This window comes from Mustela erminea, chromosome 7 (assembly GCF_009829155.1).
Source record: "Mustela erminea isolate mMusErm1 chromosome 7, mMusErm1.Pri, whole genome shotgun sequence".
NCBI classification, from domain to species: Eukaryota; Metazoa; Chordata; class Mammalia; order Carnivora; family Mustelidae; genus Mustela; species Mustela erminea.
The window spans coordinates 28421367-28491554 of NC_045620.1; the positions used below are offsets into that span (position 1 = coordinate 28421367).

The following is a 70188-nucleotide window of genomic DNA, read 5'->3' on the forward strand; positions in this document are numbered from 1 at the left end:
TGTTTTTACATTACAATGACAATGTAATATTATTTCCAGCTAAGTGTTGTAGTTTATGATGATTACAATGTTTTTCTTCTAAATCGTTTTTGTTTTCTTGGCTTTAATAATCACTGTGTGCCTTATTTGCTTAGTTTTCTCTGTAATAGCTCCAATCCATCTCCCAATTCTTTGCCAGAACACCAATCCTTCATAACGGCCTCAGCTTTGTGTTCAGTCTAGGGGCAGGATAGTGTTGTGGTTCTTAAAGCGTGGTCAGTCCCTGGACCAGCAACGGTAAAGCATCACCTGGGACCTAGCTAAAAGATGCAAACCATCGAGCCCTACCCAAGACTTACCAATTAGCTTCCACTCTGGGGCTGGGGTCCAGCCCTCTGGTTTTTTAACCAGCCCTCCAGGGGATGCCGGTGTGTACTTGAACTTGAGAACATCTGTTTAAGGGTTAAGAGCTTGGATACCCAAACCCAAGCCTGCCGAGGGCTCGGATCCCAGCTTTTGCACTCCTTTGGGATAGAAGAGCTTCCAGGGCCCAATCTCCCCATTCACTAAATGGGGACAAACCAGGTCTCCCACACAGTTGTTGGGAGCTCCTTGGCCTTGGGGAGCCATACCAACTCCAGTTTTCCTTGGGGACACCCCTCCTGGAGCCCAGTGAAACTCGTTCCAGCACGGGAGGGGAGTAAACCTGGCTGCAGAGAGCCTCCCTGGGCCTTCCTGGGTCCTCTGCTCAGAACCTGCCCTGCATGAGCCTCTTCTAGCACCCTCAGGGTCCCCCGAAGTGAAGTCCCCTCCTCGACCCCCTGTAGGAGCCTCACCCCCGCTGCCACAAGTACCATTTCGCAGCATTCTCTGTCAGAGGCCCCTGCCACCTAGCCCCACCCCCCCCCTCCTCCCACGCACTCTGTCCCAGCCCTCTAGAGCCATCTCCTGCCCCTCCCAGCTTCCAATCCTCCCGCAGTACTCCACTCAAGCCAACCTTCCCCTCCTGGGCCAGAGCTCCTCCTTTGGCCACAGAACCACCCCCATACTATCCCTGGGGCGCTCTCCTCCCCTGGAATACTGGGATGGGCAGGGAGCATCACCATTCTGCCTTCCTCCTCTCTGCAGTTCTCAGGGCGACTATCTCTGTAGGCCTCAGATTTCCTGCTCCTTTGCTTTCTGTGGTGCTCGGCCTATCACAAAGGCTTGGGAAATCCCTAGTCCTCATCCTGGCCCACAAGTTCCCGTCTCACCACCAGCCCACAACATCTCTGTTTCCCTGTCTCCTGCCTCTCTTACCCCATTCCCTGCATTCCAGCCACACCGGCCTCCCTTGCACCGCTCTTCCTTCGGACACAAATGCTCTTCCAGTAGATAGGCATTTGGCTGACTCTTTTACTTCTAGCAGGTCTCTGCCAAAGGCTACCTCCATGGAGAGGTTTTCTCAAGCCACCATTCTAAAATGGCACCTGCTCTGTCCCTTGCTGTCCCTTTACAAACTGCTTCAATGTCCTGTGTAGGAGTGTTATTTACGACCACATAATCCCATTACGTGTTTAAAAACCTTTTGTTTTTTTTTTAAGATTTTATTTATTTGACAGAAAGAGAGAGTATGCACACAAGCAAGGGGAGAAGCAGAGGAAGAGAGAGAAGCAGGCTCCCCACTGAGAAGGGAGCCTGATTCGGGGCTCCATCCCAGGGTCCTGGGACCTCACAGCTGCCCCTCCCTTTTCCTTCATTTTTCCGGTCACTGAATGCTGGGTTCCAGTCACGTGTCTGGCACCACGTGAGGCTCCGGGGATATGGAGGCGGGCATGCGTGCTGACAGAGAGAGGTGTGGAAGAAGGCTTGCCCTAATTTTCACAGAAATGCTTACCCTGGGGAGGGCTTCTCAGGAAAGATAGAGTGAAGAGTCTTGGGTCTCTGTTCCAATCCTAGCTGGGCAACCTCCTCCCTCCTCAGTCTCTTCTTCTATAAAATGGAGCTAATGATAGTAGCAACCTCACGGGATTGGCATGAAAATACTTTGTTAATTCCAGTGGCTGACAGACAACTTCAACAGCTATTGGCAGTTGGTTATAAGAAGAAGAGGGTTCCTTCTGTAACTTAAGAAAAGCCAGAATAAAGAAAAAAAAATCAGTCAAGCCATCAACAATGTATCAAGCAGCCTGGCCCTTCCCACACACACACAAAAAGATGTACCTTACTCCTGGTTCCCCCAGAACTTCAGATCCAATCTCACTTTTAAGACTCAAGTGGGATAGGGCACATGGGTGGCTCAGTTGGTTAAGTGCCTTTGGCTCAGGTCATGATCTCAGGATTCTGGGATGGAGCCCTGCATCCGGCTCCCTGCTTGTCATGAAGTCTCCTTCTCCCTCTCCCAACCTCCCCCTGCTCGTGTTCCCTCTCTTGCTGTCTCTCTCTCTCTCTCTGTCAAATACATAAATAAAAATCTTAAAAAAAAAAGTCTCAGGCAGGATAACTAGCTGGGAGAAAGACTCCGTTGGCCTTGCTCAACCTCTGAGGCCAGTAATGGCAAACACTGGGCCAGCCTTGCCTCAGCACCATGCAGCCTTCCAGAAACTCTGAGTAAAGATACAGGTGTTCATGGCATGACAGGATTTGGGTTTGCCTTTTCACCTTTTAAATCAACTTTATTGCAGTATAATCTCCATACAATAAAATTCCATCACCCAGAAAATGTGGGGGCACTCAACTCCCACCCCAAAGATAACCCACTGATGCGTTTTCTGCCACCATGGATCAATGTTGCTTGACTTTATATTCATGGAGTCACACAGCATGGACTCTTTTTAATCCTTTTTTTTTTTTTTTTTACAGCTTTAATGAGGTAAAGCTGGAAAACTGACCTCCGTAAACCACACCTATTTAAAGCGTCTGATTTGAATCGACTCACGTATTTCCCAACCCTGGAAATGATCATGAGATAATTTCAAGATAATAAACATATCCATCAGCCCCCAAAAGTTTTCCTCACGTGCCTGCCTCCCCACCCCAACTACTAATCTGCTTTCTGTCACTGTAAATTAGTTTGCATTTTCAAGCACTGTAAACAGAATCATGAGGTCTGTACTCTCCTGTGCCTGGTTCTTTCATTCAGCATCATTATTTTAATTGAACCATTCCGCCCTGGCAGCATCTCACTAGATAGGAAGACCACAGTTTGGGTATCCATGTACTTCCTGATGAACATTAGAGTGTTTTCCAGTTTGGGACTCTTATGGAAAAAGCCACTACAAGCATTCTTATGAAAGTGTATTTGTGAAGATAAATTTTCATGTACCCTGGGTAAACAGAGAGGCATGAGGTGCTGGGCTGTAGGGCAGATGTTTATTTAACTTCATAAGAAACTGCCATACTTTGTTTTCTTTTGTTTTTTTTCCCAAAGTGGTGGGACCACTCTACACACTCACCTGCTGTCTAAAGTTGAACATCAAGCTTGTTCCTGTCTCGTGGTTTCTAGGCTTCTTCCTGCTTCCTTAAAGCCTTACCACTAGTTTTAGCTTCAGGTGTCCTCCACCCCCACATTCATATGTTGAATTCATAAGCCCCAGTACCTTAGAATTTAACACATTTGGGGATAGGTCCTTAAAGAGTTCATTAAGGGGGGTGTGGGTGGTTCATGTGATTAAGCATCTGCCTTTGGCTGGGGTCACGGTCCCAGGGTCCTGGGATGGAGCCCCGCATCGGGCTCCCTGTTCGGCGAAGAGTCTGCTTCTCCCTCTCCTTCTGTGTGCTTGCTTGATCTCTCTCTTTCTCTCAAATAAATAAATAAAGCTTAAAAAAAAAAAAAAACAAGCTGATTAAGTTAATACAAGCCCATTAAGGCGGGGCCCTAATCCAATAGGACTTGTGTGTGTCCTTACAGTAAGAGAAAAAGGTACTCACACAGAGGGAAGACCTTGTGGGACAGTCAGAAGGCAAACACCTTCAGGCCAAGAAGAGAGGTCTCAGGGGAGAAACTAAACGTGCCAATACTTTGATCTTGGACTTTTAGCCTCCAGAACTGTGAAAAAATGAATTTGTTAAGCCACCCAGTCTGTAATATTTTGTTAAGGTGGCCCTGGCAAACCAACACAGAGGACTTCTCATCACCATTTTGCAACCATTATAATAATAATTGATCCAGGCAAGAACCCTCAATGAACGCTAAAACCAGCAGACAGAGAGTGAGATGAAAAACAGGATAGTCTCAAAATATCTTCCCCCAAGATACTTTTTTTTCCTAAGATTTTATTTATTTATTTGACAGAGAGAGAGATCTCTAGTAGGAAAAGCAGCAGGCAGAGAGATGGGGGAACTAGGCTCCCCGCTGAGCAGAGAGCCAGATGCTGGGCTCAATCCCAGGACCCTGAGATCATGACCTGAGCTGAAGGCAGAGGCTTAACCCACTGAGCCACCCAGGTGCCCCTCCCCCAAGATACTTATTAATTACAAAGGGGAAAACAGCAACTTTTCAGTGGAGTACGAAGGTGGACATCATCTTAACCAAATGGTCAAAGTAAATATCACTAATTTTGGGACAAACCAAGTTATGTGCCTTCTGATGGGATACACTCAGCACACGGTTTCTCTCAGTGGCATTCCTACCAAAAACGCATAACCTGAATCCAATCGTGAGAAAATAAAAGATTCAAATTAAGGACATCTACAAAATAACTCACCAGTACTCTTCAACAATGTCAAGGTCATGAAAGACAAAGGGTGAGGAACTAACTCCTTCTCCAGATTAAAGGAAACTAAGAAAACAGGACAGCTAAATGAAACCTGCCATCCTGAATTGGATCCTGGGGAATGGCTACATTATTGGGACAATTAGCAAAATTTAAATCTTAAAGGTGTATTAAAAGAATCATGTCAACACTAAAATTCCTGATTTTGATCATTACCCTGAGATACTGCAAGACAAGGAAGGTCCAGTTCTTAGGACATACACACAGAAGTATATCAGATAAAGGGGCAAAATGTCTGGAAATCCACTCTAAAATGATTTAGAGAAGAAAAGTATACGTACATATTATATACACAAACACATGCACAAAGGAGAATATGATAACACAAACATAGCTAAATACAACAATTTGTTATTTGGGTTAAAAATATCAGAATTCTTGTGTTCACTTTGGCAGCATATATACTAAAAACTGAACGATACAGAGATTAGCAAGGGTGCAAGGTTGTTACCCTGTCAAAGGGTAACACGCAAATTCATGAAGAGTTCCATAGTAAAAAAGAAATAAGTATATGAGAATTCCTTACTACTCTTGTAACTTATATGTGAATTTTAAATTTTAACTTCTCCCCACCCCCACCCCCCACACTCCCCTGGGGCAAATTACATCCTTTCAATGGCTACACTATCAGAAGTGGCCAGCTCTCAAACCCAAACCCAAAGTGTTCTTTTATTCTTTTTCTCCATTATACTTATCCATGTCAAAAATTATTGTTGGGCACGTGGGTGGCTCAGTGGGTTAAGCCTCTGCCTTCAACTCAGGTCATGATCTCAGGGTCCTAGGATCAAGTCCCACATCCGGCTCTCTGCTCTCTGTAGGGAGCCTGCTTTCTCCTCTCCTCTGCCTGCCTCTCTGCCTACTTCTGATCTCTCTCTGTCACATAAAGTAAAAATTTTAAAAAATTGTTTAGTTAATAGTACCTGACATTTACTTGTGTGCAAGGTCCTGTCCTGTTCCAAGTGTACAACCACAGTGACTCCTCCAACTACTGTTCTTCCCATCTTGCAGATGGGAACTAAGACAGGAGAAAAGTTAATTAACTTGCACAAGATCACTGGTATCATGTCTCCTCCAGGGGCGTAGACCCTCAACTAAGGTAGACATTGTCTTGTTCACTGCCCTTTCCCTCTCACTTAGAACAGTGCCTAGCGCATTATAGGAATTCAATAAATACTCACAGATTCAGTTTTAAAATAATGGGTACCTACTAGGCAGTGGAGTACAAAGCAGCCAATAAAACAGCACTTTCAGCCTTTCATCCAATTAGTCACTTAAATATATTCATGTATACTTAGCCACTCTTAATATATGTATTTATATATAAATTTTGCATACACACACACACATATTTTCTTTTTTTCAATCTGGCGCTATAGAAGCTGGGAGGTTAAGGTCAGCCTTGCACCCAATTAGCCGCTTACATATATTCATATATACTTAGCCACTCTTCATATATGTATTTATATTTTTGCATGTATTTATTTTTATATTATATTTTTATATATTTGTATTATGCATTTATATATTATACATATAGATTTCATTTGGAGCTATCAACGCCGGGAGAGTAAGGTCCAATCACCCATTCCGCAGAACAGAAAACTGAGGCACCGAACGGAACAATGATTTGCCCAGAATCAAGGGGCTATTGGCAGGCAGGGTGTGGATTCCAACGCCGTCCGGAAGGTTCCCAGGCGCAGCCTATGAATCAATCAAACCGCCCAATCCAACCAACCAATCGGTATTTATTAAGCGCCTACTGCGCGCAGCCCCTCTTCACGCCGGGGAGGCGGAGGCAGGAGGCTGTGGTGGGCAGGCAGCGGCGGAGACCGGAGGACGCCGCCGATCGGCGGAATTTGGCGCCTATTTTTTGTTGGCTGGGTGTTCTCGCCTGTGATTGGGCCGCGGCGCGGCGTGCCCGGCGCGCCCGGCTGCGGCTGCTCTGTCGACCTTGGCTAGACTCGGGCGGCGCGGCGCGCGACCGGCCTCCCGGGGGATGGGCCACCAGGAGCCCCCGCTGGCCCGAGTGCGGGCGGGAGGTGCGGCTTATATAAACAGGTTATGTAAAGGGCTCAGCTGGCGCGAACACGTGGAGAGCCGCGGGAGTCCGAACACCCGGGTCCCCCCCTCGAGCGCCGCCACCGCCACCCGTGCCGCAGCAAGCTCCAGCGCACACCCGGCCCGAGCCGCCGCCTCTCGCGCCGCTCCGTACCAGAGGCAGCCCTGGCCCGGAGCGGACCATCCCCAGCCCCGGGCGCCAGGGGGGAAACGGGCCGCCCGGAAGTGGCGGGACGCCAGCCAGGTAAGGACGCAGGCGGCGTAGTCAAAGCAGCCGCCGAGGCTGGAGCCACCTCCGCCTCCTCGGGCGCTCGGGGAGGGCAACTGGGTCCCCAGTTTGGCGGGCTCGGGGACGCGGTACTTTTAGGCCAACCTCCTCCACCCGCCGCCCTCGGGGACTTGGGTCGGTCCGCGGAGCTCCGCTCAGGCTTAATTCAATGGACTGTTTACACCCGGAAGAACCCAAGGCGGGATGCGAGGAGGGGAGTCGCAGAGGGGACCAGACAGGGGAAAAGATTTCCACAGTCAGAGTTACCTCTTAAGGCAATTTTCTTAAGTCATGAAGACTGCTGGTCCTCGTTTTTCCTACTCTTAGGCAACAGATTAACTGCGAAGGGGGGTGTGTTTTGCCTTTCTTTCCGGTTCCCCCTCTGAGCCACAGCCTAGTGGTTTCGTCCTTCCCGCTTTCTCCTCCCCTCCCCCGTTCAGTCAGCGGCGGCGGCTTCCGTCTTAAAGGGGCCGCGGCGGCCGGAGGAGGTGGAGGTGGGACGCTCTACGGCCTGCGCTCTTTTCCTTCCTGCTTCGGCCTACTTGGTTAACCGATTCTTTCGCCCGCAGGTTACAATCCAGGGTCCCGCTCCTCCGCGTCCCGGGGCCGGACGGAGGGATGAGGCAGGGGGGACCCAGGCAGCGCCGTTGCTGCTCCCCCCGCTGCCCGCAGCCATGGAAACGGGGGAGGAGGACGGCGCCCGCAGAGGTACACAAAGCCCCGAGCGGAAAAGGCGAAGCCCAGTGCCGCGGGCGCCCAGCGCGAAGCTGAGGCCGGCGGCGGCCCAGGCCATGGATCCGGTGGCGGCCGAGGCCCCGGGCGAGGCCTACCTTACGCGGCGGCGGCCAGAGGGCGGCGGTGGGTCGGCGCGGCCGCGGTACAGCCTGTTGGCGGAGATCGGGCGCGGCAGCTACGGCGTGGTTTACGAGGCAGTGGCCGGGCGCAGCGGGGCCCGGGTGGCGGTCAAGAAGATCCGCTGCGACGCCCCCGAGAACGTGGAGCTGGCGCTGGCCGAATTCTGGGCCCTGACCAGCCTCAAGCGGCGCCACCAGAACGTCGTGCAGTTTGAGGAGTGCGTCCTGCAGCGTAACGGGCTAGCCCAGCGCATGAGCCACGGCAACAAGAACTCGCAGCTGTACCTGCGCCTGGTGGAGACCTCGCTCAAAGGTAGGAGCGCCGCCGGCCGTCCCGCCCACAGGGGACCTGATCCCACGGCTCTGGACCGCTCTGGACCGCTCGGCCCTGGCGGACCCCCAGACTCTTAGGCCCTGGTCCCGGTCCTGTCAGCCTGGGCCCAGACACGCCCTCCTTCTCGGGGGCCTAGACGTTTAGGCCCTTCTCTCCCCTCAGGACCCCGGATCGGTCCCTGGCGCAAACGGGAGCTGGTACTTTAGTAAAAAGGGGCTTATTGAGTGCTCACCGTTATCTTAGTTAAGTGCTCAGTGAAGGTGGACTGTTAGTGTCAAACTTCTAGTATTCTGAGTTTGCCTGGGAGATGAGGGAGATTGGGCTGAGTTGGTGGAAGAACTTCAGAACCCCCTCTCTAGGGCCTCTTCTCTTTCCCTCCCCAAACTAAAAGAACTTTGCTGGACTCACCCATACCCCGTCCCTGCCTGGTTCCAAATGTCCTGACACCCTTCAGCTCCACCCCCAAACTCTTGCTTCTCAGTCTTCCGTTTTCCTCTGAGGACCCCCCCCCCACTCCCCCTACACATCCCAAGGCAGTCAAGCAAACCGGTGGGTTTCCTGGCTAAGTCCTCTGGGGCCTGCTGGATAATACCCCTGCCCCAGGTGGGCCTAGAGCTGACACATAACACAGAACATCTTTTTTCCTCCTTTTCTCCGTTTTACATACTTTTTGTAAACCCCCTGAGGCTGGCTGGCTTGGGTGTTTATAGGGAAGATGGGCTTTGGGGAAGCAAGGGGGCTGCAGTCGTGGGAGGGCTAATCCTAATTTCTGGGTTTTAGTTGCAGTTAGTTGCACTCAGTTAGGGAGTGAGTTCACCTTTGAGTGCCCAGTACTCACATGTCTTGTTCAGACTGAAAATTGGCCAAGGATCTCTAAAGACAGGAGAGGGCCAGGGGCCTGGAAAGGTCTTAGGAGACTTTCTTAGGGGAGAGGTTAAGCGTTCCACCTATGTCCTAGATGTCCTGTAGAGTGACTTTGGGTAATAACTTCTAAAAGTAAATTCTCTCCTCTTTCTATACATGGAGAAACTAAGGATTAGAGGTAAACAAATATAAGTTGAGGAGGTTAATCAGCTTGTAAGGAGAGTTGGGATTTCCTTACAGATTTTCAGAGCGTAAGTGACATAAACCCAGATCTGTCTTGATTCAAGGTCTGGATCTTTTCATATGGGTAATGATGCCCTCGCTTCCCCAAGAATAAACTGGAACTGACCTTTAAGAATGGGAAGGATTTGGGGTGGGGTTGGACAGGGCATTTTGTTTGTGGAATTTTTGCCCAATTTTAAACATCCTGCAACCCATCCCAGGAGAACTCCGTCCCATTTTAAGTCTGTTGTTTGACAGTGGACTGGGGGATTTGATCAGTATCACTGGGAGTCCTTTTTCAAAATAGGTTTTCACTTTTTACATCCAGCCCTGCCTCATCCATTCTGAAAAGCCCACCCTCTCTCCCCAGAGTGACTATATTGGTTTTGAAAAGACTTTCCAGGAGATTCCTTGAAGCTAATCTGTATCGTGCAAGCTATTCACTTCCATCCTCAGACTGTCTTCTCCACTATGATTGACCAATAGTTTGGACTTCATAATACATGACTGCCCTGGGATGTGGGAATTCACTTTGCCAATGATCCCCTTCTATCCTCAGTTCTTTGAGGCCAGTCTTGAAACTTCCACCCAGGTGGGGAAGTCTTGGTTTCCCCCTCCTCACACATAGATACTGCAGATTCTCTTACGTGTAGAATTTGTCAGAACTCCACAGTAAACACTGGCAGTATAACCTTCTGGTTAATAGCCTAGGCCTTGTGTTTGGGCTCACTTTAAGTCATGGCTTGTCTGCACTGACTGCAGCAGACATGGGACAAGTTGTTTAAAACCTCTGGGGAGCATTCCTTTATCAGTAAGATAAGGGTGCCTGTGTTCTCGAGTTGCTGTGCAGCCTGGGAATGTTCTAAGTGCTCTGATAAGGAGGAACTCAGCAAGTTGAGTCCACGTTTGGAGTCCTCTTTCATCATCCCCTTTGAGATTCATTCACTGTTCTTGAGTTCAAGTTTGACCGTGGAACACATCCCATTGTCTCGGTTGTTAGTAACACCAGGTTGAGAGACACACTGGTATTTTCTGCCTCCCTTTGTGAGTTAAAACAGATCTAGAGAAACAAAATAATTTTGTTTTAGGTCATACACTTCAGTCGCCCTTTCAGTTGGGCCTCTTCAAAATATTTGATCCTCTGCTATGGGTCAGGCAAGGTTGAGGGCTCAGAGAAAGAACAGTGGAGGGAAGGGTGCACAACTAGCTGTTTAAACTGACATCGGAATTTACATGTCAAATGTTAATTTAGCCAGCAGTAAATAGGCATTGTTTTCTGCTATTAGTATTAAAGTGAAGAACAAAAAGACCCACATTGCTCTTAGGTAAGTTTTCCTGCCTTCAGCTTCCATAATTGGGCAGTCTTAATCAGCCCTGGGGCGCTGGATTTACAGCTTGCTGATACCACTCCCGAATTGAAAAGTCCCCAGAGCTGGAAGGAATCTCAGATAATCTGGTTCTGCCCTGTCATTAAACAACTCCTGTGCAGTCACCTTTTGCCCAGCCTCTTGCAATTTAGAATAATTTTGAAATAGACCAGAAAAGTGTTAATCTTTCTTAACTTTTGAACTAAATCGGCATAGTTTTTACAGAGTCCTCAGAGTTGCATTTTGGGTGGTTGGGGCGTGGCAGTCTTTGCCCCAAAGGAACTCAATTTGGAAAGTTGGAAAGTTTGAGCACCTGGAGAAGACTTTTAAGTGCTAATCAGAGTCACAGGAGGGAAAGGCTAGTTGTCTGGTTAGCGAGGGCTTTCCAGAGTGTTGTACAGGATAAACAGAAATGATAATCTAGAGTTAGCTAGGAGTTGGCAGAGAAGATAGGCTTGAAAGAAGGTAGAGAAGGAGTGGGATTTATTTTACAAAGGGCTGAATAGGGAATAGTTGGGATTTTTTTCCCTCTTCAGTATCAGCACTCTTAGTGAATACGCAGAAGGCATCTTTGTAGTCTTAAAGAAATTATTTGACCTGTAAATCCAATATCTAAAAGAAAAGAGAAACTTCTTAGTGCAGTTCTTAGGCTTATCCAACTTTGATAGCCTGTAGGTCTCCTGTCCTTGCTTTCTCTCTGAATGTAGAACAAACACATAGAGTGTTATGTAGTGAAGAGGAGTTCCAGGGCCAGTGGTGTCTTGGAACCCTATCTGGCCTTCTGTTTCACAGGGAGGGAAACAAGAGACAGGACTTGCCTCATATGAATGAGTGAGTGGTAGCATTCAAACCAGCTCCCGGGACTTTCTTAAACCAGTTTAACAATCCTGTAAATTACTCTGTTGATGCGTTGATGTCTTTGTTTAGCTTTCAGTACTTGTCACAAGAAACAGGAGTTAAAGCATAAACAGTTTGCTTTATCCCCTTGTTTCCATTGCCAAAGGACCCTGTCCTGAATGTACCTAAAACTGAATTCTAGCTTGCTGCCACTTAGAAGATAGCAGGCAAGCCTCATTGTCAGACTAAATTCAAATTCCTGCATGCTCTCTAACGCACACACTGATCCTTCTGACAGCGATGAATACGTTAATATGTATAATATATCATCTTCAGGACAAACCCAGGGCTCATAAGGCCAAATAAGTCTGGAAAAGCTTGGCGGGGGTCTAGCTTATCCCATCTTAGTAGGACACTGATTCTGCTTTACCAATTATTTCATGTTTACTGCGCTTAAGAGATCTTAGGCAGCTTCGCATGGGTAGGAATCAACGCCCTTGGGAAGTCAGGTCTGTGCCTTTGTGCCCAGTGGTGACTGTGAGCCAGGCACTGCGGAGAGGCCATGCAGTTTCCTCCATGAGGCATGCAGAAGACACAGTCCCACATGACCGCGGCTCAAGGTCCGAAATGATGGGTAGCCGCTCAGACCCTAGAAAGTGGCTCTGAATTCTTTACTGTGGCTTGGGGCTCAGAAAGGCAGAGAGCCAGGCAGTGATGTTCGGCTAATCAGACATAGATCCAAGGTGTCATTCAGGGTCTGAGAAATGAACGGGACACAACAGGGCACGAGCACTGTTGGGGAGCCCCCAGGTTTGGCTTCTACTTTCACCCTGTTAGTAACTGCTACAGCTTACTGATGGCTGTGGGCTGGTGCTGCGCTAGGCTTTATACCCATTAACTGCTTCAACCCTCACTACCCCCTTTTGAAGTCGGTGCTATAATGATCCCTGTTTTACAGGTGAGGAGACCGAGGTTAGCAAAATTGCCCCGTGTAAAGCAGATAATCAAGCTGAGGTCTGAGCACAGGCTTTCAGGCTTGAGTCCGCGCTTTCCAACAGCTGTGCTGCACTCTTGGGACAGGTGGCTTAAATTCTGGGTTCTTCTGTTTTTCTTGGTTGTTAAACGGGCATAATCACATTTTACTCAGAAATTAATGGCTGCTGTTTATTTTTTAATTAGGTGCTAATCAGTACTGGGCACTGCTAGTCTCAACAAGGGGTGTCTCCCCTGTGTCTTGGCTTCCAGGGACCCTGTACCTCCTTTCTGGTCTGTCTTGAGATAGCCACGAAGACTTCTCATCCTGCTGCCTGCCTGCCTTCTGAGTACACTGGGAATTTTAGATACCAGCCTCAGGAGACAGGAAAACCCTTGCTTAATTGAGAGTTTTGGCTAATTGGGTTGCACAGGATAGGGTTTTCCTTGTGTAAATTTCCAAGAATTGCTTAGCTTCCTGTAAAATAATGAGTTCACTCTTCTCTCAGATTTGGCCATTTGGGGTCCATCGTGACTCAAAAATCTTGGATCCTCACCTGGTTGTCTTTAATGTGCACATTCTACGTGGCTACTACTAGAACTTTCCCTGGTTGTTGGCTGTTTGTTGTTGTTTTGTTTTAAGCCTCTAGCTCAGTTCTCCTCTTGCTTCATTTCACTCAATTACTGAGCCCCTAGTATGTGTGAGGCGGACCGTGAGGAGTGCAGAGACCTGGTTTCCCTCCCCCGTGAGCGCGCAGGCATGGAGGAGACTTGGATGGAGCACGATGGTCGTTACTTCACTGTGGCCTCTGAGAGATGCTGTAGGGGAACAGTTTCGAGGAATGTGGACTCAATTGAGGGAGGGGAAGGAAGAGTTGTAAAAGGGTAGATGGAAGCAATCCTGGCAAGAGGTGAGGTCTAGGTAAGTAGGAAGGCCCTCATGTGTGGAGAGAAAAATGGGCCAGAGCCTCTTCCCACTCTCTGCTTGGCTGGCAGAGTCTGCATTTTACCAAGATCCCTGGAATGTTCCAGGCCTAATAGCTAGGCTTAGTATTCTCATGCTTGTTCTCATTTAATCCCCCCACTTGAAGTTGGTGTTTTTGTAACCTGGTCTTATACGGGAGAAAATCCGGATCCATCAAGGGCTGCCCCTGGTGTCCAGACACATTAACATAATTCACATCGAGTCCTTCGTTGTGTGTTTTGGTGTCCAGGTTCCATGCAAGATGCTTCCTGGATCACAGTTAAGCCTTACAGTAACCCAGTGAGGTAGATTCTCCCTGGATTATGGATAGTGAAACAGATTCATAAAGTCTTAAGACCTTTGCCCAGGGTCACATAGGCATGGAAGTGAACCATGGGGGTGCCCACCCTGGGCCTGGGAGGTCCACAGCCCTTGTCCTGTCTCTCATGTTAGGCCTGAAGGTTCTTGGCCCTTGGCCTCTGTAGGACACTGTGTCTTGTCTTGGCATTCACTCTCTGGGGTTGATTGTCTAGTGCACAATGACATTTGACTAATCTTGTGAAGTGCTTTGAACACACTCTGTGTGTTGTTACTGGTCCCAGTCTCTTTATAGTGACAGGACACAGCCCAAGGGCATTGAGACAGTGACCAGGGCTTGATCTTTGTGCTCCTCTTTCTTTGGAAGAAGAGTTTGTCTTGGGAAGGGGGCCTTGTCTTCAGCTTCTCCGGACTGATTTTCAGCAGAGCCACTCTTTAAAAAATACATATTAATATATAGCTTTTAACTAAGCAAAAACAGGGCTGGCTATAGTCATAATGAATTCAGAGTTCATTTTTCAAGGTTTTTTTCCCCCCCAACCCTTTTTTTTGAAATTGTAATTTTATGTTCTGTTTTTTTCATTTCCCATTAAACTTGCTTCTTACCTGTTATGTGACCTCCTCTTTTGACTCTTCATTTAAGAAAATTAGAAGTAGAACATGGCCCTTTAAAGCATTCAGCCAAGTGGCAGTGCCATAATTAACCACTAAGTCTTCTCAGGCCATTCTTCTCAAACCTTCACTTTGACCCTGTTATTTAGAATACCCATTCTGGGTGCTTTGGGGCCTTGCCGTGGCCTTTTTGTTGCTGTCAGTGATGGGGTTTTGTTTGTTCTCGGCTTTTGTGTTTTTGGTACTCTTCTTAGAAGAAATTCCTCCAGTGAGATTTTCTTTTATGTCCAGTGGATTGAGCAGTTTTAGGACTTGGTGATCCATACTCCTGAACTTGGCATATTCAAGTCAAAGTCCTAATTAGTGCCCTACTGAGAAATGAATCTGCAGGTCTGTGGTTGGACCCTCACCATGAGGGACTTGGTGAACATGAAACTCCTTGGAGGCATAGGTCTGTGAACTTAACAGAGAAACTCTGTCAGCAGTGGACAGTAGAACATCTAGAATGTAGGATCATGGTTGGGAATCCGGGCCATAGAGCCTGGGCGCCATCTCCTACTGGCCGTGAGACCACAGGCAAGTAATTAATTTGGGGCCTTTGTTTCCTCACCTGTAAAAGGGGATGTAATTACGGTCTCAGTAGATAGAGGTTTGGAGTAAGAAGAGGGGATTGGGGGGCGCCTGGGTGGCTCAGTGGGTTAAGCCGCTGCCTTCGGCTCAGGTCATGATCTCAGGGTCCTGGGATCGAGTCCCACATCGGGCTCTCTGCTCAGCGGGGAGCCTGCTTCCCTCTCGCTCTCTGCCTGCCTCTCTACCTACTTGTGATCTCTCTCTGTCAAATAAATAAATAAAATCTTAAAAAAAAAAGAAGAGGGGATTGGCCAGAGTACTCTCTCAATGTTTCCTTCCTGTCACAGAGGACATGTGAGGTTACTAAATTCTACTGATTCTGAACCTCCCAGCACCTTCCCTGCCCCCCACCACTCCTTCCCTCTTCTCCCTTGCCAGCCCTCACTTCTTGGGGTTTCCGAAACTGACGAATCCCCTCAGCTGCTGGGCGGTCTTCCATCTCTAACTCCATGCCCGCAGAGGGAACTTGTGGCAGGGATTCTGAGACCTGCTATCACACGTGGCAGCATCTTGGCTGTGAGAACCCAGTGTGTGTGTACACACGGTAGTGCTGTGAGCAGCCCGTGTGTCTTACTTAAACGGTAGGTCTTAAAATTGGTCACTTTAGACTCAGTAAGCAGGATATCGTTCTAAAATGTGCCAAGAACTTTTAATTCCTGTTGCTTAGCGCCTAAGTTCAAATCCTTCAGTCTGCTGGACTCCCGTTTCTTCGGACCCTACTCCAGCGGCTTCTGCTCCAGCCTCCTTTCTGTGCATCTCCTGCTGTATCTCTCTGTGCTGACCCCAGATGACTTGGGTCCCTCGCTGCGAGCTCACGCCTGTGGTGTGCTCACTCTCCATCCCAGGAGACACTGCTCAAGGGCCATCCGTGACTGATCTTCAGGCTGTCTCTCTCCCAACCACTTTGTCCACTCCTCAGGTGGAATCACCCCCTATTCCTTGTTCTCATCACCGTCGGCCGGCATTCTGTCTCTAATGACTGGAAGCCTGAACTGAGGCAGAGACGACTGCTGATCTCTCTGGTGTCTCACCAGCAGTGTGTGCCCAGGAAGTATTTAAATGGAATTGACTAGAGTGAAGAAATTCCAGCTTCTGGAGGCAGCTTGGGAATAGGCTTGTAAGGCCCTGGGTATGGTGTATCCCTTTCTAGGAGGGGCCTGCTGTCCGGAAGCTCACACTGACTCCTTCTTATCCCAAGCCTGCGGGCCTTGAGTTTCTGAACAAGGCAGGCCATATTTTATTGGGTGCCACCTGCTTGACTTGTCTTTTTTCCCCCATTTTCTCTGTCTCCCTTTGAACTGTGGCATAGAATGTTTTGAAACCGTTTATTCTGTGGTCTCCAGGCCATTGGACTTGAGGGGAAGGTAATGAACCTGTCCTGAAGGTAGGCCCGTCTCTCTATAATCACAGTGTGTTTCTTAGCCCCCTGGACCCAGGTGACAGCATCGTGTTGTGGAAGGACTTGGCAGCAGAGGCTCATGTCTAACCCAGCGAGCCATGGCCATGATCTTGGGCAAGTTCTTCAACCTTCCTCTTGGTTTGCCCACCTGTAAAAGCGTGTCTGGAGAGCTGAGATGACTCACACACTTAGCCTTTACATGGGGCCTGGAAACCAGTTGCCTGTCAGGTGAATTGATCTCCCATCCTTAACACTTCCAGGGAACATTCCATCTTTTCTCTCCCGCTCTGGGAAGCTAAGTCTTTGACTCCCTCACCTTACAGAACTGTCCGGCTGTACCAAACCAGGGAATTACAAAATTTAAGTTTGTTTCTATCCGCTCAAAACATTGTAAGCTTCTCATGGGGATTCTGTCCCACTTGGTGTGTGTGTGTATTCCAGTTCTCCGTCCTGAAATTGGTGGGGAGGCACAGGCAGGCTTTGGCGACTGCCGAGACAGATGAGCGCTGAAGCTGCCTGGGACCATCTGACCTTCATGAGCCCCTGCTGACTGGTGGATCCCAGGGATATGTCTCCAGGAATCCGTGTCCTTGCAGGACCATGGACTGGTCATCCCTGAAAGTTTGAGCACTTTCTCTCTTGCAGATTGTAGTCACCGTGGTAAATTAGAAGGGAAAGGCTTTGATCAGAAGAGGGAGATTACCTGGGAGGTCAGGCAAGCATAGAGTAGGTTGGCATTCAGGCAGGGTATATAAAGGTACACCAGCAGAGATTTGGGGAGAGGGAAGGCTTTCTTGGAGGCGAGTGCCCCAAAACCACATGGTCTGGCTAGAGCATGGGCTTAACTATTTACAGCCTGAGCAGTAGGATATAGTGATCCACATTTTCATTTTCTGATTTCAGCATCCTCTGTTCCCTAGCATGTGAAGGCTTCATTCTGTGGCCTATATCCCCGGGGTTACTGGGACCGGTGGATTCCTCGGACTTGGCTGAGGCCCACTGGGGATGTTATGGATGGTCAGGATGTCCTCTCCCTAAAGTACCTGAGGCTCTGCAAAATCTGTTTCTTGTTTGTGACTTAACTCCCAGGAATACGTGGTGGCGGTGTCCCTCTCAGTGTGGTGGAGGTGACAAGAGGCTCACAGCTCCTGCCATCTTTCCCAACCTCTGCCCAAGGTTCTTCCCTTGGTATCCATCTCCTCCATGTTTTCCTTTGAGCTGGGAGATTACCCAGTTAACCAGGGGGCTGAACTGGCATCTTACCCCAGCCTCATCACCTAGCCTGGGCCCTTCCTGTGACTTTACCCTGGCTGGCTTCTCCACAGGAACACATCAGGGGCCACACGCCCCCCCCCCCAACCCCCAACCCCAGGGTGAGGCCGGCAGGGGCCCAGGTGGGCGGTCTGCCCGCATGCCTCTCCTGTTTGTGAGTGGACAGCTGGGGATTCCTGCGTGAAAACACAATGTGTGGTTTCTGATGAAATGAGCCCAGGGCCCTGGCCCATGCGGGGAAGTCTTCTCGCCTCCCGGACAAGTAGCCGCCCTCCCTGGTTTTCCATTCTGTCATGCTCCCTGATGCTGGGTCTGATTCTGAGCCTGCTTCTTCCTGTCCAGCGCTTTCCTCTGAACAAACAGCCCCTCCTGTAGCATCTCCCGAGCTCAGCTCATTCCCCCCAGAGCGAGCTCTAGGGTCCCCAACCCAAACCCCACACACACCCCCAGGACACTTGTTTACCCTTCTTTTCTTTCTCTGGATTCTCATAACCTGGACTTAACAATGTAGTCTGTTTTGCAGGCTTGTTTTCTTTTTACTTGAGTTGCCCTGGTTACCAACTTTGTGTGTCAAGTAATCACCATTCCCCACCCTTTACTTCCCCACTGTTGGAGTGAAAAAGTTGCACTGTTTTCTGATGGGAGCCTTCACAGGAGGAATGTGATGGCTTTTTAATCGCTTCCTTTCCAGCTGTACCACCAGCAGACCTTTCTGCCCTCCTTTTTATGGGTCTTTACTTTGGCGTCAGGCAGATTTGGGCTTCAGATCACCGCATCATTTCGCAGTGTTTTTAGATAAAGAGCCTCAGCCCACCAGAGCCAGTGACCTAGAAAGAGGATTATGAGATGGGAAAGAGCTAATTTTAAAATGAAAACACCCCATCTGCCCTAAACTGGTTCTACCTTTATTGTTTTGATTGTGAGTAATACAAACAAATTATATAATTACAGGGGAAGTGAGGTCTGTCAGATCGTGGTCAAAACCCCGAAGCTGTTGCCTTGTCCATCTGTCTGTCCTGCCTCAGCCTAGAACTCCCAGAGCAGTGGCTTCTGTAGACTCTGCTTTGGCAGAAGCTATGTAAAGAGATGTAGCTCTTGTTTTCTGGTGGAACGGAGACCCCCGTACTAGGGATCAGAGGACTGATCTTCACACTGAGTCATGAATGAGCCATTCATATGCCCATCTGTATACCTTCTCATCAGCAAGATGACCTCTGCCTGTTTAGACTTTGGGGACAGTTGTAGTCCTCCGATAACTTCCGCAGAGGACCAGTGTTCCGTTAATTGCTTTGTAAAGAACATTGGGATTTGTTTGGAGATGCCAGTCACCAGCTTTCCTGGAGTTTCTGTGGTTCAGCAAAAGGAAAGACTTTTGCAAAGGCAGAGCTGGAGTGTCAAGCCAGTACAACTTGATTCCAACTTCTGTGTCTGCTTTGGACTCCTGTTCCCACCAGACCTCCTTCCTGTTCACACCTCTCCTGTGTTCCATGCTCCATCCCATTCTCAGCCTAGAATACTTTCTTGCCTCTCTACACCGATCTGCTGCCTGTCCTTTAGGTGGAACTCAGGTCCTGACCCTTCTAGTCTCAGACTGGGCATCTCCTACCCACGCTTCCACTGTTTGTAGTAAAAGTTGACCTTGATGCAGATACTTAAGATGCTTGCTGTCTTAGATACTTACCTGTTATCTCGTTGAAGCTAAGCTTTATAGAGGGAGGGGCCTGTTACAAACCTAGCTTGTGCTGGGCAGATATGGTAGTCGAGCAGGAAATACTGGAACATGCTTCTAAGATAAACAAATCTGTAGGACACATTTTTAGGTGCATCAGCAAGAGTCATGCAAGTTAGGAGAGAGGGGAGGAGAGGTCCTTTGCCTGGTATGGATTAACAGACATTTTTTATGGCCTTCTTGCACCCTTGACCTTGTCTCAGCAGCAATCCTGCGAGCCGTTGCTGGGGGGGGTACGATGCTGCTGGTCTGGAGACGCTAGAAGGAGACAAAGTGGCTTCCCAGGCACATGGATTGAGTCCCTGGACCCTTTAAGTCTCTGGGAGCCTCAGGTTCTTCTATCTTTTAAGATGCGAGTATTTCATCCTTCCTCCCCCGATGGGGAGGGGGTTGGTAAATACTAGCTTGAAGGTCAGGGTCCAGTGTAGGTGTCCTGTGAGTGATGCCATGTGGCCATGTACAGGTGAGGCAGTGGAAGCAGAAACTTGGAAAGGTGAACTAAGTGCCGTTGCCTCCTGCTAAACTCATTGAACCAGTCAGCAGGCAACCAGCTACTTAGCCAGGCACCAGGTAATTCCAAAGCCGGATGCTTGACTCCAGTGCCCGCAGCCTGTGTCATTCCTTAGCTCGCTAGCCCTTGACTCATCCCGTGTGAGTAGAGATGGGCCTGCTTGGTGCAGTGTTGGCTCTGTGCGGGTTTTGCTGGTCCCCTTGGCTGGGAGCCTGGTCCCCGTTGTCTGGTGTAAGCTTGCTGTGCTGCACGCGTGTGGTCGGAGAGTGGTGTGGGTGTATCCGTGGCACTCAAGCTCTTTCCGGTCTTCCTTCGATTTAGGAGAAAGGATCCTGGGTTATGCTGAGGAGCCCTGCTATCTCTGGTTTGTCATGGAGTTCTGTGAAGGTGGAGACCTGAATCAGTACGTCCTGTCCCGGAGGCCGGACCCAGCCACCAACAAAAGCTTCATGCTACAGCTCACGAGCGCCATTGCCTTCCTGCACAAAAACCACATCGTGCACAGGGACCTAAAGCCAGACAACATCCTCATCACCGAGCGGTCTGGCACCCCCATCCTCAAGGTGGCAGACTTTGGACTAAGCAAGGTCTGTGCGGGGTTAGCCCCCCGAGGAAAAGAGGGCCATCAAGACAGCAAAAATGTGAATGTGAATAAATACTGGCTGTCTTCAGCCTGCGGCTCAGACTTCTACATGGCCCCCGAAGTCTGGGAGGGACACTACACAGCCAAGGCCGACATCTTTGCTCTGGGCATTATCATCTGGGCAATGATAGAAAGAATCACTTTCATTGACTCTGAGACCAAGAAGGAGCTCCTGGGGACCTATATCAAACAGGGGACTGAAATCGTCCCTGTTGGTGAGGCGCTGCTAGAAAACCCAAAGATGGAGTTGCATATCCCCCAGAAACGCAGGACTTCCATGTCTGAGGGGATCAAGCAGCTCTTGAAAGATATGTTAGCTGCTAACCCACAGGACCGGCCTGATGCCTTTGAACTTGAAACCAGAATGGACCAGGTCACATGTGCTGCTTAAAATTCAGGGCAAAGCATCTTGAGTGTTGTTAAACTAGGTGAGTGTACGCTTTTTGTTCTGCATGCCAACTTCCTGGACTGGATTCTTCATCTCGGGCCCTACAGTGGGCCCCGTGGAGCTGGGGGGAGGGTTGAAGACACCCGAGTGCTTATTGTGAGAGGACTCACCCAGGTCTTGAAGAGGAGAGCTGTGGGGCGGAGTAAGAGCTGGAAAGTCTAGAGAAGTCCTCTGAGTGCACATCTCTAGTGTTTTAGAAATAACTTTTTCTCGACAATTAATAAACGCTTACTGAAGAAAGTGTGCAAAAGAGGTACGGACAGTTTTTTTCAGGGAATATATGCTGTCCCTAATTGTGTCTCCGATTCACATGTCCAGTTCTGCACAGTTGAGATCGTGCTGTATTTAGGTCTAGTTTTGGTTCCTGCTCTTTGAGCACTGCTCTGAGCATCTCCTATGTGATACTCGGGAAGTATGGTTTTCAGTAATTGACATTCCACTATACGTACCGTAATGTGACCAGTCTCCCATTTCAGATACAGAAGAGAAGAAGGGTCTTCTCTTTTTTAGATAGTGTTGGTGATGTGATGTGATGAGTGAGTTCTTAGATGGAAGTTTCTGCTTACTTAAGAGAGTGATTGTGGGCTTTTATTTGTCAAGTGTTAACGCTAGGCTCTGAGGTAACAGCAGTGAGCAAATTTAAGAAAACAGCCCCATCCCCATGAATTCTCCACCTTCGTTGAATTAGTCAGGGAGAGAAACATTGATCGATAATAGCCGCAGGTGTTTTATGACAAAGGAGAAATGGTAGGATGGGAAATTGGCCTTTTAGGGGGTTGGCGCCCAGAGGCAGGTGTAGGGAATTGGGGTTGGGGCAGGGAGGATTCGAGGGAAAAGGGCGACTAACCTCTGCCAAGGACCTGAAGCCAGAGGGAGCCTCGCACACCTGAGCACCTCCATGGGCTTGGGGTAGGGTAGTGAAAAAGAAAGCAGACTCGGAGTAATCAGCGACCTGCCCAGGGGAGCAGGCAGAGCTGAGGTGGAAAGTCCGAAGTGTGTACCAGGAAGGGCCATGGTGGTTTAGTTGGACCAGAGGCTGAAGTGAGCAAGGGAAATAAGATAGAAATAAGGTGATACAGGGAATTTGACCTTGGTGGGCATTTGGGAGCCATGAGCGGACCAGGGCAGAAGGGTGCAGTGTTGAGGTTCTCAGGACAGGTGAGTTGGGTTGAACCAGAGCCTGGGAGACCAGTTGGACCCATGATTTTATTCCCACTGCTAGCACAAGGAGATGTTCTTGAACCTGAAATTGAGCAGCACTGAGGATGGAGGAGTGCCTGGATCATCATCAGGGCAGGCCGTTGGCAAGACAGCGGCTGGATGTGGAAGCAGAAGAAAGTAATACACTGGGGGAGATTGACAGCAGTAGACGCAATGGCTGGCCGGGGTATTGGTCAGATTTGACTTGTTTTCAAATAACGCAGTCTCGCTCTGTGGGGAGGGAGGAGAATGTTGACTGCGGTAGCAATCTGGTGGCCTTCGCCAGCCTGCAAGGGGTTAAGTCTTTTATCCTCCGTCCTTCTAAAGCAGGTGCAGGCATATCTTACTCATGACCCTCCTACCTTGTTTTCTTAATCTGGCGAGCTGGAAATAAGCGACTCTGAGATTTGCTGAAGCCCTGAGATGAGGGCTGGTGCTAATCCCAGGGGTCACCCTGCACACGAAGCCGTCTGTCACGTGGGTGGGTTCTTAGTCCCTTCCTTGCCCTCCACCACCCTCAGAGTGCCGTGGTGAGTGCGTGCTGAGGGGAGCCTGCTCAGAGCCTCAGTGTTCTCAGTCCCTAGGTTTACTTCTTCCTTCCCACAAACCTCGAGCTCTGCAGCGGGACAACAGGCCAGGTCATCCTGCTGCCCACTGGGTAAGCGCGTTCTCCAGAGCTCGGTTTGGGGCTGTGTTGCGTTAGAGCCCAGAGGGTTGGCTAGACCACATTTTAGTCGGATTTCATGCCACTGCTTCTCATTCCCAACTGATCCCTTCTGCTTTTAAAAAAACCTCTTACAGGGACACCTGGGTGGCACAATCGGTTAAGCGCCTAACTCTTGGTTTCAGGTCAGGTTGTGATCTCTGGGTCGTGAGGTTGGGGCCCTGCTCAGCGTGGAGTCTGCTTCAGATTCTCTCCCTCTGCACCTTCCTTCCCCCGACTCCCACCCCACAATGTGCACACACACGTTCTCTCTCTAAAATAAATCTTAAAAAAAAACCCAAACAAGCAAACACCTGTTGGAGTTCAAGTTTGTCCTGGGATAGGATCGAACTTGTCATTGGAAGAGAGATTTGAATTTGGGTAAGGATTGTGGGGCTGTCACAGCTTCTGGAGATCATGCCACTGCTGGGATTTGTGCGGCTTTGCAGGGCAAAGTTCTAGCTCCAAGAAGGGTGATTCCTTCACTTAGGAGAAATAGGTGACCTTGACATAAGAGAAGATGAGGCACATAATTCTACGGAGTGTCCCAGGCTCTGACCACTAGTGATGACAACAGTTCTTGGTCAGCTGGTGCCTATATGATCGTTGCCTAGCCTCGCCTGTCCCAGTGGGGCACTTAGACTTTGTGGGCCTGGGCCCAGGTCCCTATATCCAGGAGTTGCCCCTTTTTTGTGCCAAAAGCTTCAAATCGTTTGCAGTGTCAACGAGTTGTGTCTGGCTGTTCACAGAATCAGAGGCTTGAGTTGGAAAGAGCTCTTGTCCAGACTATCCCTGCTCCCCACTTCAGTTTTATAGATAGAGAAGTGAATTTCATGTGTGTTCGTTGTTCATTGACGAACTATTTGCCAGGGATAATTTTAGTCACAGAAGATATTTTAGTGGATAAAATAGACAGAAATTCTTGCAGGTGTGGCTCTTGCATTATGCTGGGGAGATAGACAATAAACATAAGTAATAAATGTTTGAAAATGCTGAGTGCTCTGGGCGGCCTTAGGGCAGAACAAGGGAGATCAGAATGCTGGGAGGTGGAGGGCCGAGGTGTACTTTTAAAGGGAAGAGATCAGGGTGGGTCTCTTGAGACCGTGACATTTGAGTAAAGGCTAGGAGTTGAGAGAGTGAGTCATGAGGATTTCTGGAAAAAGAGCATCCCAGACAGACAGGGATGACCAGTATAAAGGTTTGAAAGCTGCATAGAAAGTTGGGAGGGGAGTATATAGGAAAAGCAAGAAAGCTAACTAGGGTCAATTAGAGTGGGCCCGTAGGCCATTGTAAGTATCTGGGGTTTGGGCCTGAGTAAGATGGAAAGTCCTGAATGCATGTTCATTCAGCTGTGGGATAACTAAGCTTTTGAAAGGATTGTCGTGGCTACTGTGAGAAAAATAAACTTTGGGGGAACAAGCCAGGGGATATGATGGGAGGATTCTGTAGCAATCCAAGTGAGAGAATGGTGGCTTTGAGCAATGGAGCCCAGGAAGTGATACTAGATTGCGGGTGAACGTTGAAGTCAGCCAATCATTTCTTGCGGGATTGAATGTAAGGTATGACAGAAGGGAATCAAAGAATACTTGGAGGTTTTGGCCTTGGAAGCCTTTGGAAGGGTAGAGTTGCCACCAAGTGAGATGGAAAGGACATGGAGAGGAACAGGTTGGACCAGAGAACATCGGGCTTTGCTGCCATGTGTAAGTTTGCAGTGCCTGTTTAAAATCCAAGTACAGAGGTGGAGTGTTTAGTGGGATGAGTCTGGAGTTCAGGGGAGAGATGTGGTCTAGAGATAGAAATTTAGAAATGGCCAAGGTACCCAGAGTGGGTATAGAGATTTCAAAGAATGACTGGGCTCTGGGCCATCCCCCAGGGAGGTTGGGAAAAAGGAAAGGAGTCAGCAAGATAGGAGACCTGGGCTGTGGTTTCCTGGAAGCAGGTGAAGACAGTAGGAGGAGGAATTGGCGATGTGCTGGTGGATTGAGGGACATGGGGACTGAGGATTGACTTTTGGCTTAGCGATTGGGAAGTCATTGGCACTTACGAGCAATTTTGGTGTGGCAGGTAGTGAGGAGAGTCCCTCAAACCACAGCAGGTTTGAGAGGGAATGAAAGGAGGAGAATTGGAGGCAGAATCGACTGGAGACTCGCCACTTTTTTTGTTTAAAAGTCAGGTTGGTCCAGTTGTACTTGGAAAATTGAGGACTCTAAAAAAGCTTTTGTTTTGGGTTATATCTATGGATACTGGTAGTAGTAAAAATTAAAACTGAGAAATGTTTTAAGTGTTCTTTTCAAATGACTAAATAATCAGTTATATGTTAAGGTATAAGTATTATAATTTATGAAAAATATTTCAAACAAAAATTTAGCGAATAGAGAAGCATTGTTTTATATTAACAAATCTTTTCATTATCTGCCTTAATAACTGGGTTCTCACGTTTGCTTGTGATTTTAATCTGGTACCATGTCAGTCAGCATGTAACATCTAGAAAACAGAGGATGTGAAAAAGCCAAACCCAGCTTGGTGTTACTGTGAGCAGGGTTGGCTTCGTGGAGTTCCGCACTCTGGACCACCCTTTTGGGAACTGGTGGTATAAAGAAATCTTCTGGAGGAATTTTCTGTGAAGGGGAGCAGCTGAGAAGTAGGGGGCAGCTGGAGACCTAAAAGGAATTATTCGAAGTCCCAAATGAAGGGACAGAACGTGTGTGTCCTTATTCCTTGTAAGCTTTCCCATTAGGCCTCTTGTTGGGACTCAGGCTCCAGCTGCAAATCGGTGACACTCATCCCCAGCACGGTGTGGTGAAGAACAGCGTCACTAGTCTGGTCTTGTAGATTTCAGAGTAGTGTTCAAATCAGTGCTCATCACATGTTTTAGGTTTTTGCAACAGTGAATAGATGTGCTTTGGGCGGGAAACATGGGATTCCTTTGAAAGGAGTATTGCCTAGTGGACTGTTAAGGACTGAGAGGTTCCATTTTTTTGTGGCTTACTGGCCACGTGACCTCAGGCATGTTATATTAGCTCTTGATTTTATCATCCATTAAATGGGGGTAGATCATATTAATGAGGTTGTTGAAATCACAGGTTGGGCAAGTACCCCATATAACCTCCCTAATGAAATGCTAAATTTTAGATACACACTTTGGCTTGAGGTGAAAGTATTATCTTCATCTCTGAAGACAGTGGTCTTTAGTAGCCTTGCTTCAGAGGATTACCAAGTATCCCTTTAAAAAAAAAAAAAAAAAGCTTGACTCCAGGCAACTCGGGCCAATTGCTTGTTCTGGAAAACTTATCTATTTTTAAAGATTACTCAGTAGTGTATTCTATCTCTCCCTTATTTGTCATTTTTTAAAGATGTTTAATAATTCCTAATGTTTCCTTCCAGCGAGCCACAGACCTTACCCAAGTGGGTAAGCTAAACTGCTGTTCCTAGGTGCCACCACCCACCTCCGTTACCAGGGAGGGTGCTGTGAGATGAGTGAGGGAGGCTGCATTCATAGCCAAGTTTGTGGTCTCAGATGAGCCTCGGTTACTAGGGCCTTTGGTAGTCAGGGCCCTTGAATGACATTTATCTGGAGCTGGCAGCTTGGGCCTGCTGAAGGAAATCAGATGTTGGTGTGGCCTGAAGGATCATAGAAAATATTCTTTGTTCCATATGTGATCTTGGTAGCTACCTAACATCAGAGGGAAAAAAAAAATCCAGCCTAATTTATTGTTGAAGTAATAAAGGATGTATTTATTCTTGGTGTGCGGTCCAGAGATGTGGCTCTGGGCTCCATGTTGGCGGACCTGAGTTGACCCCTTGACCTGGGCTTCAGATTCTTCACTTTTTACAAGATTGGAGGTAGAGGTCCCCAGGCTGCTCGTTGGACCCCTGATGGTCTTCTGGGGGTTCACAGGCTTTGACTTACCTAACTGACAGCAGCATGTTGGCTCACAGTGAAGCTGTAGAAACCAATTCAGATGAATTCTTTACTTTTGGCAAAATTATACCCCAGTTGTGTCACATTATAGGTGTTGAGTTAAAAGTGATACTGGAAACCAAAAAATGGAAAAGAAATTCTCTAAAAAAAAATCTTATTTTTTTAAAAGATTTTTATTTAGCAAGAGAGGGAACACAAGCAGGAGGAGTGGGAGAGGGAGAAGCAGACTCCTCGCCAAGCAGGGAGCCCGATGCGGGGCTTGATTCCAAGACCCTGGGATCACGACTGAGCCGAAGGCAGATGCTTAACGACTGAGCTACCCAGGCCCCCCTGTGTGGTTCATTTTAATACCAAAGTTTCAGAATAGTTCTGGGAGGGTAAATTAGAACCGGCTTTTCGGTGAGTAGATGGGAACCTGGGATAAATAGGTAGGTATTCAGGACCCGTCTCAGTTGAGTGTGACTTCGTTGTCCAGCCGTGAGGACAGATGTGAGCAAATCCAGGAGCACCTAAGACATGCCCTTCACTCAGGACCCTGTGGGAGGTGGCAGCACGAAGCCGAGCTGCTAGGGCATGAGAGCCCCACATGGAGCCTCTCCTGGGGCGGTGTGCGGAGCCGAGGGGTTAGGTTTTCAAGGAGAGCAACAGTGCAGAAGATGTTGATAATCACTGGTCATCCCTGGGTCCAAGTACTTTTTGACCTTTATTTCAGCTTCCCGAAGGTCACAACTGATAAGGAGCCAAGTCTAGATTTAAACCCAGGTCTGAGTCCCTGGTGTGCCCTGACCTGGGGTAATGTCTCATTGAAACACCTGCAGAAATCACGCGTCTTTTTAACGGAATTCAACAAACAGTTGCACCGAGTGGAGTCTTGAGATGCATAACGTGGGCACGAGGTGCTTGGCCATTAGTAGCCTTCTGGTTGGGAGGGAGTCTCTCGTACTCCAATAAGGTGTGCTGTGCTGCTCAACAGGTAGGTAGCCGCTGGGAGGGATGAGCAAGGACATCTCCATGAAGCCATAGCCGCCAGAGGAACCGTTTGGTTCCTACACCCCAGAGTCTTATCCCACTTAGTCTCTGGTACAGCCTTGAACTTTCCAAAGAGGACAGAAGGCAGGAAATGCCATCCTCGCCCGGAAGTGGGCGATTAGATCCGTACAGAATAGGGCTTTCATTTAAAGTTGAGAGATCGTTGGGAGGGGGATGTATTTAGCCGGTAAGGGTAAGTCCTTGGATCCAAGCATATCTGCCGTCTCTGAGCCTGTTTGGAGCCCCCGTCTACACAGTGGACATCTCAGCCTGGGCTTCCTTGGCTCGAGCACTGCACAGGACTAAGAGCGGAGGATTGTGCTTGAGGATCTCTTCTCGCTGGGAAATTAAAGCTCTGCCTTCACTCTGAGGACCTGGTGGCCCGAGGTGCCAGCATCCAGGGAGACCGTGGGGACTGGTCTGTCTCCTTGTGTTTGCTCCGGGCTCCCCCAGGTCAAGAAGGCTGGTGTTTGTAAGGCCAGGCAGCTCCCTGGGGCCCGGCTTCTGCCCTTGCCCTTGCTGTCCCCTGACAGCTCCAACTGTACCCACGGGAGGAAGCGGAGCTGTCGATTATGTAATGGGGCTGGTGGCCCCCAGGGAGAGTCTGTCCCTTGAAGCTCTGCAGGACATCAGAGCATCTGCAAGGGGACAGGCCTGCCCCAGGGCTGTTGTTGCTCACATTCTCCTCCCTGGCATCCCTGGCTCCTCCTGGCCTAGACGGTGGCCCTTTGGGCAAAGCAAAATCCCTTTTGTAATTGTCCAGCTATAAGCAAGGCTGCCTGATGGTTGGGGTCCTTCCAAGTCCCATTTCCTCTTCCCCCAGGACACAGACACTCCTACCAACGATAACAACTCCTGGGTATCAAAACCTGCATGCAGATTCCCCTTGGGTCACCCTGATACAGCCTCACACGGGCAGGTGAGGCTAGGCTGGGATAGTGAGACACCCACATAACCAGGGGTCAGGCCCTGATAGGCAGAAGCCACAGGGCAGCAGAAGTCAAAATTATGCAAAGGTCGGAAGGTGGGAGGCCAGAAGCCCGCTGCACATGATGGCCGCTGAGAGAACACAGGCAGGAGGGAGTGCTGACAGCAGTCTGTGGCACCAGGCCAGGGAAAAGGCTCTGGTGTGACCCAAAGGCAGCCTACTGTCTCTGTTCCCCTTGCCAGGGATCCTGGCAGAAGCCCCTTCCCAGTGAACATAGCTGGGGCTTCTTGAGACTTGAGGACCCAAAGCAGAATAGCAGTCGCTGCCAGATTTCTCCCCAACAAGTCTCCCAGTTCATTTATGAAGTGTGGACTAAAGCAGGGGGTCTGTCCTTGGTGCTCCATCACTGATGTGGCTGCCCACAGCCCTGTGTTCAAAGATGCTGGGCCAAGTCGCATTTGTTTGGTGAGCAAGAGCCCTCCTGGTAAATGCAGGCACTGGCCCAGGGGTGGTATTGACAGTGGAGACCCCCAGTGCTGTCCTCTAGGAGTTCACTGTGTAGCAATGGGGAGATGACAGTAGCTGCGGCTCAGGAGAGATCCAGGAAGCCTGGAGGGAGTGGATGAAAAGCTTCCTGGAGGAGGTGGCACCTTGGGCTGGTTCTTGAAGGTCACTTTAGAGGCACCTTGTAAACCAGGTCATAAACAAACAGGTCACAGCTTAGGGCTCTCCAGAAACTGACCTTTCGCGACCTGAGGCTTTTTTGGGTACAAGACCCAGCTGGCCAGGGGAGAGGGTACTGTTCTAGTTATGAAATCCCAACCAGAGATGCCTCCTAGACCCCAGGCGTGGGGAGAAAGCCCACAGTTCCGTCTTGATAAACCAGGGCAGCGGCATACAAGCTCCTAGCCCCTCCTTGCCACTAGTGAGTCCTCTTTGGTATTACAGAACCCGAGGAAAGGGAGACCTCCTCCAGCATCTCTCGGATTCAGAAGCTTGGCAGGCCTTAAAACTGCCAGCCAAGTTTAAAATAAATCAATACCATAAAATACTGCAATGAATTTCCCAACTTTAAAGGAATTTCACTTTCAGTTAGAGGTGCCAAGGGAAAGCTGTAACTCAGTCTGCATCATACGCAGGTCAGATTTCTGTGTTTTGTTTCTTTGTAAAAGAAAATGCTATTTAGGGCCTCGGGGGGCAGGATTAGAGCCACCCAGACACACCACAGGGCATGGGGAGGAAGGTGAAAATGCTTCTGTTTTTCCAGGATGCAAAAAGGAGCTGGATATGGGGCCCCGGGCAATAGTCTCATGAAGGGGAACCTTGGCTCTTCATCATTCTGAGGCCTGGCTCCACGGCTGTGATGGAAGGCCGGTCAGCTTCCGTGTATGGTGGTGGATTTTAGTATTAGCCCGTTCCAATGGGAAAGTCACAGATATGGTGTGAGCCAGGTGACTCGCTCTTCGTTTACTTCCGTCCATTTGGAAAAAGGAAATCTTTCCATGTCATGGACAGCACCCTTTTGTTTTTTGCCTTTCTGCTCTTTTCAGACATGCCTAAGACATGTCCTTCCTTCCAGAAGGCTCTGGTCTGGGGCATGTCTGAGGCATGGGCTGTGAAAGTACAGTGCAGTCAGATCTTGGCAGAGGGCATGGGCCTTACTGGCCCAGCCCAGCCTTGTCCAGACATAAGGAGAACTGGAAGTCACAAGTAAAGACTCATTTGTTGTTAGTAACCAGATTGCATACTTGGATTTGATGAATGTTTGGAAGGAACCCTTGGTTTGCATGGGGCAGCAGAAATGAGTGTGAGTATACCACACCCCAGACAAACAACACAGTGACTCTTACCTTCTAGAAAAAACTATTTGGGAGTTTAAGTCCGTTGCCTAAACTGAAATCCAGATGTCACCGCCGATGTGATCCAGAGCTTCTCCCTCCCCTGCCCTGAGCGCACCAAGCAGGTGTAGCCCCAAGAGCCCTTGGAGAGCCTGTCCCTCCAGCCTGGTGTCTGGGAGCCCTCTTGCTGTGGGACAGCTGTTCTGGAACTCTGGTTTCCCACCTGCTCATAGAGTGTCACTGAGTTGGGCATGAGCTCACGGTTAGGCAGACTTAGATGTGAGCATTCGGGATCGACAGCCTGATGATGTGGCCTGGGCCAAGTTTAACCAGAATTCAAAAGATGGCTTCCTCTCTGTCAGTGGGAGGGACGGAGGATATCACGAGTAAGATGTTTCCTACTTGGCAGATCACGATTCTACCCTGCAACCTTGAAGATGTTGACAAGCTACCGCCACGCTCCTCCCTGCCCCTCACTAGCTCACCAGCACACACCGTGTCCATGACCAACCTTCTTCGAGTGTAGTCCCCAGACAGGCAGCGTCACTGGGGAACTTGTCAGAACGCATATTTCTGGTCCACTTTATGTAAGAGCTAGGAAAAGGAGGGGTCGCCTGGGTGGCTCAGTGGGTTAAGCCTCTGCCTTCGGCTCAGGTCATGATCCTAGGGTCCTGGGATCGAGCCCTGCATCGGGCTCTCTGCTTGGCAGGGAGCCTGCCTCCCTCTCTCTCTGCCTGCCTCTCTGCCTATTTGTGATCTCTGTCTAATCAAATAAATACAATTTAAAAAAAAAAAAAAAAAAAAGCTAGGAAGAAGGGCCTCAAGTCCTGATCCTATCACTGCCTTCCAAATTACCTAGCACTGAGCAAGTCACTTCTCTGTGGGCTGTGGTTTCCTTGTCTAGAAAGCCAGGGCACCTAAAGGACCACTCTCAGCCCTTCTCTGCCTGCTCCCCCATCCCAGTTGTGTTCGTAGGTTGCACCATGGATGAGTTTCTAGGAGTTGGGACTCCTGATTCTTGCTTGATTTCTCCCTCAGTGCCTGTGTCCTTAGCGTGAGGTGAGTCCTGCAGCAGCCCCCTGCTCCTGGGAAGAGAAAGAAAATAAATTTCTCCATGAGCTTCCCTGGCCCTGAGAGACTAGACTTCTGAGCCATAATAACAATGAGCATCTTGGGATGATCTCCAGCAGAGGACCCTCAGGGGAATACAGGCCCTGTGGGGTCTGTGTGGTAGGACGTGAGATCACCCTTCAAGAAAGGGGAACTTGAGAGGCAGCTGGGCATAGGGGATGGGGAAGCAACAAGATGCACAGGTCTGGCTTAGGTCTCTAAGTGGAGTCTCAGACATGGCTTTGAATCCTGTCTAGAAATCTTCACTTGTTCATTTTCCCGACATGCGGTAAGCACATGTTCTGTGCCCAGCTTGGGCCATGGAGACGGAGGTAATCCCTGACCTCGATACAGTTAAACCAGGCATCTTCTCTGAGCCTTCGAGTCCTCATTTATAAAGCAGGTTACTAATGACATTTACACCATAGGATTTTCCTGTGGATTCAGTGGAAAATGGATGTAAAGCCAGCATGGGGATGCTAGATGTGCATCCTAGGGTTCTACCGTCTTTTCATACTTTTCATACTAGTTCTTGGCCACCTGGTGACAGAGCTCGAAGTAGTCTCCGAATGCTTCCCACCCACCCCATCAAGATAGAAAACACACACCCCAGAGGGACCCATTCATGTTTTTGGTAGCTTATGTACGGTGCAGGCACTGGTACGTGCTTATAGTACGTCGGGGACAGCTCAGACCTTGTCCCCACCCTCTGGGCCCTTAAACCTCAGTTGGAGAGAGCGGTCCGAAGGGAAAAACTATAGGTAAATTTCATGCCTGTATGGGTAAAGGAAATAGCAGACCCTCCCCATGGCCGGAGGAGAAGTGCTTTTGAACCTGAGACCTGAAAAATGAGATGTCTACCAGGCAGTGGAACAGTGAACAGGTAGGGGCAAGGTGGGAGAGCCTGGGAGGAGACAAGCCTGATGTGCCCAGTGTTGGGGGTGGTGGTGAGTCAGGGATCCGCTGCCCCCATTGTTTTTTTGTTTTGTGTTTATGCGAGCACTCTGGCTCTGCTGCTGGAATTGGAGAGGGCAAGCATGGACCCCGGGGGCCCAGCTAGGAAGTCGAATTCCCTGGGTTAGAGCGAGGGGTGCACAGGGAGGGGCAGAGTGAATTTAAGGTGCCTTTGGAGATTGCTGGAGGACTGCAGGTGGCTGGAGTGAGGGGGATGAAGGCAGGGTGGCTCCACGAATCACTGCCCTGGGAGGCAGAGCTATTTACAAGACTGTGAACACTGCAGAAGAGGGGCTTTGGCAGGAGTGGAAAGTACACAGATGAATCCTGGATGTTTGGCCATCATCCTATCCTCTCTCTAGATGGGCACTTGGTAAGTAATTATCTGGGTCTTTTTGGGGTGCCGCTGGATCCCAAATTTGGAACTCAGTCTAGGATACCTTCATGAGCCCCAAGTACTCTCCTTAGACCCAGGGCTGCCTTCACAGCTTTCATCTGACGGCTGTGCCTTGCTGGGTTTTGTTCTTTCCTTCGTAATCAGCTTCTCATTAGGTGACTGATGTGTCTGGCTCTTCTCTGTGTTTGCATATGCACCCTGCTATAATTATGTCCCCAAAACATAACGTTTCATTGTTTTTTTGTTTGTTTTTTTTGTATTTACTTTTGCTTTTCTGAGCTGAAAACCTGTGCAGTGTCCCGTCACATGGGCAGGCTGGTGGCTCTGCCAGACAGCAGCTTTCTAGCGCCCGCATCGCTCTCCTGTCCCCCCCACCATGGTTATATAATAGCGGGACCATGATTGCTGGCTATAAAATTGACTTTGAGAGCCGCTTTAATTTGTGAATTGGCAGATAGTTTCTATTTTGGGGTAAGGAAAGGAGAAGAGGGAGAGGTGCGGGTAGCTCTGTGGTCATTTGCCTTTGGGCACTTAAAGTGCAAGAGCTAAGGGGCGACCCCACAGCCTGAACTTGACATGAGGCTAGGGGAAGGGGGCTTTAGGGTCAGTCCTGCAGCCATCCTTGGACACCTTGGTTTGAACTACATGTAGGGCGTGGGGTAGAAGTTGGCCCTACCTGTTTGCCACATCTCGTTCCCTGGAGAGGAGATGTGTGTTTTATACTCATTTACGAGTGCTCGCTTCGGCAGCACATATACTAAAATATACTCATTTACGAGTGCTTACTGGGAGCTTGTGCAGTTTGCTGGTGGGCTTACAGTTGCTGTATTTGTTTCAGTGTGGAACAGGCCTGGGGCAGCCTGAGTCTTTAGCATCCTAAGGCATGAGGGTCGGGGTCAGGGGACTTCTCTCAGTTTCTGACTTACTGAGCGCATACCCCGTGCCAGATTTCATAATCTCCTGTTCTGTTTCTTATCTCATCCCATCCTCACGTGGGTCCTGGGTAGGATGTCCTTCCCACTCTGAAGACAGTAAGTGATGTGCCCCCCTGGCCACATGGCCAACAAGGGCCAGCTCTACTGCTCTGCCATCACCTTCTGAGGACAGGTCCCACGCACACACGTGTAGTGAGCGGCACCATGCGCGGTGCTCCCAGGAGATTTGTGGAGGGAACGCTGGCTTTTGGTTGAAGAAATCGGTAATGGCAACAAGTAGGACCTGTGGCTTAAGATAGCCCTGGAAGAAAGGAGGGCAGGCCAGGGTGCTGTAAGCAAGGGACACCGTGAGAACATTGAGAATTTGTGTCAAGAGCAGATCTTCGGGTTGGCTGACACAGAGGTAAAGGGGGAGAGTGAAAGAGTGCTAAGTTGCCCAGAGCCTTGAATGTCAGCCTAAGGAGGGTGACCTTCACCCTGGGGGGGGGAAAGTGGATGCGGGTGATAGTGGTGCACAAGGCTGTTCTTTCTGGCAGATGAGTAGGTCATGGTGAGGCGAGAACCGTCAGCTCCCCGAGGGAGGGCGGAGAAGCGACACCTGACAGGGCTGGCCTTCAGAAGATGCAAGGCAGCACGGGCACCCTCCTGAGTGAGGAGAGACCGGGCAGAGGCTGATACGGCCATTGGGAGCCCTGTGCTTCCACGTTGGTGTCAGTAAGGGACTGGCATCGAAACCCGGGATGTTGGTAAATCTAGGTTTACATTGTAGCTCTCCCACTGCCCAGCTGGATGACTTTGAGCAAGTCTCCTCTAACTTCTCTGGGTCCCCATTTCCTGTCCTCCAAATGATGCTGTTTAACACTGGTGTTTGCTGTCCACAGCTGCAAAGACCAAAGGCACACGAAGTAGGAAGTACCCACTGCCACTCCACGCACACAGCAAGACCTCGGGGCAGCTCCATGCGTTGTCTCTGTGCGGCCTGTTTGTTTTTTCCGAATCCCTACAGGCTCATTCATTTTCACTAGCAATCTGCAGTGCTCTTCTTTTCCCTAAGAGAGCTCCAGGCCCCTTCGCCATGCGCCCCCTCCCATCCCTACGAGTTCCCCTGGCACATTGAGCTTCGGTCTGGTTGCTGTAACCAGAAATCCATATGGTCCCCTCTTGCTCAGACCACTCTGGGCATGACCTTGTTTGAGTCTTGCCTTTTCTAACCACAGACCGTCCTGTCACCATATTGAAGAGCGACCTCTCCCCTTCAGCTGTGACAACACCTTAGGCATGCTCCTGGCAAAGGGCGGGGGAGGAGGGTTCTCCCAGGAGCCCAGCCGCTCCCCAGAGCCCTTTGCTAATCACAGCAGCCGCAGCTGAACCTCAGTCTCTTTGGGGACCAGTCGAGGCAGTTGGCAGCTCTCGTTTCGTCCCCACACTTAATAAGTTGAGGAAGGGAATTAGTTAGGGTGTCTCTGTAGCCAACTGCCAATTACCAGGGCTCTTTCTACAGATAGAAAGTTCCCCCTTCGTTTGTCTGGAGTGCCAGCCAGTGCCTGTTTACCCGCTCAGGTGCGTCCCAGCTCCCTGGGGGCCCCCAGACATGACTTCCCAAGGCCTGAGACACCGGCTTTTAAATGGGTCTCCATCCTCCAACCCCGGTGGGATGACTTGGGGTGTAGCCCTGTGGCTTGCTGGTCACCAGAGAGCACTCCCGATCTCAGACTCTTAGGTCTTGCCAGCAGCTCTTCCTTTGTTTTGGCGTTTGTTTTTTAAAGATTTTAGTTTTAAGTAATCCCTCCACCCACCATGAGGCTCGCGTTCACAACCCACAGAACAGGAGTCACACGCTCCACTGACCAAGCCAGCCAGGCGCCCCAGCCATTCTCCTTTTGTGCATTTGGCCAGCTTTTGAATAGCAGCATTTGGGGCAGCTCGCTTTGAGAAATCAGGAGGTTTAAAACAGTATTGGGCCAGCCCACCACGGTGACAACATGAGCACCGCTATAATGTGACCAAGTCTCAGAGTCTGCAAGCTTCCATGGTAACGGGCTGCCACGTCTCCTGTGGGGGCGCTCCCTGCCCTGGCCCCGCTCCCTGATGAGCCGGAGAGGAGGCTGGCATCTGTTGGCAGCAGCACACGCCATCTTGCCTTTAAGCTCGGTGCGCTCCCCTTGTTCACAGGAGCCCAGGGCCCGCTGTCCAGCCGGCCTGCCAGCTGTGGCAGCAAGAGAGCGTGTGGCCGCATGGTGCTGAGTGGGCCACCGATCTAGCTCTGCTGACTCGGCGGGAGCCTGTAACCTCTCCAGGGCCTCTGTCTGCTTGCAGAGTCTCAGGTTTGCCTTGAAAATCTGTAAGGAGAGGGGACCCCCCCCCCCCAGCCCATTGCACTGGTAGGCAGGGCTCTGGTGCCATCAGCTGCCTCCTGCTTCCCCCCACCCAGCTTGTCCTGCTCCACTGTGCCAGGGAGAACCCCCCTCGTAGCCCTCCCGTGTTGCTTTCTGGTTAGTCTTTGCTTTGATAGGTAGGAACCTGCCGAGGTGCTCGTGATTCTTACTTAGGTTCCTCATGCCAGGGGTCAGGGCTGTCCCTCCAGAGAAAGGCATACAACTGACACGCCCCGTGATACTTCATCTATGCCTTCCGGGCGTTTGGAGACCCTGTGTCTCCTTGGGAGTTTGAAGGACCCCAGATGGAGAACCCCTGCCCTGGTCCCAAGCCCCCATCAGTGGCACAGGAAGAGATGGGGTCCCCAGCAGAGAGCAGGGAGAGCCCTAGGTGGGACTGGTAACTGGGGTCCCCAGCACTAGGCTGGGTCCTTCATTTTTCTGCACTTTTACTTCAGAGTCTCTTTAGTAGGTCGCTGCACAGGGGTGAATTCTTCTGGTGGCATCTGTACTCTTCCAGCCTGGGCGACAGTCTGCCTTTCAGAGTTCACGGGGCTGCCCCTTCTGGACATGCAGAAGTGGGCGAAGAGGATGTGGAGGATGGGAGGGGTGGCCTCTGAGACGAGGGTGGGCCCCCAGCTTTTCCACAGCTGTTGTTCAGTTTCTCTGCAGGGGGATTGCCCTGCCCCTTTCCCCCACCCCCACCACTGGTTTCCGTGACCCGTGGGCTTCAGGCATGGGGTGCAGAGCCCATCCCACCTGCTGTGTCACCGGTCGGCTACGGAGTGGTGGTGGGCATCATTGCGTTTTGCAGGGGGTGGGTCCTGGAAGGAGGCCATATGGGTCTTGACAATCTGGAGAAGACCACAGAGTTGAGGCCAGAGCCAAGGCTTCTGGTCTCGAGGGCACCGTTCTCATCTACCTCCTCCTGTGGCTGGCCTGCCCGGGGGGACACACTGAACCCAGGCTGGCTCCTGCTGGCCACTACCCCTGGATTTCAGGCTTCCGTCTCCAGATTGAACAGAAGGCCTTATTTTTGTCCCCTTTGAAAGGCAGTGAGAAGAGTGGCAGACAGAGCCCGCATTGGCCCTAGAGCCTCCTGCTCCTGTAGCAGGTTAGGGAAACCCTTCGTCCTGTGCCTCATTGGGAGGTGGGGGGTAGCCTGCAGGGTGTGGCCAGGTACGAAATGAGTACCAGCCGCCTCCTAGCCCTTCCCTACTCCTCCCTGCCACCTGCTGGAGCCTGGACGAGTGGCCCAGTTTTCTGAGGGGAGGGTGAGCATCTCTCTCTCCACCTGGCCTTGGTGGTGTTCAGTGGGAACTCGACTCTAGGCAGGGATTTTATAACCAGACTTTTGAGTTAAGATCCTGTCATGCTGAATGATTCCGTGAAGTTCGTAAATTAATTCTTCTATTGCCACCTGCTAGCTCCCGGTTCCTGTCAGTCCGCCAGCGTTTGACTCGTGCGCTTGGCAACCTGAGAGGCTCGAGAGAAGCACAGGCTGTCCAGTCCTTTTGGGGTTAGGGGTGGGGCGAGGGCATGGCTCATGGGGGTCTGCGGTCATTCTCTTCGCTGGGGTGCAGGGACTGGGGCCCTGGGGAGAAGGCACATGGAGGGCGCCGGGGAGGTTACAGCTGGACCAGCACTTGCTGAGGCCCAAAGCAGAAAGGAGGCTGGCCTGACGCCAAGTCGTCTCATCTGGAATTTTTGTGTGGGCCGGCCAGTGAGGTGGTGAGGTTTAGGGTTGGGGTATGATCGAAAGCTGCCATCACCACGTGTTAACTGCTTCCTGTATACCTCAATGTGCCCAGGACAGAAAATGTCACTGGACGTCACACCCTGCATGGCGGACCTGGCCACCTTGTCAGCTGAGAAAGCTGAGGATCGGGGACCTCGATTAGTAACGGGGAGAGCTGGGATATCTCTGTAACCCGACGCTCTGTGGGTGACATTCTCCCCACGTTCAGGACCTGCTCCCCAAATTTCTGCCTGCCTTTGGCCTCCTCAAGGCTCAGAGCCAGTCGCAAAGGATGTCCCTGGCCTTCCAGAGCATCGTGGCGGCTGTAGAACCCCTGTTGGGGGTGCTTTGCCCAGACTCCTATTCCCTTTTACCGTCTGTAGACCCAAGGACGGACAGCATGGCCACCCCATCCAGCACGTCCACCCCCAGGTCTTTTAACCCTGACCCCCATGAGCCATGCTGTGGGCCGCTTGTGGCACGGTGGTCCCTAGCTTTGGCTCACTGGCCTCTGTCCCTCTGACAGATGGGAATGAACAGTACTGCCGGGGCCGCTGAACCCCCAGGCCTGGCAGGTCATTGTTTCAGTGTGAAAAGCTGTTTTGGTGTATTAAGCGAGCGAGGAATGACTCTTTTTGAAGCAAACCCTACTTACGAGGGGCCTGCCCTCTTTGACCCTGACATTGCCTTGCCTCTCTGTGCCTGCATATCACAGTGTGATATGCAGACGATGTATACTTGAGCCTGGGTTTGCCCATCTGTGAAATGGAGATCATTCCTCCATGCTCCTTTGTTTGGGCCAAGTAAGCATTGCTCGTGAAGCCTCACATGGTGTCTGACATGTCAAGTAGCCTTAACTGCAGGAATAATACCTCCACCGGGGGTGCACAGACGACTTACTTTAAGAGTGAGTTCTTGGCTCCCCCACCCAGGAATACCACAGTTTGAGTTTATACTGTAATCTGTGAGCATGCCAGCCGGATGCCTTCCTTTTCTGTTGATGAGATGAGAGCGAAAGAGAAGACAGGACTTGAGGTTTGAATCCCAGTTAAGCATTGACGAGTCATTGAACCTTTTTGCACTTTGCCGCGTGTTGAGAGTGTATGCGTCACATGTGCTTACGGTTGCTGCCTGCCTCCCCAGCAGGTGGCATGAGCTCAGGTGCTCTTTGCCACCCTGGACCCTGGTGGGACCCTGGACCCTGGGAGCCCTCCTGATATGTGCCAGTGGCCACCTGCTGGTCTGGCACAGCCTTTCAGTGGGTAGCTGTGACGTTTTTGTACACTATCACGGAAAATAGATCCTCGCAGACATCTAGGTCATATTGTAGATCTCGAGGCTCATGGGCTTTAAAAATCCATCCTTAGGTCTGAGCAGGTTGAAAGGTGCTGAGGATACCTGTGCCACCAGCTGGCTGTCCTTGAGGCATGACAGCAATGGTGTGAGGAAGGCTCCCTTTCAGAGGGCATATTGGGAGAGCTCCCCTCCCCTCCACTACCACCTCCACTGCCTTCCTCCTGCATGTCCATACTGCAGATAAAGGACAGAAAGTTCCTGAATTAAGCCTCATCTCCAGATAAGTTGTACAGATCAGTCTGAGAACCGAAGTGACTATTAACACAGTGAACAACATGGTAGACTGTACGGATCGTAGTGCTGTGTACCAGGTGCTGGGGTAGGCAGCTTACTTAAATCCTCATAGCAGCCCCTAAAAGGGTAGGGCAGCATCCCCACTTTGCTAGCAAGGAAAGGGAGGTTCAGGTATAAGCGGCCAGTAAGTGGCAGAGGCAGGATTTGAACCCAGAACCGTCTATCACAGCATGTGCTGTTGCCCCGCTAGAGCACATGGATGAAGACGCTCAGTGGAAATGCAGTCGTGGCTCCCAGAGATTATCACGTCCTGCGGCTGCCGGCCCTACACAGTTGGAAGGATGGTACCATTTGACAGTAGGAGGCGGAGTAGGAGACGGGGGGCGCCAAACCATTCCCATTTAGTTTCATCTAAAAACGACATTTTAACAACAGTGAAGTAGGAGGGCCGCACTTCTAGAGAAGGATAGCCTTCTCTCCCCTGCAGATTTCCGTCTCTGTGGGCTGGGGGTTCAGGGAGGAGGTGGGGGGGGCATCCATCCCCCCACTTCGTCCTCACTCCCCACCCCCTCCCCCACTTCCCTTTTGCAAACTGCTGGTGGCATTCATGGGAGCACTTTGGTTCCCCCGTCTCCTCGATAGGACCAGACAACTGCTTAGTTGGCAGAAGAACTTGCTAGAAGGCTGCTCACTGCCTGGGGGCTCCACCAGCCTTGTGCGGGGAGGTACCTAAGCCAAGCCCTCCATGAACCCTTTTCTGTGTTTATAAATGAAGGGATTAAATGGGTTTTAAACTCCACTTAAGCTCTTGTCTCTCCAGGAAGGGATTTCCCAGGACAGTTAGATGCTAAAAGCAGGAGGTGTGAGGTGAGACTAACCCAGGCCCAGACCCTTTTCTGTCCCACCTATTAGCCGTGCAGCCCTTCTCTCCGAGCTGCTCTGGAACTGGGTGATGGCAGCGCCTACCTCATCGGGTTGTGGGGTGAGACAAGGCCGTAGCTGGAAAACGCGGGCTCTGTGCAGGGACATAGTGAGTGGGAAGCAGCTTGGAAGAGCTGAAGTTTGCCTTAATGGATTGTTCCCTACAAAGCCCTTGGAACGTTCGATGCTGGGTGAGCGATCGCTGGGACAGTAATTACAGAGAAATAAGGTCGGGCGTGCTGAGGGAGCTTTGTCTGGGAGTTGAAAGAAGGGGAAGGATTTGCCAACACTTCGGGATCCCTGGCCCCTCTCCGCTCAGGACCGTGGCAAATGCCTGCGGTGGGGGAACCCCTGGCCAGTGGCTTAGTGGCGTTGTGGTGTGGGCTGAGCCGCTCCGTCTCTCTGGGCCTGTCCCCTTGTTAAAATGGGGCAGTCAGCCTCACAAAATGAGATGATCAGGAAGGCGAAAGATGGGGCGTGCTGAGGACATCGCGTGGAGGTGAATCACACACCACTTTTCATTCTGCCCAGCAGCATGGCTCGGCCTCTGCACCGGGTTCTGCAGTCAGAGGTACAGGTCCCACTGGAAGGGACAAGTCAGGCCCTGGTCCATGCTGGTCACTGGGCAGGCGGGGAGTCGGGGTGTGACATCTCCTAGAATGAAGTCGGAGGGGTCCCCTCCCCCCACCCCAACCCTGGGCTGAGCCCTTACTCCATTTACTGCCCCAGCACGTGCCTGGGATGGTCTGCTGCTGCTCTAACCCTGAAGCAGGTGCTCTGAGCCCTTCCTGCTCATAACTGCGAAGCTTGTCTTCCCGTACACCTGCCGCCATTGGCTCCCTGGGCCGGGTGGACCTTCTGTAATGGGAGACAGGAGAGGAACCCGAAGCCAGGGTCCGCTCCCTGAAAGAGAGCACTCTTAACGTTCCTTGTCCCTGCCCCCAAGAAGGAAGCAGACCCAGACCTGTAGGCCATCCTGAGGCATCCTCCCAGGAGGGCAGGACCCGGTGCCCAAACAAGGGGAGGGTGGAGGAGCCTGTGGGAAATGTCAGCCTGGCTTCCTGGCAAGGGACCCAGTGAGTACAGCGGTCATTATACGCTGGTGTCGCGGGAGCTCTCATGGGGAGCTGTGCCGTTGCTTTGACCTTCTGCGGGCACACTCTGTTCTCCTAGTTAATTATGTGAAGAGGGACGTCCAGCTTCTGCATCTCTCGGCCGCCTTCGCTGCTGCTTTTCTGCACGGGCCACCTTCCTGCTGACGGGCGTCCCCTTGAACGGGGTGTCCTCAGCTTGGGTCCTGCCAAGGGAGGGAGGAAAGCAGTGTTGGAAAGGTCATAACTCGTCCCAGAGATAATCTTAGCAGATCACACATTAGCCTCCAGTTTCCTGGGCTTTTCTTGTCCTGTTTCACAAGGACGTGGAGTATCTTGGATGGTGAAGTTCCCCGCAAGCCCTCCCTCCCCCTGGCTGCTGGGTGTTCTGCTTTGTCTTGACAGCACGGGGAGAAGGTCATGGGCGTGCGGAGCAAAGCCAGTTGGCTTCTAGGTCATCCCAGGATGTGCTTCTGGTGACTTCATTTTACCAAATCAGAAACCAGGATACAAGAACCACCAATGACTTTTTTGTTGTTGAAGGAGGGGACTTCACAGGCAGGGAAACAGAAGCAACAGAGGGAAAGACTGAGGCTGAGAAAGCCAGTATTTTCTTGCAGATCAGGTACTTTTCCAGCACCTTTATGATTCACCCCCACTCCACTCCCGCTACGCAGACTGGGTGCCCCCTCCCTCACCTTGCGCTGGAGGAGGGAACTGCACAGTCTGATGTCACCTGACAGCTGTGGAAAATTCTCTGCTATCTATCCAGTGTGTGTGGAGGAGCCCAGAAAAGAGCCTGAGTCTGGTCTCTTGGACTGCTTCTCCAGGGACCTTTCTTTGGGGCTACGAGCTTTTCTTGTCCCTTCAAGTACGCCCATTTTCCCGCTCTAAAGCATGAAAACGTGATGTGTTCTCAGTATTAAGCAGGCGAAGGAGAAAATACACCCACAACAAGTACAACGTTTTGATGTATTTCTTGACAGATTTTCCTGAATGTGGAGGTTTTTGTTCACTAAGGGTTCTGCTTCTACTGTATGCTGCAGGACATTGTAGCCTGCTTATTTCTCTTTGATCCCACGAAGCGCTTCTGCTGTAACCTGCCGTCTCATTGCCTCTCTAATACTCCACAGAGTAGATGGATCATCTGCTTAAATCTTTTCTTTTTGGGTTTGTGGGTTGTTGCCTCATAATGTAGATCATAGCTTCAGCGAGCATCTTTCTTTGTAAAGTCCTCTCCATTTGTCAGTCTAGGTTTCTGGAAGAAGTTTAGGGTGTAGAGGTCTGCACACACCTGAGACTCTGATTGCTCTCTGGAAGGCACTGGTCCACATCCCTGGCAGGGTGTGCATCCCTTCCATGCCCCTCCCCCAGCTAGCAGCAATTAGGGTGGTCCCGTGGGTGGGGACAAGGACAGGGTGGGTTCATGGAGTCAGTCAGTTCCTGCTGGGGGCCAGGTACTTCACAGTCTTTACTCCAGTCAGACCTCGTAGGAGAGCCGACCATTTCCCACAGAAGGAGACAGGCTATCTCCAGTTGCTAGACCGCACTGCCTTCCGTGAGGACCAGACGGGCATCTCCTGGGGACCTGAGCGCGGTGGGTCCAGGTGATCACACTGCACAGGGGACAAGTGACAGTGGGGTGGGGAGGGCCCGGCTCCTCAGGCTGCACGGAGCTTATACAGGAATGAAGCCAGTGTGGGAGGCGAGGGCCAATATGGAGGGATTTCAAGCGCGCTATGAAAGACTCAAGTGATGCTTGATGTCTCACCCTGATGTCAGGGTGAGAGCAGGCACACTGGAACCCCAGGGTGAGTCCCTGTGCCGTGCAGAGGGAGCCCTGCTGCCTGGGCTGGGGCCCTGCTCAGCCCTGATCAGGCGACTCTGACTGGGACAGCGGGCTGGCAACAGGTGCCGGCCCAAGGCTGTTCGCTGTAGGCTCTTGTGTTCTAGGCGTCCACTAAAAAGGGTCCCTGAAAGGCTGGTGGCAGGGCCTATTCCTGAAGCCTGGTTCCATGGCAGTTCTAAACAGTAGCTAATCATGATAGGGGCAGGCGCTGTCTCAGGCTACATGTCTTAGTTCATATGGTCCTCATAATAACGTGATTTGGTGCAGGTGACAAGACTAAAGAGGGCTTAAATTTGCCTGTGGTCAAGTTAAGAACCTCATTCTTAACCCTAGCTCTGAGTCACCCCAGTTCAGCTATGGGATTCTGGTCCCTCCTAAGACCTGAGAGCTTTGGCTAGCTGGGACAGGTTCTTGGGGGGCTGAGCCTTAGTTCTCTGTGAAATAGGATAAACCCGAGAGCATGCGCATGAAGCTTCGGTACAGCACAGTTAGTCCGAGAGGACAAGGAGGGACTTGGGCCAGGGTCTGGAGGGACCCGATGGCTAGGGTCCTTGGGCATCTTGTCCTGATAGCACAGGGATGGAGGTCACGGTGGGATTGGCAACTGTAGCCGGCAAGCCTGGGTTCCCAGCCAGGGTCTTCTGCTTCGTCAGTGCAATATTAGTCATGTGCCTTATTAACCCATGCCTCAGTTTCCCTTTGTGACAAAGGAGGATAATGTGTATCGACGACAGGGTTCTTGTAGCAAAGCTAGATCCAGTCCCTGTAATATTTAGAAACCTCTTGGGGTTGGGTGCTGGCACCAAAGTCAGATGTCCGGAGGCGGAAGGTGCCCCGAGCCCGCCGGCCCAGTGTCCGCTCATCCCCGGCCTTCTGTCTTCTGTCTTCCAGGTTGATCCTCGGGACAGTGTCATCGTGTCTCCCACAGAGGACGGCCGAGGGTGCAGGTGGTGGCTTGGTCAGTTGGTGATCTCCCGACAGCTGGATCTCCGGCAATGTGAAGCTTTTATTTGGGTTTTCCCTTCTCCTTTTAGTTCTGCTTAATTTTTAAAAATCTTATTTTTGTCTTTTTTTCCCCCCTTTTTTAATTTAAACGATTAAGACTTCAGAAGAGCAGGAAACTATGCTGTGGAGAAACAACATGGACAAAAGCATATGTATAAATGTCATTTTTAATTTTTGTAAGGGGTTAGGGAGCTATTCTGTTCTGTTCCTTTATTTTCCCCCTGTCGTCATTGTTTTTACCCATCCTTTCGTTCTGCTTAGAACACCTCACTTCCCCAGAGAAGGCCTGCCTCTCCGTGGAGAGCCGGGGTGGGTCCCGGCCCCGGGGGGTAGGGACACAAAGACAGAAGGCAGCCTGTGGGCCACCTCCCCCCACCACAGACATGGGCACTGCCGGACTCTGGTGGGCTGCTCCTGGCCCACCCTCGGGCCTTAGAAATGGTCAAAGGCGAAGAACCACCTGGAAGAGGAAGACAGGGTTTGGCCAGGAGGACTCAAGAAAGTCTAAACTGCGGGTTTGTTCTCTTTCAGCTGCTGGAAGCCCTGGGCCACTCCAGGACTCCAGTGGTGGGAGTCCATTCCCTCTTCTGCCCTTTATAACTGGGAGTGCTGGGGGGGACAAAGGTGACTATCCCCCCACTTCCCAGCAGCCGAGCGCCAGCCCAGCCCAGCTCTACAAGTCTACCTTTCTGTTAGTGGTTCCCCTCCCAAAGGAAGACCCCCAGGAAAAAAAAAAAAAAAAACTGTTGTGCCAAACCTCTGCCTGGGACACGGCTGGGTCTTCGGAGAGCATATGTCACTCCTGTGAGGTCAGTTTCCATCACCTCCTGCCTCCTGGATCGTCTCCTTCCCGCGTGTGCCTGCCACACATCCCGGTTGTCACAGAGACTGCCCAAGTTTCTGAGAGCCGATTGTGACCTGGCCATAAGAACAGGGTGTGCTGAACTGGCTGCCACTGTCCTCTCCCTGCAGTGAAGCGTGTGCCCTGTATGTGGGCCCATAGTGTCCCAGCCGGCAACAACATCAAGCGCCACCTCCGTCACCCCCAGGGACTCGCTGTGAGGTGCCCTCCCTCAGTGCACACGTCTGGTGGGACAAGATTGGACCCACCAAGAGCAGGGAGGGGAGGACGGGGTGGACACCACCACCACTGCTGCCATCGCCACTCCCCCCACCCCCGCAGCTGTCAGGTGCCCATGCGTGGCCTGCCACCCTCAAGCTTCCCCAGTATGACCCTGTTGACTTCAGCACCGATGTCTGTGCAGTCATCCCACGCTCTCCAGCAGGCACATGCCGCTCCCTCGTCTCGGGCTTCTGAACCTGAGGGTTTGCCCCACTCCACCCCACCCCCAACATCGCAGAGGCAGGTGGCTGGCCCCGTGTTGTCCCTCTCACCCGCAAGCTCCTGGGGCTCCTCCAGAGGCTTTATTACCCCCATGATGACCAACCAGAACAGGGTCTTGGGGAAGGGGAAAGGAAATTCTTTTAGGTTTGTTTTTCATTTTCTCTAAACCAGCATAGGATCGATAGGGGAATTGGTCAGAGGGCATTCAGGTTAGTGTGTGATCAAGGGGAGGGCTCCCCCGCCCCCGCCCCGCCCCGAGCAGCAGTCCTTTGGCCCTGGGCATTTGGGAGAGACCAGTGCGACACCGGCCTAACCTTGCGAACTCACCACATGTTTGCTCGCATTCTCTCGCCTCTTCATAGACCCCTCACATCCCGAGGCTGCTGCTTCCTCCTGGGCAGACCGTTGGCTGCGGTGAGCAGGGGTGCAGGTGGGAGGCGTGCCCTTCCTTGTGGAATCCTTCTCGCCTCTCCATCCCTGTCTCTACAGCTTCTCAGGCCACTAGAGTGCGCCCTGAGCCGCCCCCCTCCCCTTGGGGGCAGCACATGGGAAAAACAGTCCCCCAGTCCCCTCACCCCCCCCCCCCACCATGTTCCTAGCTGCAGCCCCTGTCCTCAAGTTACTTGTGAAGGCTCCGGCCTCGCAAGGTCTTCCCTTGGCTTTAACTTTGCCTCTGCCCTCCCTGGGTCTCTAACCTCCATCTGATCAGGTTTTGGAGCTTTGGAGCTGCAACCATCCCCCTTCATTTTTCTCTTGGCATCAGTGTAGCCCCCAAGGGTCACAGGATGTCTCTGCCTTTTGGACAAGGCAGGCAGCCTGGGAAGGCTAGCCCATATCGTGCAGGATCCGGCCGACCCTTGCTTGGTGGCAGGGCCTCCTTCCCTGGCTCACGATGGCCAGCTCATTAGCCCCAAGTGCCTGTCTCTCCCTCTGGCCCCCTCCACCCCCCACTTTGTCAACCTCGGGTGCCCAACCAGCCAGGAGGACGTCAGCCCAAGGTGAACGCCTGCTCGGCCCCCAGCCAGTGGACTAGTCTTGGTTGGACCTGGGTAGCTCCCATGTGCTTCTCAGCCACCTTCCCCCTATTCCTGCTGTGGGTCAGCCTCCTGCCTCTTCATCCTCTGCACCCAGGGCCCAGCGGCAGCTCCATACTGCCTCATCTTGGTGCCACCACGTTCGTAAGGCCTGTGCAAGTTCTAGGAGTCTCCAAACCTTGAAATAGCAGTCATTCTCTTGTCCTTGGATCTGTGAAACGGTTAGCCCATAGCGGGGAGGTTCTGGGCCTGAGACTGGTGGGTCTGGAGCTCAGCCTCCCTGCAAGAGGACTCAGCAAGACAGATCCTAGTGCCTTATTCCACTGCCCTCCTTTGAGCAGACCTGCTAGCTCAGCTAGAAGTCCATGGCATCCTCCTCCCCGTCTATGTCCGTCTGTCGCCTAACCTCTCACTCCCCCCCACAGAGAGCCTCGAGGGAAGTGTCCCCCCTGCCCCATCCTTCCCCGAGGGCTGCAGCCAGGCCCAGGGCTCCTGCCACCACCGAGACACTAAGCGCAGCTTTCAGCGGAGGACAGAACAACCACTTTCCACCAGCTTGCCGCTCTCTGCCTCTCACTACCCAGCAGGCCCCCTGCCTCTTACCTCTATAGCCAGGAGGATGCCGCCGTCTTTCCATTCAAGGCTGGCTCCATCTGACTCCTTTCTGGGCACCAGGGATGAAGGGCGCAGGCCTTTGCCCCCGATGGCTGCCTTTCTGAGGGCGTGTATTTAATGTTTACTTGAGAAATACCCTGTTTACAGCTGGAGGAGAAACGTGCCCAACACTGGTGGAGGTCAGGCTCCTGGTGGGGCCTGGCCTCCTCTCTGGCACTGCCAGTGGAGGTCCCAGAGCGAATGAAGGTAGAGCCTGCAGGGGCACTTGCCCCGCACCCCCTCTGCCCCCTGACCCTGCGGTGCTAAGACCACTCCCCACCACCATCCTCGCAGCCTTCCGGCCCCTGGACATTCCCCGCCTCTACCATTCCCTCCCTCCAAGGTTCTCTGCTCCTTGACATATCAGCTGTCTCCTAGAAAACCAGTGTTTGGAGCAATAAGATAATTTTTGCTTGAGTCTTTTTTTCTGAGCAAAGGTAAAGAGCTGGCATTGTAGGAATGTTCTTTCTTTGCCTTTGCAGTTTACCTTTTAGAAGACAGATCTTAGCAGGATGGATGTCTGGGTTTCAGCCTCAGAGTATCTTGGAAACTTGGAACAGAGGAGTTGGGCCTCCATCCCCTAAGAAGGGCCCCCCCCAACTCTCTGCCCTCCCCTTGCTCCATGCTGCCTGGGCTCTTGGCCCTGCCCACCATGGGCACCTGCCACCTCCGATCCTCCTTGTGCCCCCCCACCCCATACTCACCCATTTGGGAGCACCGGTGGCTCGGGGTATTGCTTCCCCCGACTCCCTTCCTCTCCCTCAGCCCGCATGGTGGCCCCCAGATCACAGTGCTCCTGGAGTCACCTGGGAACTGTCAGCCTGATCTCCTGAGGCTGAGGCCTGGAGAAGGCACCTTGGCTGTCCTCCCACACTGGGCGGATGTACAGCCTCCTGGACACCAGATCCGTCTCCGATCCTGCCTGCCGGGCTTGGAGCACAGGGACTCCCGTCTGGAGAGATGCCCTCAGAGGGGAAGCGAGGAGGTGGGACAGGACCGTTGGCAAATAATGTAAGCTCCCCCAGCCACCATGGAGAGGAGAATCCACTCCCGTTGGTTGCCTGGAGGCCCCACATCTCCCAGGAGGGAGTTTGTCCAGGAACATTTTGAAGAACTCTTTGCCCCTGAGCGCGTCTTTCATTAGAGCAGGGGAGTTCGGGGCCCCAACTGAACAGGCATGGGGGGCCAACTTGGGTTTGAGGGAGGCACAGGGTAACCCAGGCACAAAGTTAGCTTCAAATACTAGTTAATAAGTCTATTTTTCTTTATTTTCTTTTTTTGCACAGAAGCTGGTAATCTAGGACCTACGTGTGAACAACTTTATATGAATATTTTTTGTACTTGGTTTACTTGGGTTGGTATGATACATTATATTTAAGTTCCTTGAACACTGTGGATCCCCCTAATGTGTATGAATGACTGAGGCTTTGTAAATTATGGGACGTTTGTGTGAATAAAGTTATTTGATGGGGTCAGAGAAGCCATACGTGATTTGAAAACGAGTGCTTCGTGGTTTTGTTGGCCCCTGTTTGGGGCAGGGTGAAGCCGCAGCTCCCAGGGCCTGGGGGGTGAGCAGCCCGGAAAGAAGGACCTTCCCGCCCCACCCCGGGGGCAGGCCCTCTGGAGGAACTTGCCCATGGGGCGCGGGAGTCAACACCGAGCCTGGGTGGCCTGTAACGGGTTCCAGGACTGCAGGAGACCACTCAGAGGTGCTTCCTTTCTGCAAGTTCTGCCCTGAGAAGTTCTAACAGATAAGAGGGGTCTCTGAACCACACTGGCAAGGGAAGGGGACAGGGATATTCTTGGCAAAGGTCAGGGTGGGTGGGGGGAGCTCTGAGAGGAGCAGGACAGAACGGCTCTGTGAGCTGAAAGGGTAACAGCCCTGTCCGGAGAGCACCAGGAAGAACGGGAACTGCCACTTGCCGCCGGGGACTGGGGACTTTGTCTCACCTCGTGTCCCTTTCCTCCAGCAAAATGGTAGCGGCAGCAGCTCACTCCAGAGCAGTTGAGGCTAAATAGGAAGCTTGTGTTGAGGCCAGCACTTAGTAGGCTTTCAACAAGTGCTCCTATAATTCCATTTCCCCGGAGGGCCATGGGATGTTCCCGGAGTCTGCTGGCGCGGACTCCCGGCCCTGTGCAGCCTCAGGAAAGCTGCTTGCTCTGGTAGAGCAGCAGACCTCTGGAATGTGTGCCGGAGGAACAGATAAGTCCGCCTTCCGGCCTGATGTGACCACGCGCCGCATTCCAGTCCCGGGCTTTGGTGTCTGGGGTCGGAGCTCCTTGCAGAAAAGGATCCTGATGTGCTTAGCCTGGGGCTTGGGGAAGGACGACCCACAAGTCACTTTAATAACTTGGCAGAGATCGTTGACCCTTTTGGAGTGTGCGAGTCAGTAGTTTTTCATACGTTCAGAGCTGTGCAGCCGCTGCACCATCCAGTTCCAGAACATTCTGACCACCTCTGAAAAGAAATCACACCCGTTAGCAATCACTTATCCCCTCCCCAACGCGCACTGGCGCACTCGCTGCCCAAGGCCGTGGCTAATCTACCTTTTGTCATGGATCTGCCTATTCTGGACATTCCATGTGAATGGAATCACTCTGTGCCCTTTGGCGTCCTGTCAGCGCGGTGTTTTCAGGCCCCGTCCACATACTCGCATGTGTCCGCTCTCTGTCCCTGCAGGTTGTTGAATCGGAATCCATTGTGTGGAAACACCGCGTTCCCTGTGTCCATTCACGGTCCGTGGACACGGTTTCTGTGTGGGGCCCTTAGAAGGAACATGGCTGTGGTTTTTGCACAGACCTCGGTTTCTGACCCCCTGGGCACAGATCTCGCGGAATTGTGGGGTCCTGCGGTAACTGTACAGTAGTTGAGGAACCCCCAGATTGTTTTCCAAAGACGCAGCACCATTTTACTTTCCCACCCACGAGGTGCGAAGGTTCTCCTTCCTCTGCATCCTTGAGGACACTTGCTACTACTGTCTTTTTTTATTGTCATCCGGCGGCGGGGGGGCTTTGGGGGGGCTTATAGACGTGGACACCATTGCACTACTTAACTAATGGCCGATGAGGGGAGAATAGCAAATAGGTACTTGAGACCCAGACGCAGTCACGGGCTCAGCCTGGAGCCGGTACCTCGCAGAGTCCTAAGAATGCAGACTGACTCTGCTACCTACTCGTTCCCTTGACCTTGAGGCAGATCACCTCTCTGACTTCATTTCCTCATCTGTAAAGTAGGAAATGCCCCACTTCATAGGGTGGTTGGCAGGACTGAAGGTGCGTCATGCAGAGGACATGGTGGGCACTCCTCAGGACATTTCCTTGTCCCTGTGTCCTAGGCACCCAGGCTAACTAGGGCGTGGCTCAGAAATGAGGCTCTGTGAGCTCCCAGTGTGTTGGGTTCAGTGTGGGTGAGGAGGAACAGGTTACTGCAATCTGGGGTCTACGGAGGGCCACACGATGCTGAGCAGGAAGTGCGTCACCCGGGCCCTGGGAGGGAGGGATCTAGGCGTCCGGAGCTGCCAGCGCCCGCTTAGGTGGAAGAAGGTAGACATCCGGGCCCTTGCTGACCTTCCCCTCCTGACCAGCTCCCGCAGGACCCCGGCTCTGCAGGGATGGAGAACTATGAGAGGGCAGGTAGGGCAGAGTGGAGGGCTGGGCGGTGCAGGAGGGAAGCTCCAGGGACCACGGAGTGAGGAAGTGGAGACCTGAGGGGCAGGCCTGAGACCTGAGGCCACGCTCGTCCATCCGGTCTGCCTGACCTGGGCCCTGGGCCCTCTCCCGCCCTGCTGGGGCCCCTGAGCCTGCAGCGCCTGGACAAACATCCCGCAGCAGACACAGCACCCCGTCGTCTTCACTGGCCACTGGGAGCGTCGCAGTGCCTCCCTGGTTTCTAGGAAGTGTTTGCCTCACCATGTCCCACCCTGAGGAGCCCAAGGAGGGTGGGTAGCATTTGTGACCTAGCCCTCAATCCAGTCTCCTCACCGCAGAGCAGGCCAAGGTGCGAGACCCTCTGGAGATCTCCATTGCACGTAGACCATTTCCCAGACCCTCCCCTTGGCCTGTAGAAAGTGCTTCTCGACCTTACCCCTCTCCAGGTGCGTACTCCCCAGACCCGGTTGCTTGCCAGCGCCCACAGGTCTACCCGCTGGTTCACTGGCCTAATTGTGGTCCTTTATTCATTCATCCATCCATCCATTCATTCATTCATTCATTCATTCGTTTGTTTGTTTTATGAGAGAGGGAGGAAGGGAGGGGCAGAGGAAGAGGGAGAGAATCTCAAAGAGAATCCCCACGGGCGGGAGCCCGACACAGCTCGATCCCACGACCCCAAAATCATGCATGACCTGAGCCAAAATCCAGAGTCAGACGCTCCCAACTGAGCCCAGGCACGCCTATTGCTGTCCCTGAAGCACACACGGGACTTTCCCATCTCGGGGCCTTTGCTCTCGCTGTTCCGTCTGCCCCAAGCACATGACTACTTGCTTCATCTAGGTCTCCATTCACACACCTGAGAGATCTCCCCTTAAAGAAACCTCAGCACCATCGCTATCTCTGTAACATGCTTTATTTTCCTCTTTAGCACAATCACCAGCAGGAAGTTTTCTGTGTAACACACGTATGTATGTATAATGCATATACACACGTGTGTATATACGTAAAGAACCTCTCCTATCCTTAAACAGTACCTGACATGGCCCAAAGTAGACATTCAAGATATGTTTAGTAAGTAGATGGATGAGAGCAGGTGACATCAGTAGGAACACAGCCCCAGTGAAAGGAACTTGTTCAGGAGCCCACGGCGGCGTGGGGGGTGGGGTGGGATGGGAAGCATCCGTGAGTGGGGCCTGTGGTGGACAGCATGGGTCATACCAGATCAGTCTGGTTCAGGGACGTGTCCCTGTGTCATGGGTCAGATCCACAGAGACAACGTGGGTGATAAGGCAAGAAGCTGGTCCAGAATCTCTGCTTCATCTCCATCTGGTCTCTTGGCCACAGCTCTAGGTGTGTGGGAGGGAAGGGCAGGGGAGGGAGACGGAGATCACTCCCCATCTGACATATGTTCGTGAACCTACAAAAATCTGATTGGAACAAGAGTGAAGAAACCTAGGTGCAGATCCAGCACGGCCTGCGGCCAGCTATGCAGGGTGTGGCAAAATCTCTCCTCTCTGGGCTTCCCGGTATCGTGGATTCTGGAATGGGGCAGGAGGGTTTGGATGACTGCTTTACCACATACTTCAGCATGGTAGCCTCCAGGCCCGTCTTCGGACAATACCGGTGCCCACTTCATAGATTTTTCTGAAAATTCATGAGGTGATGCATGTACCAATCATAGCACAGTGTCTGATGTGAAGTTAATTGTCCATAAATGGGAGGTAGTGATAGTATTCTTTTTAAAGATTTTATTTATTTATTTATTTATTTATTTGTCAGAGAGAGAGAGAGCGCGCGCACATAAGCAGGGGAACAGCAGGGAGAGGGAGAAGCAGGCTCCCGCTAAGCAAGGAGCCCGATGTGAGACTCGATCCCAGGACCCTGGAATCAGGACCTGAACCGAAGGCAGTCGCCTAATGCCCGAGCCACCCAGGCATCCCCTAGTGATAGAATTTTTTAAAGGGGAAAAAATCCTCCTTTAAGATGTTTCTCCAGAAAAAGTGCTTGGACAGTTGCAGAATGTCATGTGTCTCATTCCTGCCCACCACGTTCCAGTGCACACTAAAAGCCCTGAGAAGGCCTGTAGGAGCCCAGTTTCTCCAGCTTCCGGGATCACTGACGCTTCCACAGGGGACACCTAACAACTGAAAGTGGGGTTCTGGGGAATCGCTTTGGGGCCCACTTCAGCAGAAGCTAACCAAGACCATCTTTGCTGCTCTCAGATCCTAGCCACCCGGTCCTGTCTCACATGGGGCCGGAATGACTTCCCTCTTGCAAAAGCCTGCAGCAATTGCCTCTGCTTGGTCTACTGGTTCCTTGAGGGCAGATCAGAATATGAGGAATTTAATAACCGCAGTCTGGATCCCCTGCCAGAATGTTGGAGGGCCCTGGGCCAGCCTCGAATGTGGTGAGAACACAGAGCAGCTCCCCCAGCCCGCAGGCCAGGCCACTGCCAAAACCCTCAGGCTCCCGGTGCCCGTGTAGCTGAGCCCAGCCACTCCGCAGCGAGCCCTGATCCAGCACACCAAGCACTTAGCCTTCTGCTGGGGGGCACTCGCCCTTCCATGGGTACACATGCGGGCCCTGCTGGGAGACCACCAGAGCTCAAGTTGCTCTATCTCATTAGGACTCAGTTTCCTCAGATGAAAAATGGGCCTCAGAACCACACCTGTGCCTGTGAGGGTTAGGATTATGGCTGCCAGATCAGGAGACCCCAGACAGCAGCAGCCAAAGCAAGAGAGAAGCTGGAGCTCTTGCCCATAAAAGAGATACGAGGGGACACCTGGGGTGCTCAGTCCATTAAGCGGCTGCCTTCTGCTTGGGTCACGGTCCCAGGGTCCTGGGATCATGCCCCACGTCAAGCAGGGGAATTTGGCTTCTCCCTTTCCTTCTGCCTCTCACCTCCGCTCATGCTCTCTCTCAAATAAATAAAATCTTAAAAAAAAAAAAAAAAAAAAAAAGAGGAAGCGTGAGGCTATCAATCCAGGGCCATCCAGGGGTTCATACATGGGGAGATCCCTAGAGATCCCATCTCCTGTCTTCCTGTTGTGAGCTTTTCAGCAAGTGGCTCAAGTTCAAGGTCCCTTCCCAGTCCAGGACAGCTGCTGGAGCTTGAGGCATGTTCCACCCATCCCTGACAACATCAAAGAGGGAGGGAGGGAGGCAGAGAGCAGGCCCCCTCCTTCCGTGGAAGCTTCCCTGAAGTCCCCCCCATCCACCCCGCCACTTATATCGCGTGGGCTAGAGCTTAGTATGGCCATGTGTGGTGCCAAGGAGGCTGAGAAGCAGCAGGGAAAGGTGGGCAGCGGCCCTGTTATTAAGGTTGACAGAGTCTGGGTGTCAGGTGGGCTAGTAGCCATCTGTGCCGGGAGCGTGCCTCTAGCTCCCTCCAGTAAAAGCTAGGTATTATCATCATTAATCATAGTCCTGCAGGCCTGGGTTCAAAAGAAACAAAATAACTAAATTAGCCAGAGGACCTCCTAGGGGGCTTGTTCAGAGCTGAGATAACAGTCACAGTGCACCCAGCAGAAGATTGTCGACGTGGGTTCCTTGTCTGCTGGTATGTCATCTCTTCAGTTACGGTGCACAGAGCACCCCTTTCTTGGGCTGGGGGTACAGAAGAAATGGCCGAAGAGGCAGTGTCTCGTGGTGATTAAGAGTGGAGTCTGAGGGACGCCTGGGTGGCTCAGTTGGTTAAGCAGCTGCCTTCGGCTCAGGTCATGATCCCAGCGTCCTGGGATCGAGTCCCACATCGGGCTCCTTGCTCAGCAGGGAGCCTGCTTCTCCCTCTGCCTCTGCCTGCCATTCTGTCTGCCTGTGCTCGCTCTCTCCACCCCTGCCTCTGATAAATAAATAAAATCTTTAAAAAAAAAAAAAAAGTGGAGTCTGAAATACAGCCCCTGGTTAAAGCCCCAGTGCTGCCACTTCCTGTGTGATCCTGGGCAGCTTACTTAACCTCTCTGGGCTTTGTTGTCTTGGTCTCTAAGATGGAGAAGGTGATAAACACTATCACAGGATTATTCTGCAGGTCAAAGGAATTAATACAAACAGAGTGCTTTGAGTACTGAAGAAAAAATCCCTCTGATCTCTCCAGTAGACCCACGAGCTTCTCAATACCTTACCCTCCCTACCCCACTTTCTTCCTGCCCACTCTCGTTGTTCACTGAGCATGTTCTCCACTGCTCACTGGAGGTTCCAAGATGAAATACACCCTTGCCCTGAGTGAATTCCTTCATCATAGGGCTGTTTCTTGTGCCCCTACTGTGTGCCATCTCCGTGTCGCAAGCTGACAGTCCTGAAGGAAACTAGGCAGAGGTGTGGAGTCTGGGGCGGGACACACAGAGGACCCTGGATCAGACATGGATTGGCAGGGCTAGGAGACTTGGGGTCTGGGCCCAGCTCTGTTGGTGGCATGCGGCCTGGAGACATCTGTGTCCCGTGATTCTGGACGGGCAGCCCAGCCAGGCCTGTGGACAGGGCCCAGGAGAGGAGGCCACCAATTCCAGCACAGGAAAGTGGTCCTTTATTTTTCTGGGTCATCGGATGGGCAGTAAACTGAGAACAAAAGGTGATTAGCGGGAACTGGCCGCAGACCTGAGCCAGTTGCCCTCACCCCGGAGCACAGCCAGTTCTCTGCTGTCAGGGCCCCAAGCTCGCTTCCCCAGAGAGTTCCCTTGACCTCTTCCCCATCCCTGCCTATTCTTGAAACCTCCTACCCCTCTCCTGCCAGCTTCAGAGAGCAGTGGAAATCCGCGCTTCTGCCCACCTGTGTCAATTACTAATTCATTGCCCCTCAGTTCCAAATAAATGCTCCTTCAATAGGTATTCTACGGTGAGTAACAGAATTCCTTTAGGCCTTCCTCCTGTAAAGTGAGCACAATTTTAAGACCTCAGTAGAGGACTCTGGAGGGACATTGCAAAAGGAAAAGCCTTCCTGCAATTTCCAGCTTGGGAAGTGGGGTCGGTGGGGGTGAGGGGGGATGTCCTCCAGTGGATTCTTATCCTTGCCAAGGGTCCAGAATGGGATCCACCTGTGACCTTGCAGCTTCGGCCCTTTCTACAGCCCTCCCGAAACCAAAGCCCATCCATGGCCTGTGTACAGTTGTCTGTGGCCTGGGGGTCTCGCAGATGCACCACTGCTCTCTCCCCAAGTCCTTGTGCAGCCCAGGTAGTCTGAAGCCACCTGCCCGCTGGCACCCAATCTCCTGATGCCCATGATGATTGGCTGAAAGCCTGCTGCCCCCCAATTGTACCCTCTGGAGGGTGGCCTGTTGCTTCCCCTAGAAACTCCGGGCCAGGTCCAGCCTGGCTAAGCCTCAAAATTCTCAGCTGCCAGTGACTGAACTACACCTTTCCCAACAAGGTCTAAACCCCTTGCATGGTGTCCTTCCTTGGGCATTTGTGAAAAACTACAGCTAACATCATACCTAAAGGCAAAAGACAGAATACTCTTTCTCTCACGTCAGGAATAAGAAAGGGTATCCAATCTTACCATTCAACATCGATTGGAGTTTCTAGCCAGCGCAAACAGCCAAGAAATACAATTAAAGATAAGGCATGAGATTAGAAAGAGGTAACTGTCTTGATTAGCACATAACATCACCATCTATGTAGAATATCCAATGCAATCAACGAAAAACCTCCCAGGATTAATTGAGTTTTGGCAAAGTTCCGGGATACAAGATCAATATACAACAATCAGTTGTAGTTTTATGTGCTAGCAATGAATAATCGAGAATTGAAACAGGAAAAAAAAAAAACCATTTACAATATCATTAAAAATGTCAGACTACTTAGGGATAAATCTGGCAGAAGCTAGAAAAGACTACTTGTGCAGTAAACACTACAAAGCATTGCTAAGAGAAATTAAGGAAAGCCTAAATAAGTGGAGAGTTAGAAGTCCTCATCATTTGCAGATTCCACACTTGGAAATTCACATACTCGCTGAAATGTATCCATAGTCCCCAAATCAATAAGGGCAGTGCTTTCGCAGTTATTCACAGACGTGCACAGAGCAGCAGAAAATTTGAGGAGCCCAGTGCACATTCCCAGCCGAGGTCAAACCAGGCAATGCTCTGCCTTCTTGTTTCACCTCCCATACCATAAGCAAGTGAGCACATGTCCTTTTTGCAATCTATTTAGTTAGTGCTATGTTTTTCACATTTGTACTCTTTGTTGGTGATTTTTAAATGGCTAGCAAGCATCAGCCGAAGTGCTATCTGGAGTTCCTCCATGCAAGAAGGCTGCGATATGCCTTACTTAGTAGATCTGTGCATTGAACTTTATTCAGGCATGAGTTATAGCCCTGTTGGCTGTGAGTTCAATGGTAATAAATCAACCAAAGATATTACATAAGTTCCTTTTAAACAGAAACACACATAAAATAAGGTTGTTTATTGATCCATTGACAAAAATGTGACCAGAGGCTCTAGGAAGCTAACCTTGTATCTCCCCTAGAAGCAACAGTTCGGTATTCGCTAATTCAGCACTCATGGAGACTTTAGAGACCATTAACTACTGTGAATAATGAGAGGCAACCGTACTTTGTTCAGGATGAGGAAACTCCACATTAAGATGGCAGTTTTCCCCAAACTGATCTATAGGTTCAGTGCAATCCCAACCAAAATCCCAGGAGGATTTCTGTAAAAATTGACAACCTGGTTTTTAAATTCATATGGAAATAAAAATATCAAAACAGATCTGAAAAAAAAAACACCAATAAACTTAGAAGGCTAACAATGTCTGCTTTTATGAATTATTATGGAGTTACAGTAATCAGAACAGTATGATAGTGACATAAAGATAGACATATAGATCATAAGACAAAACAGAGTCCAAAAATAGACGCACACATGTTCAGACAACTAATGTTTGACAGTTATGAAGGCAACTCAGTGGAGAAGGGATCACTTCTTAAATATGGTGCTAGGAGGCGCCCGGCTGACTCAGTCAGTGGAGCTTGTGACTCTTGATCTCCAGGTCATGAGTTCGAACCCTCATTGGGGGTAGAGACTACTTAAAAATAAAATCTTTTTAAAAAGGGGTGCTGGAATAACTGGATAAAAGTTATTTAAAAAGTTATTTTAAAAAGTTATAAAAGTTTAAAAAAAAGAATTTCCATTTACGCCTCACACTGTATATACAAATTAACTCAAAACCATTCATGGAACTAAAGGTAAATCCTAACACAATACAACTTCTAGAGAAAACGCAGGAGAAAATCTCTGATCTACAGTTATGCCGATACCTCTTAGATATGCCACCAAAAGCACAATCCATGAAAGAACAAGAGAATGAACTGAATATACAACAAGATGTAGAAATTCCACACTTTGAGGGACACTTGAGAGAACGTGAAGACAAAGCACAGACAGGGAGAAAATCTTTACAAAGCACATATTTAATAAAGAACTTGTATCCAGAATATTTAAAGAACTCTCAAAACTGAAGAGTAAGAGAAACAACCCAGGACAAAATGGCTAAAGATTTCAATAGACATGTAACAAGTGGAAATAAACATAGGACAAAAGCATATGAAAAGATGTTCAATGTCGCTTGTCACTAAGGGAAGTTAAATTTTTTAAGTTTTTAAAGTTTAAATTTAAAAAGGAAAAACCCAGTGAGCTATCACTACACGCCTGATAGAATGGTTACAATTCTTTAGACTGACCATGACAGTCGGGCTGGGGGTTGGATGTGCAGGAACTGGAACTCGGACACTGCCGGCGGGAGTAGAAAGTGGTACAACCACCTTGGGAGCACGCTGACAATTTCTTAAAAATTAAATGTACGCCTCCCACATGATCAAGCCATCCCCGTCCTCGGGGTTTACCCGAGAGAAAAAGAAGTATACATTTTTGCAAAGACTTACACGAATGTTCAGAGAGGCTTTATTTGTAATAGCCCCAAACTGCAAATAGCCAGAATGTCCGTCCCCGTGTCGACACGTGGACAAATTGTGATGTGTCCATCTAATGGAATGCCATTCAGCCACAAAAGTGATGAAGTCTAGGTACCCGCTGGAACAGGGAAGGGTCTCATTGATGATGCTGAGTGGAAGGAACTAACATGAAGGAGTGCAGAAGGGTCCTTCGGTTTCTAAAATGGAAGCTCATCCACATGACTCCAAGCAGATCGGTGGTGGCCTCGGGATGGTGGAGGTCTGGACGGGGAGGGAGACCAGAAGAAGACGGAAATGCACCAGGAAATATTTGAAAGGACGGATGTGTCCGCTCTCTTGAACATGGTCATGATTTCATGGGTGTGGACATATGTCAAAACATATTAATTGTACACTTTAAGCATATGCAATCTATTCAATGTCAGGTATGCCTCAATGAAATTATTATTGAAGACAATGTTGGGGCACATAAGGAGTCAGCTGGAAGGAACTTTCACAGGCCAAACTTGGAACAATCTGAACATCAAAAAGAGAAACGATCATCATAGATTTTTTTTAAAGATTTTTATTTATTTATTCGACAGACAGAGATCACATGTAGGCAGAGAGGCAGGCAGAGAGAGAGGAAGGGAAGCAGGCTCCCCGCTGAGCAGAGAGCCCGATGTGGGGCTCAATCCCAGGACCCTGGGATCAAGACCTGAGCCGAAGGCAGAGGCTTTAACCCACTGAGCAACCCAGGTGCCCCAGTCATCATAGATTTTTAACACATTGAGTAGTAATCATGATAAAACAATCCATAAGTGCATGGTAATAATACAAAAAGTTGGGGGCCACTTTTCTTTGCTAAGGAACATAGAAAGGTTTATAGAGTTAGGAACATCTCCACATTGCAGCCCCCAGTGCAGTCACTGATTCAGGAAAGGTCTCGGGCAAGGTGGTTGAAGTCAGTGTGTGAAAATTTGTGGGGGACAGGACATTCACACAGCCTCAAACATCATAATTCATTACACAGATGGATTATTACTTACAAAGGGAAAGATCAACTTTACAATGGAGAGATCTGTTGGAACCACTCAAATTGAATGATCACATTTAACATCACTAAAGATAGGACAGGCGGGCATGACGCCCTCCTTATGTAACGCACAGGGGCGGGGGGGGGTGGGGAATTGGGGGGGGCACAACCTCACCTCCGCAGTGTTGTTGCCCAGAATGTTCCACCCGAACCTAATCACAAGGAAACGATCAGATACACCCAAATGGAGGGTCATTCAAGACAACTGGGCTGTCTCTTCAAAAATGTCAGTGTCATACAAGAAGGAAAAAAAAAAAAGGTTGTGTGGGTGGTGCTCTGGGCACTGTTCATTCTGCATCTGAGGCTGAAGGAATGTAACCAGCAAAGGAAGTTTCTAATCCTTGATGGAATCCCAGATTGAGGAAAGGCAAAGTGACATAGCTGTAGAGGACATAGTGGGGACATTTGGGCTCGATGCTGACTGACTGCCCACTGATGAATGGTACCAGCGTCCGAGGGAGGGCGAGGGAGAAGGGAGAAGCTGTGGGACCACGGGCGAACAACTGGGGTCAAGGGTATGTGGGTGTGTTCACTGCATGATTCTTTGAACTCTTCTGTCGATGTGAAAACACTACAGTCAAAAATGGGCAGAGAAGCAGTCCGGTAGGTAGTTCACAGGGTCTTTCCAGCTGGAGGGTCAGACCCTTGACTCTCAGGCAATAAGGGGGCCTCTCCTGACCCCAAACCCACCTCGAGGGCCTCTTCTTGCCTTCAGCAGCCACAGTCCTGCCTGATCCCATGAGGCCACCGATGGCGGGACAGGATGGTTATCCCCTCCTGCTGGGCTCTCCCCTTTCAGAGCTCCGCGGCGCTTGGAATACAGCATGGCCCAGCTATGTGGAGCTGGTGTGGGAGGGCAATACAGCGGGGGACCGCAGATGCCCTCAGAGGTACTGGGCCACCAGCTCTGTTTGCAGACGAGCAACACTGGATAGACTTCCAGGGCCACTGTCCCTGTCCTGACCCGAGTACTCTCCTCACCTCCCTCATACCATTCCCATCCCATGCACCTCGGTGTTGGTTCTGAGGACTCACATCATAGCCGCACACTCCTGCCCCAGGGCCTTTGCACTTGTTTGCTCTCCTAAAATTCTTCCCCTCCTGTCCTCGGCCCCAGTAATCACCCAGCCCCCTCCCTCCCCTCCTGTCTTTTTTGCTGACTTTATTTTTATCTTTCTCCAGAGACGCTACCCCCACTTCACACTCTAGGTATTTATCATGTTCTTTGTCTGTCCCCCGCACCCCCCCCTCACTGCCCGCCCACCTCAAAGTGCCAATTCCCCGGGGGCAGTCATCTTTGTCTATCGTGCTCCTTACTGTCGCGCACCTAAGAGAATGCCTGCTGTCCTCACAGGTGCTCAATATGGATTTCCTGAGTGACTGAGTCCAAAGCCAGGTTTCTACTTTTCTTTTGAACTGTGGTGTGTGTGTGTGCGCGCGCGCGCGCATGTGTGTGTGTGTGTGTGTTGGGCAGGCTGGCTGGTGGTGAGCCTGGAGCCCAGGAGCTGGGTCAGTCTTCTGAGACTCATTTCCTGGGGTGTAGGCAGAGTTCTCGGAGGGTTGGGTGGATACTGTTCATAGCATCAACACATTACATAATCTGGCACTGGGCAGGGGTAAGAGGGGCGGGCAGAGGCCTTTATTGTGTGTTTGCCCAGAGAAGCGTCCCCGGACCACATCCCAAGCTGCCAACCCTTCAGCTTTGTGGCCTCTAATCGCCCCGACAGGGTCCACCGCCCATTCACCCTGCCCACTGGCTCTGAAAGGAGCCTGCACAGACGCCTGGGGCCCGGGAGGAGCAGATGGCCCTGGTAGCTGATGACCCTGGTATGTCCCCGACATTGTTGCCCTGGGCCTCGGCCCCACCCGAGCCTTGATGACCCTGCAAGACCGTGTTTGTCCGTCCAGCCGCTTGCACAGGCCCTGGAGTTCCAGGTGCACACTGGGGACCCAGCCCGCTGGCCTGCTGACCTTCCCTGCGTGGGGACTCCAGGCCTGAGCTGCCTCTAGGGGCCCCACCCTGTGCCTCAGGCCTCCTCTTACCCACAGAGTGACCCAGGACACGTCTTGTCACGTCCTGACCTCCCAATGTTACGGGCAGCAATGCCCAGCAGGGGTCTGCTCCCTCTTCGGGGGCAGCAAGTGAGAGCCACTAAGTATGGTCCCAGTCACAGAAGGGCCAATCGGCCAGCCCAGGCCGGCAGCCGGGGACCCATGGCCAGTGTGCCTTCAGCTTCTGCTTTCTTGGCACTTAGGGCCCAGTGCAGGGAGACAGATACAAACAAATGGAAGTATGCAGCGGGCAGTGAGGGCTTTGAAGAAGAGAAAGCGGGACAACGGGATAGAGAGCGTGAGGGTAGCAGGGACGGCTCCCCTGCGGAGGGGACAAGGTGCAGAGGCCTGACTGAAAGGAGGGGCAAGCCAGGCCATGGCTGGGGAGGGGGCACAGCACGTGCAAAGGCCCTGAGTGCGGGTGTGGATGGGGCGGGGGCTAGGGTGGCTACACCAGGTGAGGAGGGACCAGCTTTAAGGGCCACAGCAGGGGCTCAGTGAGAGGGGAATATTCGAACCCAGGGCCAGGTGGCATGGATCCCTCACTGCCCTCCTTGGAGAGGTTTCCTCTGCAGGGAGGCTGTGGCCCAGGCCATGGCTCGCCAACTTGCAGCCACACTCTGTCTCACTCAGGCTGCACACAGCCTTTTACTCCTGGAGAACACGGTGGCCCGGCACCAGTTTTGCATCTCATTACAGGCTTCGGGAACCCTCCGTGTCTTCTGCCCACCTGCACCAGGGACTCCCAGCCAGGGTCCTGCCCTGCACCTCGGTGTTCCCAGACCTCCACTTACCCACCTGAGGGCACCTCCAAGTCCACAGGTTGAAGTGGAGCTGACCTTCCCTCCCACGTTCATCCTCCTCACTCCTCTTGCCCTCCCGGGGTGGGTGGGGACCCCGCACTTCACTCCGCATGCAGGCAGGTTAGCTCACTCCCTCCTGGCATCTACTCTCAGAGGGAGATACCAGGGCTGGCCCATTGCACAGATGACAAAACCGAGGCACAAAGAAGTGAGCTGGCTTGCCTCAACTCAGCTGGCTGGTGAGGGGCAGACGTGGGATTTGAATGCAGGCTGTCCACTCCAGAGGCTAACTCTACCCTCAACCATACACCGGCCAGGACTGGGGAGGCGCTAAGCCTCGAGGGACAGGGAAAGCGCCTGACAAACACCCACTCCCCGAGCCCCTGCCCTTGTACAACTTCCTGCCACCTGGCACAGCTCCTTATGACACCCAGCATTGTGTCCGATTCTGTGATGTGCTGTTATTGTGCCCATTTTACAGATGACAAAACCAAGCTCCAGAGCAGTTGAGGCATGAGTCAATTTCACATCAGGAGAAAGCGGCAGAACAAGGACTGAGCATGGGTCAGTGCGATGTTGGAGCTCGTGCAGATGTAACGGAAGGCTGTATCTTCCCTACCTTGCACAGGAGATAACTGAGTGTGCATGAGAGAGGGCAGGGGGACAGAAAAGCCCGATCAGTGGCAGCCCAGGCAGAGGGAGGAGAATCCAAATCCAAGACTCATTTTACGCTTTGGGGTTTTCTTCTGGATGAAAAAAAAAAAAAAAAAAGAAGGCGGTTCACAATGGAGACGGCCACTGCGTTCTGCCGCCTGAAATGCGGAAAGCCAAGGTAATTGGGGTCCTCTGTCTGGCCGCTCGGTCCCTGGAAAGAATTTCCAGGTAGATTTCAGCCCGGAGCGCTGAATTCTACTTAGAATGTAAAATGTGTGTGTGAAGTGTTTTCTCTGAAGTGGGAATAGGTAATTGATTTTTTAAAGAAGGCGACCTTTCTGGGCTCTGGAAAACGCTTTCAGGTCCCTTTCTTATTTTTCTGTGCATAAAGGCAATTATCCCAGGTCAGCGCTCCACGTAGGAAATGGGACTCGCTAATTTTGCACAACAAATGTTTCACTGTAGCTTTTCCTTACCCGCTAGAAGGATTATCCTATCAGCTTGTTTCACATCAGAGAGAAAAACCAGACCCTGCCTTTACTCGGAGTGGGGGCTGAGGCCAGAGATTCCAGAGCGTCTGAAAAATCCAGGCTCTGCCGCTACTCACAGGGTGCCTCTGGGAGGGTCACTGTGCCCTCTGATCCTAGGGTCTCTGTGCACAAGCCATCATCAGAGCCCCCAACCTCTAAGAATCAGTCCCACTGCTTGTACGTGGTGGGAATGGCTGCACATATATCCCCTCCCTCCGTTCAAGCCCTTGCTTGTCTTTCCTAACTTGACTCCAGGCAAGGCCTTGCCACTTGCTTTGGCCAACAGTACGACAGCAAACGTGACACACACGGAGGCTTGCAAAGCACTTGCTGCTCTTCAGAACCATGGGACTGAGCCTGAGTCCTGGAGGGTGGGAGGCCAACCCCGCTGAGGGCCCCCAGACCAACCAGCCCAGTAACTGCCAGACAGGTGCATGAAGCCAGCCTAACAGTCGAAACCCGGGGGGGCTGGTCCAGAGCAGACAAACTTGCCAATAACCTATAGGATTGTGAGGAATCATTGCTGGTCATTCCAAACCACTCATGTTTGGGGTGCTGTTTTGTTCCAGAGAAGCCGCTAACTGATACATCAGCTTTTCGTCCTGGATCTGTTAGGTCCTTCGGTAGTGGGGGTAAAAGGAGAATTTACTGGGTGATTCCTGAGAATCACAGACTTGGGGGAGTGGGAGAGAACTAGGCTTGGAATCAGGCAGGAGCCAGAATAGTCCCTAGCAGATTGTCAGGCCCTGAGTCTGAAATGAGCAACACCCCCATCCTGTGTCCTCAGGAATCAAAATCCCATACAGCGGAATGAGGTCACGGGTCCAGCCTGGGCTGGATCAGCATGGTAAGAAGCCCAAGGAAAAGACCCCCACGAGTGATACAGCATGAGGCCCCCAGAGCCTATCTCCGCTCAAATCCCAGTCGGCCCCGCAAGAGCACATTCGTCTCGGGGCGTGTGCGTTGGCCTTCTGCAGGTGTGCCGGGCGTACTGAGAAGATGCAATGAAGTCTTGTGTGTCAAGGCCCGAGACCAATGCCTGGCATTCCGAAGTCGCTCGGTAGCGTTAGTTGGGATTATTATTATTGCCTTCTGCAGTGGGAAGGGAGGACTAGACAAGTTATCCCGAGGGATCTGTCAAATTACAAAGACTCTGTGCCCCGTGAGAAAGGTAATTGGGTCGGGGCACTATTAGGAAGGGGAGGACGGGTACTGGGTGACCGAGAACGAGACATGTCCCCCTGGGGGACGTGGTGAGGTCCTGACTTCATCTTTTCCAATACTGAGCCCAGCGCTGTGGGGGGGGGACGGGGACAGTGACAACAGCAAGGTGGACCCAGTCCCTGCCCCCCCGGGGCTGGCCTTCTTGCTTGGGGGGAGGATGGCTCTGGACAAGTGAGTCGTAGATAACATGATCATTCCTGAGATCACCAGGTGCCAAGATGAATGGGAAAGAAGGGGACAGGGCACAGCTTAGGTCAAGGTCCTGGTGCTCAGGCATATTATTAGCTGCTGCTTGGTGTGTGCAAAGTCCCTGTGCCCACCATGTTATCTCTCTTCGCCGGGGCATTCCTAGCCTGGGCTGTGCTGCCCGAGCAAGCTCCTTGCCCTCACTGAGCCTCGGTTTCCATGCTGATGCGATGAAGGTGCTAGAGAAATCAGCAAGTTTTGAGACACAGTTTACCTTCCACTGTTCCATGGGAGAGCCAAATAAAAAGGATAACAGGGAGAAGGAGTATCAGAGTCCCACTTGGGATCCCACCCCTCTGTCACCTCCCCTCCGAGGCCCCTGAGACATTCTGCAGACACCTGAGGCTCCAAGGAGACCTGCCTGCGAGCTACAGGCTAGCCTAAGTGATGCCTTGGAGCAGGCAGATATGGCTGGACTTCTCCACTCTTCCCCTGAGCCGCTGGGTGGCCTGGGGTCAGCCGTTAGACCTCTCTGACCTATCTGTATCATCTCTGCAGCAGGGATGGGAGGTAGAAGGTCGATCTGGCTTCTAGAGCCCGTGTGCCATCACTGCCTTGCTCTGTGTCTTTGGCAAACCCCCTGTCCTCTCCCTTCACTGGTCCCCAAACCTGAAGGCAGAGCAGGAGCCCTCTTCCCTCCTCTCCTGGATCTGCCTCTGGAGGGGCATGACAACTTAGGGAGTCCCCAAAGCACAGCCTGCCCGATGGAGGAGAGCAGTCTAGGAGGGCCCTGGCAGCCCCCACAGCCCAGAAATAGCAGGCCAGCTGGTGGGCGGCTGACCTTGGGACTCGGGGCCAGAGCGGAGGCCCGTTGCCTGGCAACAGGCACCATCGCACACCGTGGGTGGCCGGGGTTTCTGGCAGTGGCCCACACCGCCAGCCCAGACCAGCTCCGCCTGGGTGCTGGAAAGGGCAGGCGGGTTCTCCGCGGGGGCTTCGAAGCGAGGCTTCCCCTTGCAGGGGCATTTCCCGGGGCCCTCCCCATCTCCGCCCTTCGAGCATCTCCTGGAAGCACACAGCTACTACCGTGTGGTTATTATTGTCTCTAATCCTGACAAGAACTCGGCAAACAGGGATCATCAGCCCCTCCGGACAGGCGAGGAAAGTGACACCCAGCCTGGCCATGTGTTGCTCCCCGGATCAGGTGGTGGGCCAGCAGACGGCCCCTCAATGGGGGCCTGAAGAGAGAGCGGGAGGGCAGAGGGGCCGGGGCTGAAAGTGGGTTTCAGAGCACGTTTTCAGTAGTGGAGGTGGAAGACGAGATGAGGGGAGATGGCGTCAGTGAGCCAGTCCCTCCCAGGTCCCAGCTTAAGGTCCAGGGTTTGAGCTCAGCACACGTGACAGCCCCCAGTGGTGAGCGGTCAAGGCCCTGAGCTACCAGAGGCAGGCCGGGCCGGCATGCCCTGGGCCCTGGCTCTGGAAGGCACTCCCTTCGGTGGACACCTCCAGGACCACGCTCCGAGGAGCACCGAGCCCCTGGGTACTCTGGGTACTCTCTGGGTACCCCTGGGTACTCTCCCTTTCTGCAGACGCCACTGCCTCCCTTCCTTGGCCCATCTGACTTGGCCCTTCAGGGAGCGATTCCAGTTTGGGACCAGGACCCCAAGACAACGTGTGGCACCGACTTGGGCTCCGCCACCCATGTCTCTGCGTGCTGTCAGTGTGACCCTCCACGGGTGAGTCCACCCTTCGGGTGTTAGGCGGATTTCTCCTGAGGGGACCTCGTCGTGGGTGTCCGTATCCTTATTCCACAGTCCTGAGACACTGAGCCCCGGGGAGGTGAAGACTCTTGCTGATGCTCACGCAGCTGGTAAGGGCAGAGCTGGGGTACAAGCTCGTTCATCTTGGTTATCATGGCTGTGCAACTGTCATGACTTAAAACAGCAACACTTGCTGTGTGTGTGACTGGGTGACACGGCCAGGCCGCAGGGGAAGCCACATCCCTGCTCCTGTCACCATTCGCTGGGGGAGCTCGGAGGCTGGGGCTGCAATCTGCCTTCCTCACTCATGTGCGGAGTATTGGTGGGGGCTGGTGGCAGTGACTTTGGCTGAGGGGCCCCCTGTGCGGCTGGGGCTTCCCCCTGACCCAGGGCCAGGGTTCAAGAGTTAAGTCATGTGAGTCTGCGTCCAAAGCCCGAGTTCTCCCCCAGGAAGGACTAAGGGAGTGGGGAATACAGCTCCGGGCAGTGGGGAGCTGCCTGGAATGAACAGACCCTAGCAGGATCCAAGCAGAATGTTCTGTCCTGGAAGCTTGGGTCCCTGGGAAGCCTCTTGCCCAAAGGCAGAGGAGGGAGGAGGACCTGGAAGAACGGCTGCCCCCCACCCCCCACCAGCCCTGAGGTCTGAGCTGGTCAGAGGAGCCAGGCAGCCCAGACCTAAGGCAGAAACAGGCCTTTAATATGCAAAGCTGCCCCAGACACAGCTGCCCGTCATGTAGGAGTCCAACCAGGGCCAGGCCAAGAACCAGGGGGGCCTTTGCTTCCTGCTTTTGGCCCACAGTCAGCACCCGCTACAAAGTACATAATTTCGGGTCCTTCTCAGTTCCACCACCACAGTCAGGGTGCAGCTGGGGCCACTCTCACCCGGACCATTGCAGTAGCCTCCTCACTGTCTATGCTGCTCAGTTCCAAGTCATGCTCCACTCAGTGGCCAGAGAGGCTTCAAACTGTAACCCAAACATCATATTACACCCCCCCCCCCAATCTGAGGACCTTCTATCCTAGACGACCATTCAAACTGTTCAAACTCTGACTCGTACACACACCCATCGGCCCTTTGCCCTGTTCGCTCCCTCTGCTGGGAACCATCTCTCGCAGCTTTGCGTGGCCAATTCCTCCTTGTCCTTCTGGTCTCAGCTCCAATGCCACCTGCTCGGAGGGGAGGCTTTCTGACCTCCTGGTCCAAATGGATTTCCTCCTTCCACCCGAGGCCATCTTCATCACCCTCTGATGCCACTCTAATTGTTTGCCTGTTTTTTTTTTTTTTTTTTTCTTTGTCTCCCCTCTACCCAGCCTGGTCTCGTGAGAGTAGGGACCATATCCATCTGGCTCGCTGCTGTGTCCTCTGCATCTAGAGCGGGGCTTGGTGCACTTCATTAAACGCTTGTGAGTCAGTGAGAGAGGCAAATGAATAAATGCACCCACAGACACACACGTTCTCACTCCGGGCGCTCAATCACATGCTCAGACCCCCTCCCACACTTGCAAACACACATTCATCCACACCTGGCTCACACGTTCGAACACTCCCAGATGCATCCCGCCAGGGAAGCGCTGGAGAGGCTCAGGTGCCTGTAACCAGGGACGCTACCTCCCCCTCCTGGACAGATTGGGGAAGTGCAGGCAGAGTCTTGCCGCCATCCTGAGGCTAATTTTAACTTGATTTCCTTGCAGATACCAACCAGCGCATTCCTGCCCCCTGTACTCTCCCCGGTGGGTCTCTGTATCATTTCTAAGTCTTTCCTCCCTACCCTGGCATTTGGCCCAGGCCCTAGACCTCGGGGTGTTCTAACCGAAAGTGCAGAAGGATGAGGGGAAAGAGAGCTCCTCTCTCACCTCTCCAAGCCAAGTTTCAGGATCATTGTCACAGGCCTCATACGGCCCATTTGCAGCCAGTGTCCGCATTCTCACAGGTTTGGAATAAGATGTGAATGGCTTCGAACGCTGGCAGGAAGGCCTGGATTTTATCCATAGTTCATTAGGAGCCTCTGTGAGTTGCTGAGCAAGAGAGGGACAGGAGCAGGACTGTCCTTCACAAAGATAAAGTAGACCATGGGCATTCACTTACTGGTTTCTTCCTTCCTTCCTTCCATTTAACAGGCTCTGGGAATCCAGCAGTGGCCAGACAGATGAGGTTGGCCTTCACGGAGCATGGTCTGGGGCAACATATATGGGAGGGTGCATTTGGATACAGAGGGACATCACCCCAGTTCTGGATCCTGCTGAGTCCTGAGATGAGGTGAAGCTCATTATAAGAGAATCAGCTCCTCCTGCCCAGGTAAGCCCTATAGGTAGAGCTGAGGGGAGGGTCTGCTCAGCCACTGATGGAATGCAGACCCAGGATCAGGGCCAAGCTGGGTTCTCCTCCGGCTTTTTCCAGCAGACCTGCCTTAAAGGCGGCATCTGTTGAGTTTTTTCCCCCAGTTTAATCAAATAGATGCAAATAGAATGCAAATGTATGCAAGAGGTCCTAACTCAGGGTATGTTAAATAAATGTATTATGGTCTGCTTGCTGCAATTATAGTCAAACTCAGCATTTAGGATGTGACCGACATGAAATAAGGAACTGATTGTACCATCAGACAGGATAATCACTTTGGAGACAAGATGAAGCAGAGGCCAGGGGACCCAGACACGCCATATGGAGAGATGCACCTGCAACGCTCAGGTGTTCATAGAAGA

General features: G+C 51.7%; 1 protein-coding gene and 1 long non-coding RNA gene across 3 annotated transcripts in view; both read left to right on the plus strand.

Annotated features, from left to right (window-relative positions):
* Positions 1 to 6658: 6658 nt before the first annotated feature.
* STK35 (serine/threonine kinase 35) lies at positions 6659 to 49152 on the plus strand. Of its 2 annotated transcripts, none has more exons than XM_032351218.1 (4): positions 6659 to 7035; positions 7629 to 8226; positions 20266 to 21015; positions 44507 to 49152. In XM_032351218.1, exons 1-3 carry the CDS (start codon positions 6730 to 6732, stop codon positions 20976 to 20978), a joined length of 1617 nt encoding a protein of 538 aa, XP_032207109.1. In that variant the 5' UTR covers positions 6659 to 6729; the 3' UTR covers positions 20979 to 21015; positions 44507 to 49152. The 2 variants fall into 2 exon arrangements, with proteins under 2 accessions (XP_032207109.1, XP_032207110.1); XM_032351219.1 differs by lacking the exon at positions 6659 to 7035 and adding an exon at positions 7517 to 7553.
* Positions 49153 to 69085: 19933 nt separating this feature from the next.
* LOC116595161 overlaps positions 69086 to 70188 on the plus strand; it is a 9079-nt gene continuing 7976 nt past the window's right edge. Inside the window, exons 1-2 of the long non-coding RNA XR_004287545.1 lie at positions 69086 to 69784; positions 70089 to 70188. The exon at positions 70089 to 70188 is cut by the window's right edge and continues 17 nt beyond it. This is a non-coding gene — a long non-coding RNA (uncharacterized LOC116595161). The remainder of the gene's footprint in view (positions 69785 to 70088) is intronic.

Coding starts and splice junctions, on each gene's coding strand:
- STK35 (XM_032351218.1), top strand. CDS start 6,730: ATGGGCCACCAGGAGCCCCCGCTGGCCCGAGTGCGGGCGGGAGGTGCG. Junction 7,036..7,628: donor AGTGGCGGGACGCCAGCCAG/GTAAGGACGCAG, acceptor TTTCGCCCGCAG/GTTACAATCCAGGGTCCCGC. Junction 8,227..20,265: donor GGTGGAGACCTCGCTCAAAG/GTAGGAGCGCCG, acceptor CCTTCGATTTAG/GAGAAAGGATCCTGGGTTAT.